A 69,656-nucleotide genomic window follows, 5' to 3' on the forward strand; every position below is an offset into this window, starting at 1 on the left:
ACGGGTCACCGCACGGTGGTGGTACCACATTAGTGTTTCTTTTGTATATTTCAGTATATATTAGACAAGCAATAAATGTAGTGCACCCTATATGTAAAGTGGGAGATTTTCAGTTTTGCAGCTCTGGAAAAAAATTAATATTTTTTTAAAAATCAGCATTTTTGAATCTCGATTTAATCCTGGTTCTGCTGGCTGAAGGCTACACTGAGCATCAGGATGCTTCAACGTTCAAAGTTTCTAAGACAGCAGGACACCAGAATAAAGTGAAGCAGGAGACGCTGGGAACGATCAGAAACCAGCCAGGCAGAGGGCAGAAGCAACTTTCTAATGCCAGAGGTGACCGTCAGCTTATCCGGCAGTGCCTCATGAATCAGAGGGTGACCTTCAAAAGGAAGTGCACTGCTAGGACAGGTCATATCAGGGTCCCAGAAGCAGGACTGAAGACCCATGAAGGAAGGAAGGAGCCCTTCATCAATGAGAAGCAGGGAAGAGCCAGACTGCAGTTTGCAAAAAACAGAAAAAGTATAATTTGCATAGGCGAATACCCATCCATCCATCCATCCATCCATCCATCCATCCATCCATCCATCCATCCATCCACAGCATGTTTTTGGACTGAGGGGGAACAAACTCCACACACATAGACCTGATGGAGATTCTGTCCCTGATCTCGGTTTCCTTATACAGACACTTATGTTGGTGATGCTGGTCTGTGTTAAGATATTTTGACTTTAAATGTTTTTCACTTGCAGTACATTATTCAATGAATTACATGAGACATCCAACACTTTATTATACAATCGCCCAGCTGTGTGTTAATCCAGTTAAGTGTTCTAAGCATGTTTAAGGGCTGTAGGCTAAGCTATTGTGTTTCTTAGGTTAGGTATAAGGGAGACCATGGATGGTTCTAATATTTTTTACATTTTGCCTGTAGCTCAATGAAAAAAAACTCAATTTTTTTCCTTAAAAATCTAAGTGTGTTTCTTAAAGACCGTTCCTGCTTCACATGTGAAATAAATACTAAGCTGAGCATGTGCAGAGTTAGTTATGTGATTTGTATCTCGTTCCTGGTTTGAGAAATAGACTTTGTTACAATTAACCCATGTTGCAATCACGCTAGGTCTCACCTGCCGTATTAAAATGCATTTTCCACAATATTTCCGGCTTAGGAGAGGTTTATCAGAACGTAACCCAATCGTAACTGGGGGCGTGTATGTAAAAGGTTTCTGTGGAGAAGATTAGCCCTGAAGTGAATTTCACCATGTTGAATTTGGATTAGCAGCTTTTCGCAATCGAGTGATGTTATGGTCAGAGAAGTGTGAGTGTAATTCTTTTATTTTTATTTTTAAGGGCATGTTATACCACATTCAATATAATATTGAATTAATCCTTAAGCATCCCCTGGGTATGGATGGATGCAGGGCTTACCCATGTTGAAATGTCACTTGAACCTCAAAGGGTAAATGGCAAATGGCTAGGGAAGCGAAACAATTTGGGTGACTGCATGTTGTAGTCATTTCACCGGGGGTAACCCCAGATGAGACAGGAAACCCAGTATTCGTGCTGCACGCTGTGAGCTTCCCGTGCATCATCAGCTGACAAATGCTGTCTTAGTCATGCTGCTAGGATTACCTCACTGCCCTTAAATCGGTCCTATGACAGTCAGGATTATGGGAACACACCTGGGAACACGCAACCTAGCAGTGGGCAATCAGCATCAGAGGATGGCCGGAATCAGCCCACAGCTTAAGATCCCGGTTACCCTCAGTTATGTCATATGAGGTTACTAGGAAACGCGAAACGCCAAGTAATCTTCACGTTGATGGTAACGTTAAATGGCCGCAGAGCAAACTCTTGACTTGTTGCATGTAAATACGGTGAGAAATCCGGTAAGAGGTGGGTTGTTGGGCGTTTCAGGAAAAGGAGAAATGGGACGAAATCGGATCCAGCGGTTCCGTTTACCCACTCTTGCTGATGTCACGGGCACGCTGATACCTCGCATCCTCTACTGTTACTGTGCGATCATTTATTCATTTGCATCTGTTAATTTTCCTTTCAAACGTGCTAGCCTTTTTCTGGTCACTGAATGCAACGCTTGCCTTGTGTGGAGATGAGGACGTTTGTGCCATACAGACGCTCGCTTTGCAGGGACAGTGTAACACGTTATATTATTGTTGCGTAATACGTTAGCAGTTGAATTGTCTTATATTACATAATTGTATTGACTTACATCTCACTAGCGGCTTCAGATTATTCTCAGGTGAGGCGAATGGGGGGGGGGGGGGGGGGTGGGTCACAAAATGAGGGTTGTCCCTGACTTCTTTTTGTTAACTGCCTCCCCAAAGCAACCCAAATAAAAAACACCATATAATAGATGGTGCAAAATACAATGTTTCGTATGGACTGTTTTTACTTAGCATAATATGCATTTGCGTTAGATTCCTTGCGTGAGCGTGACGGTGTAAAAGTGTGAGTGTCACGCCAGGTGCGTGAGAGTTGGCATCCCTGGCATTGCGTGCGTTTAGCCTGTATCCCTGAGTGCCGCTGCTAGTATTAAACCGATAGTGGCTGTTAACAAAGACAGTCCTTTTTCGGCCTCTTCATGTGGGTCGATTGCATCAAAAACATGCATTCTGCGCCCTCAAGGGTTATGGAGTTTATAATGTTCATTGTGTACCCCCCCCCCCCCACCAAATAATTTGTTTTTTGGAATGTTTGCTGTTTCTTTATAAGGATAAGATTTGCTATTCCGAAAACATTTTTCTAATGTTTTAAAAAGTGGGACGTCGTCTTATAATTGGGGTCGTCTTATATTCAGGCCAATACGGTAAATAGTCCTTTGTGTCTTTGATCGGAGATTAAGTAAATAATTTAGGACTGCAAAGAGGTCAAGGAGGTCAAGTAGTCAGTTTTTCTGATCATTTGGACGGTCTCTGCTTATTCTCACAGCTGCAATTTGACTGCTGCACAGCAAACACCATTTTCCTTAGATGACACAATCATCATGGCTGTGGTGTTCAGTATTCATTTTTACACAGTGGCTTCTGAACTCTCTCAGGGTAGGGGAGGGTCACCCTTGGTAAACTTTGTTGTCCTGGGGAGGAGGGGGGTATATCTCAGGAGATTTTTCATCAACTGGAAGGGGACAAAATACAGCTCCAGAAAAAATTAAGAGACCACTCTATATATTTCTTTAATCTGCATTTTTAAATCCTGGTTTAATCCTGGCTCTGCTGGCAGGAGGCTGCACTGTGCGGCAGGCTGTTCTAGGCTCAAGGTTTCTAAGATAACAGCACACAAGAATAAAGTGAAGCACAAGACACTGGAAACGACCATAAAGCAGCCAGGCAGAGGGCAGAAGGGACTTTCTAATGCCAGAGGTGACCGTCAACTTATCCGGCAGTGTCTCATGAATCAGAGGGTGACCTTCAAAAGGATGTGCACTGCTAGGACAGGTCATATCAGGGTCCTAGAAGCAGGACTGAAGACCCATGAAGGAAGGAAGGAGCCCTTCATTAATGAGAAGCAGGGAAGAGCCAGACTGCAGTTTGCAAAAAAAATATACAGATTTTACACAGGCGCAGACCCAGAAATCTTTGATCACATATTTTTTTTTTGTTCCAATGCACTAAAGAGTCTTCAAAACAGCTGTGTTCTCCGAGTTCCATGTCAGCTACTCAGTTTTCTCCACCGATATCGTGCAAACCTTTACATTAAGTCTTGACCAGTTTCGCAAGTGTACAATCCCAGGACAATGAAATGGTTATCGGTGCGTAACTCAAGACGTATCTAATCTCAACTAGTTCAGCCAACCTCTGTCTTTGTCTGCTGTTCCTTCGCGGGTCTCTTTTGTATTCTGGGCAGAGGTGTGGTGGGGGCTTGGCTCCTCTGGCTGATTCAGGGGGCCCAGCACTTTACAAATGCTCATATATTTTCACTGGTCTTTTATTTGAATATCTTTCTTATTACACACTTGCGGTGCTTGTATGACTCTTTGTCTGATTTCTTTTGTTAACCACACAGGTGGGTGTTCCAGGTCCAGAAGGTAAAAGTGCAGGCAGAACCAAGGAGTCGACATGAAGGGCAGGGCTGGACAGTACCAACCCTGACGCAGTTTATAATGTGGACATTTTTTAAAACAATTCAGGCATGGAGCAATTCAGTTTCTTTTTTCCTTATTAATCCATTTTGTGGTGGATTACTGCCTAAATACTCTGAAGACACGCTACCAGTCAAAGGCTTTGCAAACCACAGGTTTTTACCATTTTTCCATTTAATTCATAAACTGCAGATTTTTATTCTTGTTAAGCATTGGAAAGTTCAGTGAACAACTATAAATGAAAATATGTCAAATAAAACAAATTTCCTTTATAACATGGAAAGAGTGTGTTATAAACACTCTGCATGTCTGATGTCCTGTTAACTGTTTGCGTGATGATGGCAGAGTCAGATTCTAGGCTGTGATTTAACTTTAAATGCACCAGTAACCGTTTCATCCCATGAAACAGAGCAGTATTTAATGTTCCTTGTAGATAGAATGCCTCAAATTTTCTCTGCTGTTATAACTGCTAGAGGAGGTTACTTTGATGAATGAAAGACACGACATTTTCTTGCTAATAAAGATACTCAGATGGTGAACATACTGTATAGTCATCTGTTACCAATGAACATTGAGTGTATTTTTAGTAAATGTTAAGTGAGCAACATGCAAATTTAGAAAATCTCAATGAGTGCAGAAACGTCTGACTGTTTGTTTACTTTTAAATTAGTCACTTCAGAACAGATCTGTGCGTTTGATGAGCCGTTTCTTATTCTGGTATCTTTGTTTGACAAATGTTGCGAAGTTCGAACTCAATGAGTAGTTCACAGTGTCCATCTAGTGGCACAGTAATGCCACAGCAGACAATTAAAAGTAACTTTCATTAAAGCTGCAAAGATTGTATCTATTGTCCTTGCAAAAGTTCTACCCAAGGAATAATGGAAGGTACAAACTGATAGTCATCAAATAGCTACCGATAAATTTACTTATGTATTGCTTCGCATTCATCCAATAAAAATGTATGGGAACTTGACTACATTTTCACAGCTCCATTACATTCATAAATTCATCCATCCATCCATCCATCCATCCATCCATTTATTTGTTGTGTTTTTGTTTGTTTGTTTTTTTGTTTGATTGGCTATTATAAGCTGGAATCCCAGCAAGGGTGACGACATGTGATTCCTGAGTTGCCTTTTATGCCCACCATGACCCTGCTTTGGATAAACAGTCACGAACATGAATGGATAGTGTACCATTACCCGTAAGTCCCAAATACTCATAACTCATAATTAGATAAAAACAAAATTGATTTTCCTGTGCGTCACATAGAAAGATAATAAACTGTTTTCTTATTCAGAAATTACACCTGACTGCCACAGAATATATTCAAGATTCAAGATTCTTTATTTTTTTTTGACTGTTTAAAACAATCCAGAAGCGCTTTAATGCGGGGAATGGCATAATTTGCTTTAGAAAAAGGTTTAATCCTGTCTATGGTGAGGCTGTTACTTACCCAGTTAGCTCAAGACCTAAACAAACACTTGGAATGGCTTGGATGGAAAGACAGTGGGGTCAATGTGGACTGGGAAGCGTGAGCTGTAATGTTGGGAGTATCCTCATCTGGTAATATTGCGGCTCACCACTGGAGGGCAGCACGGAGGAGCGTAGGAATTCTCGCTTCTAAACAAGGAAATGGGCAGCTGCTGAGAAAGCTCAAGGAGAATGACTTCCCAAGTATTACTGTCAAGCCTGGGGAAGTTATGATTATGGCCTGCTGCCATTTCAGTAGACATGCATAACCGCATACAGTAGCCTGCACATCACGGGCCAATAATCCTGGCCCGCTTTCTTAAGACACACTGTCCTGCGCAGCATGTACTGTGTCATGTGATTGGACGATGCAGAGATGTGATTGGGTAGTTCTACACAGACCTAATATGAAATCGTTACAGCTATGAATGGCCAAGATTGAGGGAAATTAATGGATCTATTATGGCCCACTGCGTCATAACGTCTTTAAACCTAGATTTTAAAATACCTATCCATACAGCTTCTGTAACTGCATATCCACTAAAGGGTAAGGTTGAGTCCGGATCTTATCCCAGGAAACACCGGGCACAAGGCTGGGTCGCCCTGAACGGGTGATGTTAAAATATCTATCCACGATTCTTGAATAAAAAAATGGAACCTGTAAAGTTCAGCAGTAAGGAAAAAGAAGCAAGACTGTGTGTTTCTGCAAAAGAATATTTATTCTTTTCTTATTATCCGTTTCCCGAAAAGTGCGTCATAGATTTTATAGTAAGCAAAATTCATATGTTAAGACAAGAAACAGAAGTGGTGCTACATTTACATCTTCACTTTGGACGGTGTGCTGTATAGGAGGAGAGACTGGAGGCCGGACATACGCAAATGTAAAAAAATTATTTATATTCAGATGAAAATGGGAGGTCTTCGGCAAAGTTGTTCCTTCAAGGCGAGTGCTGTTGGTCAGACTCCGTTTACGCCTTAACCAATGCAGCAAACTCTGGAAAATAAGATACGTAAAGATTATTAACTTGTGGAAAAAGTTGCGCACTTCTGGTCTAATTACAAAAACGAATTTTATAGTTTCTACTATTATTGTATGTAGTCCTTTGTGTCGTTGATGGGAAATGAAGTCTAAGCCGTTTATGAAGTCTAAACCGGTGCAGTAGTTAGCACTGTTGCCTCACACCTCTGGGACCCGTGTTCGAGTCTCCGCCTGGGTTACATGTGTGTGGAGTTTGTAAAGTGCTGTAGATCTTTGCATCACAATCGCGATTCTGTGTCCTGCTCACCATCAGCGCCAATCTTGCCGTCGCCGTCGGAGTCTCCAGCTTTCAGAAAGGTCTTCGTCTCGGTGTCGGTGAGAGCTCTGGCACTGGCGCTAAAGTTCTGCAGGAACAGCCTGGAGAAGCGGACAAAATGCGTCAATTTCAGTGCCAACTGGTATACCATCCAGCTGCAGAACATATAGTCATTTTGTCAATGGCATCGCTTACAATGATTATTCTCATGTTCAATTAAGTGATAATTAGAACGAAGTAAAATATTTTATGTTTTTGTCGAACTAAGCTAAACGGGGTATTTTTGTATTCATATCGCTTTGGGCATTTTAAACCGTCTTACTTCAGTTCATCCTCCTCAATGAAGCCGCTCTTGTCCTGATCGATGATAGCGAAAGCCTTCTTGACATCGTCGGCGGACTTGCTGCTCAGTCCAACCTTCCCGAAGAAGGCCTTGTAGCTGAAAGAGTCGGCGGCTGTGAAACAAACGGAAGGCAGTTACTTATCTTCCCGTTGCCTTTTGAACTGTTACACTATAGATACAAAATGTTTCGTGTCAAAAACAATCTTGCAAGAACAGTTTCTTTGTACAGTCATTGTGTTTGTTTTTAATGTCTATTGTATTGTCACATTCAAACTGAATATAACCGTATAAGGTATATGAAGGTATTAAGATAGGATTTTTAAATAAATGCTTCACCTTTGCAGGCATCCAGGGCTGCAGTGATGTCGCCATCGTTCAGAATTCCGGCGAAAGCCATTTTTAGCTGTTGGGAAGGATGGAAAGGAAAAAAAATGAATGAACCTTATAAAGGTGATGTTTAATGTCAAATATTGTCTCTTTGTCGATTCTTGTAAATTTGCACATGCACATCTGATTTTGGAGACGTCACTATGCCTTAATCTGATTAGGCTACATGATATAATTTACTACCTTGTTGAAAATTTTAATTTCTGTTGAAATCTGACTGAAGTTGACATAAACTACTTGGCGCTCTAATGTAACTCATTTAAATCTTTAGTAATAATAATAAATCATACAACTGATGAGAGTCCTTTCATATGCAACACACGTCAATCAAAACGTCCATGCCATGTGATTATTAATTCATAGTCATTAAGATGCTAAATCCCATCCTCTTTCCTGTAAGATGGGATTGGTCTTCTTCATAATGGAGGCAAAGTTTGTGAAAGTGTCCATCCCCTTCCCGGCAAAGTCCAATGGCAAAAAAAATACCATTTAAAAAGTTTTACGTCTTCGATGATGCGCCATTGAAGTAGTCCCATTAAAACAGCGTATAAAAGTGGGAGAATGATTTTCACGGCAAACTCCTCAGCAGAAAACTCACCTCAGATGTCCTTTAGTCTATAGACTGGATTCAGACGAGTCGAGCCACTGCAGTGATCCACTCATCCCAGCCTGCCACCTTATATACTTCTCTCGGCAGAAATTTGAGGCATAATGTAATAGACACCAGAAGGAGGGGGTTGGACAAATGTGTCCAGTAGCCTGTCCGTTCTATTTTTGTATTCATAAATGAAGATGCTTAAAAAGGTTCGTGTTTGAAAAAAGTCCTTAATATCTTGCAATGCTAATAATACATGCTGCTGATATAGATGAAACGCCAGTTGCTGGAGAATTCCCGCCCTGCTTATCACTGTAACCCGCGGCTGGCGCACCGCTCATCCGTGAGGTTAACGCGGAGCTTCGCAACATCTTTCGAAAATCTCTAGTTTGTCTTTGTGTATATTTCTATCTATTACTTATGGAATTATTTCATTATCTCTGTATGTAATGTATAAAAACAGCGCACGGATTTATTTCTGTTGGTGCAGGCGCGTATGTGTTGTTGGGTCTTCATGCCAACTAGCCTGCACGACTGCTGAGAACGCGGCGAACTGACAGTATTCGGGTTTTGGTAATGCGACGTTTAATTTGTAAATCGTACTTTTATAACTCTTTCTTATCTTCCGTATATCCAAGAGACTAGTGCTTTCGCATGTTAAATTCTTGTGTCCCGCTTTTTAAATCGACTCCCCTTTCGCGTTTCTGCGTGCATATAGTCTATTGGTGGTTTATAACATCTCTTGATTAGAGGACCTTCGAAGGTATTTTGTTTCTGACTTATTAAATAAATCAAAGATTTCTACATATCGCATTCGTTTCGATATTCATCTAAATTCCATGTTTTTATTTTGTTTTGTATCACGCATGTCGTCATGCATTTGGTGTTTATTCTAGCAATACAAAAGCACAGCTCTTACCAAAATTTTGTTCAGTACAGAACAGCCAACTTTTTAAAATAAATTTTAAAAACCGCCTGTACGCTTACCAATATTTATCAACAGGTGGCAGCATTGCCACATTTATTGCTCTGGAGCAAAGATGTTGAAAGAGCGTCACTTTCGCAGCGTTTCCGGTGAAAAACCACTAAAGTTCTGTGAAGCGGTAAATATTTAATAGTAACACTAGTAACGCTTGTATTTTTTGCATGTCTTCGAATTTTCATGCTTCGTGGATTATAAATCTCAGCCTGCTTCGACTTTTATTATTAAGGTAAAGGAATAAAATTTCCTGTTTGAAGCTGGAGATTTTTGTGTGTTTTTAGATTGAGAAGATATATTGCTTGATTAACTGAGCATGAACAAAAGGTATACGACACCTTCCAGTGGAACTGAGCACGTGCAGAACTTTCATCCCTTCTCTCTTCAGTGTGCACTACCAGCACTGGGCACAAGCCTAGAGAATCTTCTGCCAAATCCACTCTCTGACTGCATGCTCTGCTTATCTCCACACATCTGTATTTTTATCAACCTCTGGAATTTACAAAATGCTTCAAACCATTTCTGGCTTTAATATAAAATTTAAATCGATATAAAAAATGCCTATCATTTTATATGTGTGTTATTTGAAAAATTAGTTTTAAATAATTTTGCAAATATCTTCAAAGGACATGTATTCAAGGTCGATATATATTACTTTTACAAAAGAACCTGTTGTTGATTGGTTTCTCCTTGTTACCGGCATCGCTACCATGCAAAAACAAGAATCTGAGTTCGGTCGGCTTTATGATGGCTTATTCCAAAAGAATATTTATTCCTTTGATTTTCCACCCTTTCTCAAAAGTGCACAAAAGATTTTGATCTTGCACACATCCTGTTAAGAACATCAAGCACATCCAAACAACATGAACAATACAACTAAAGGACACAGCGCTCAGGTGAAATACAGTATGCCACTGAAAAGCAATATAAAAATGTGTACTGGTCATCTGAGAGTGTTAAGTAGTTCTGTTAGGAGTTGTTTTTCCATGAAAAGATGTTGAATCTTGGTCAGATGGTAATTATGCCTTCACAAGAGCAGCGAACTCTGTGATAAAGAATAAATAAAGCTATCATTAGTATATTGATCCAGAAGGGTAAAATCTTACAGCAGTTGTTTACCTGACCGCGAATACTTTTCACCAAACACTCAGCTATTTCCCCAAACGGTTCTGATCAAGTATTAAATTCGGGAATCAAATTAAGATAGAAATGCTGCCTGCCATTTGGAGGACAGCGATAGCCATGGAGGATAGTCTTCCTGTCAGAAGGTGAAAATGGCAGCTTCCTGTTATCTCAGCAACGTCTCTATTTCTATGCCTTTAGCAGAAGAGGCTGAGCTCGGGGTCAAACTGAGCGTCCTTACCGTCCACACCAATTTTGCCATCACCGTCACTGTCTCCTGCGGCCAGGAAGGTCTTCGTCTCACCGTCTGTCAGGACACGAGCCCCAGCAGAGAAGTTCTGCAGGAACAGCCTGAATGGGAGGACAGACAGAGATATTAGGGAGAGTTTTATATGTGCCTTGTTAGGTGAGATGCTCCCTTTGCTTTCAAGATTTGATCTTTACTTCAGTTCGTCCTCCTCAATGAAGCCGCTGTTATCCTGGTCAATGATGGCGAAAGCCTTCTTGACATCGTCGGAGGACTTGCTGGCCAGTCCAACCTTGGCAAAGAAGGTCTTGTAGTTGAAGGAGTCAGCGGCTGGGGAGTGAGATTGGAAGCCCTTGTTTTTAAGTCAAAGAATTCTCATTTAAAGCTTCCTCCCTGCTTCAGCTTCAGCCAAGCCAATGTAACTTTCTTTCTCTTTTACATTTTGGTTAAGCAACTATTTTCCTTTGATTAATTCACAAATATGTGGAACTGATTCCACCAACTCCAAAGCACTCATCACTGAAGTCAATTTAATTGCACCACACTTTTAGTCAGTAACTCTTCGTTGTTTTACTAGTGAACCTTAAATGTGTCTTGGCTGACAGTAACCGAAGGATATTTTTCACTGCCATTGTGACAAAGATTTTCTTAAGTTTTGAGTTGTGACTGTTTAGTGATTTTTGTGATCGTGCAGTTTTGTGAAGGTGCGGCTGTTCTTCTGCTTATTACAGTGCGGTTTTGTTTGTGATTGTAGATCTGGAGCTGGGTTGTTGTGACTCGGGGCTTTTAGTTTGGTTGTATAGTTGTGAGATAGGGTCTTTGCATTTGGGGTAGCTCTGCTTGACCCATGAATTCCCTGTAAATGTGTGTGATCCTGTGTCTGTAGACTCCATGCTCGGCTACATGTGCCTGTGATTCTGTAATCGTACTTCAGTGCCCCAGCTTGAGCCGCAGGCTTACCTTGGCAGTCCTTGATGGCTGCAGTAATGTCAGCTTCGTTCAGAACACCAGCAAGGGCCATTGTTGTGTTTTTTCACTGGAATACATACAGTGGATAAGATAAATAGTTAATTTCCGTTGAAATCTTTTTCGGAAATACATTGTACATTTGACTCACTGTTTCAAGTGCCCTGCCCATTACCACACTGTGTCGTCAGCATTCTAATTAGTGTCATTTAAATTAGGCCTATCAGAGCTCAAAACGGCAATTTAAGAGAAACCACAACAATCAAATGCCTCAGCAATTCTGAAGGCTATACTTGCATCCTTTTGCACAGCATGCAAACTAAATTCAGACATCAATAATTCAGTAACGCCACAAAATATATCCTCCCGCGGACTAGTCGGTTTTTTTAAATCAATTCACACGTCATTATGTATTAATTTAAACTGTTATTGGCACTTATCAGCAAGCTCATGCAATCATAGGGTAACAACCAGCAAGAACTTCAACTAATGAAACAATGAAGCGTATACACTTGAATTGCCTTAAACGTCCGGGAATATTAAAAAGGCTGTTAAATGCTTCCTCTTCTATATAAATTGTCTTCAAGTTTCACTTAATTATTTTGAAGATGCTCCGTCGTCTGTTCTGTGAAAGTCTAATTAAACCAATTCACAGTCACATCCCATCGGAATTAGCGCACCATCTGAACATACTCCAGTAAAATGTCTTCGCATGTGTCGCCTTTTCCATCTGTATAGCAATGCCTGTATGACTTAGATTGCCTCGGAGATTCGGAATTGGTCTATGGCGATCGGACCCTGCCTCTTCAGGTCTGCCGGAAGTATGTGCGTCGCCCCCTTTCCCTCGGACTCTGCCCCAACTCACTCACCTTGGAGCTTCCGTGAAACCCGAAATGAGAACCGAGTCGCCGCTGTGGGGTTCGCGTATTTACCCTTCTTATATACCTGCGACTCGCACCAAATACAGCGAGGTTTTGTAATGGATACCAATGCGCATCGCTGGGAATACTTTGGTGAAAATGTGTCCAGTTGTCAAACTGAGCTATATTTAACTTAACAGATGAGGATGCTGAGATGCATCCTCATCTGTTAAATCCGCTGCTAAGGCACGATGTCTAAAATGCGCTTACGCTGCTGCCTGCACGCTACGTTATTAAGTCAAAAAGTGCAAAGTATTCTTAGATTTTACATTCTGCTTATTTATTATTATTATTTTTGTCCAATCTAGCCTTAAGAAAAAACGGTAGTCAGAATATGATCTGAATTCTTAGATGTTATTTATGGCAGGGTGTGAACTCTTAAAAGATTAAATTTCAGTTTCCAAGGCAGAATGCAAAGCTTCGGGATATGTGTATTTATGAATCAGCACAGAGTCATATGGCGGTCTATGGTGTTTCGTAATCTGAAAGCTTTTTCGCCACCGTGCCACTCGGCCTGTTATATACCAATGATGAATACTCATTTTTATGTTTTACAATCAATAACAACCTGGAATGCAGAACAGATTCCAGTGCTGACTTAATTTGGTTAGTGGCTTGACTTTTAACCTCTGCCGTGAGTATTTGTCAGACCTTTAGCTTAGCCTAAAAAAACGATATGGACACCAGTGTGGTTGTTACAAAGTAGGGGCGAAGACATTGAACATAAAATTAATGTTCTACATATCAGTTCTAGCCTGGTTTTGAAATGTACTAGGCCAATTAAAACATGACTTGCTAAAAGGAATATGAGAGATTGTCTGTACGGTAGGACTTAAATTCACTGTGCAAAACAGTTTAATGTGGTTACTTTAATTTACAGACTACTACTGCTCCTGTTACACGTACTTCCAGTCAAGACTCTATATTGGTCCTTTATGTAATTAAGGACCTTAATACTCTAAGTTATTTTCATAGTACTGGGTCTCCCACATTCCTGTGCAGCGTTGACAGGTTTATAGCAATAGGTATTAGATTAAACTACACTTCTGAATACACACATTCCAAATTACTACAGTTTATTACATCATGCCGATTGTGGATGACGTCACTAACAGTACCCCCTTTGTGACTGCGTAGGCTGCGTGCTGATTTGTTCGTGCTTGCTGTTGTATTGCTTTCGAATCTGCATCTGACGATGCTGACGCATGACGTTCAGAGTGATGTATTCAGACAGTGAGCTATTTAACAGTAACTTCTTTTCAACCATTGAGCTGTCGGTGTTGGTTCAGTACTGCTGAGGTATGAATCAACGTTGATGTTATGTGAGTTCCCCCCTCCCACCGGGTAGAGCTATTGATGTTCTACTCTGGGAGACACAGCCTTCTGCCCGATGACCTCTTAGATATGGGTGGCAATAGCCAATGTGTCATAGAAAGCTAAAATATAAAATATAGTAATGGCAGTCTCAACTCATCATTTTAATTGATCAGAAGTAAAGTTCAAAATACTTATGCAATTATTTATGATACTTCGTTATTCTTATATAGGTCTATGGTTATTTCAGGATAAGCATCTATTGGAAATAGTTCCACTTAGCTCCATGTTGAAGCATTGTATGCGTAAATCCAGTAACAATTACTACGCGATGTAGTACTATTTACAAAAGTATCTCACTTTTGACGCGTGCAACACACTCAGCGCAACCTGCACTTGCAGCGTCTCCATTATCCTTAGACGGTTTTAACAGACTGACCGCAGGACCTTGAGTTTATGGTCTAAAGGAGTAGAGTGGCACGTCGTTCTAAAAGTGCCACTTCCCTAATGGAAGTGACACGTAAACTGCCTTTGTACGGGTTAGATATGGTGACACCTAATGAGAAGGCATGGTGCTGGGAGCCAGTGTCCTTAACGCATCACTGCACAGTGACTGCACTGAGAAACACTATATCTAAATCAATAATGTGTACATATCCTGTCATGAAGATGAAGCAAATATTGCACGTTAGATATTCACTTATTTTTTCAATTCAGCGTTTTTATTAGGTCTATGATAATACCAAATGTAGTGGAAATCAACAAGATAAATGTTATAGCAGCCAAAGAAACTGATATGTAACAAGTAGTTTATATGCCTAAGTGATAATGAGTATTTTGAATAATAGTTGAGGCGCTGTTGATAGTAAGAATTACGCCCCCGAGTTCTTCTGTATTGCTTAAAAATAAATAAGGCATCCTTGCATTTTGTAAAATTAAGTATCGAAACCCATGTCTGATCATTCGACATACAATATGCAGTGTTTTATCGCATGTACATATCTATTTATCTGTGAAATATATATCCCGGCGACAAGCGGTACAGAAAATATATGGATGGATGGATGAAAATATATATTAGCTGCTTCTTTAAAAAAAAAACGTGCTCTCGTGCATTACAGGAAACGCAAAGGCGTATTAGCGTATAACCAGCAGGAGGCGCTGTTAGACTCAACTTTGAAATGAAAATGACGTGCCGTTTACGTGACATTTTTTTAAAGAAATGCGAGGGAGCATTTTTTCAGCCTGGATACAATCAGGCGTTTTACATCTCACGCGTCCCTAATACCAGGATTTGCGAATTAAGAATATTATTGTTTTAAATCGATGGTTTTTTTAATTCATTTTTTTACTGGGATGCAGGGTTTCCAAACTTTTCTCCAATGTATTTTTTTTTCCTATTTGCCCAGTCTACCTCAACATACATTGTTCCGTTTTTCATGTTTCCTTCTAAAACAAATAATAATGAATGATAATCTGTTAAGAAAAGTACAACAGACACAACTATAGACAATGCAAAACTTTATTTAAAGATTCATAATTTTATTTTGTATTAGTTTTTGCTGCATAAGTTTCACCAAATTGTCGAGGCCCAAGGACCAGTACTCAGACTTCCTCACTTCCTTTCATTAATGAGGAAAACTCTGAAAAAAATATGCAAAGGAGAGAGAAATTAAGAAATTTTGAGAATTATGATGCACATTTTGAACATTGTTGTCAGAATTGTCCATTATCATCATCCGTTAGGTAATTCTGGAGCAGTTTTCCGATGTGGACCCAGCGAATGTACCTTCCGTTCCTATCTTGCTGTCTCCGTCTTGGTCCCCAGTGCTGAGAAGATCTTTGGTATCAGCCTCAGTGAGGTATCTGGCGGGAAAAGCCTACAGAGACAGACGAAGGGAGCGAACTCAACAAGCTGCCTGGCGGCTCCTCCGGGACTCAGGACTCAACGTGAGTGTTGCTCTGCAGAAGCTGCCTGACACACGCTTCATTAGGCTGCCTTGCTGACCGTAAAATAGGCAGACGGCGAAGAGCAGCACACATTGAGCGTGGACTATAATGAGCTGAATGACAAACACGGATGGCAGCTGCAGTCCTAACTGCCACACACCTGCACGCTTCTCACTTCACTTCCTCCGCCTGAGTGAAGCCACTGCAGTCCGGCTCCAGCGCTGAGAAGACACTCCGTCCATCTGCGCATGAGCTGTTAGACAGGCCTGCTTGAGTGAAGAATGATTGGTGGTCGAATTTTGGCTGCGATCACGCATTTAGTGTTTACTGTTTGTTAATGTTGCATGAAGTGCGGAGGATATCTATATCAGATATTGTGAGCTTTCATAAGATTTTCAAATGATCACATGGAGCTGTCTATGAATACACACCCAGTGAGCACTTTATTACACCAGCGGGCAAAATCGTGGAAACATTTAGCATTTTTGGCATTATGCTTTTAAAATTACTACACAAATCTTGGCGGTAGTGTTTGTAAACAATCAAAGAATGTTTCAAATATCATATATTGGATGATTATATAAGTAATTGGAGCAGCAGTTGAATAAGGTTCTGCAATATCTAAAACTTGCAAGTGTTTGCACAGTTTTGGCCACTTTATTAGGTCCGTTGGGCTCCGGGTAGGATTCAGTTTTGTCTCCAGATCCGCTTCACATGAGCTGTGTCTTTGGAGGGAGTCATTCTGCCCCACACTGTTGTACTCTGCTGTTTGCTTGCACTCACGGCGTCCCGTAAACAAAGTGCTTTCGGCCCCGGAAATGCCACTGAATGTACGTTTCGTTTGATCTGCACACGGATCTCTGTAAACTCTAGGCACTGAATGAAAATCCCGGGAGGGTGGCTGCTTCTCCGACGCGGGACCCCCCACATGCAGCTCCCCCCATCACCCCATGTTGGGCAGTGCTTAGCTCAGGAGTCCTAGCCGCGCTGATGCTGAGTCGACCAGTAAGTCAACCTCTCGATCCCGTCTGCATGCTGCATGTATTCGGTTGCAGCCACATGATTCGCTGTTTGGAAGAGCAGAGTGTTTGCTGTTTTCATTAGTAAGCAGGTGCACATAGTAAGCCGGCCACTATGTCTATATACGACATGTATACACACTTAAATATGATGTATTGTGACTGTACATTTTCTTTACACAAGGAATTCTTTGTTTAAACTGCAGGAAATGTTTTATGCTATAAAGATCAGTATTGGTCATTTCCATATGTGTTGATGTTATATTTAAGCAGTAATTCCCACTGGTATTTATGCTACACGTGAACTCAGCGACACTTATTCTCAGTACTTTTTAAGGCAACCAAATCCTGTAAATGATGAGGCGCTCATGGGGGCACCGTGCCTCATTGTGTTCGTGATTTAGAAGCCTCTTTAGCACCCAGCATAAACAAACTAGTATACTGGTGGTGATTATCACCCCCAAGGTAACCAGTCCCTTACCAGGTAACCTTGGCCCCTGCCCCCAGGGCTCAAGCATCCCGGTTGCCAGGTAACCGCATCCTACTTTCCCACACCACTGGTACCCTGCTTGCCAGGTGAATCTACCCCATCCACTCCTCAGCCAAATGTTCTGGCTGCTAACCCTAACCCCAATCCAGCTGTCGCCCCCCCCCCCCCATCCTGCTCACCTTGACACTTCTGTCCGGACAGCTGTAAGGTTTGCTATTCACGCCGAGACCACACAGACACAGTGCTGTTCTGTCACAGCACTCTGCACTTAGTGAGATATTACATAAGCAGGCAGACAATATGCACATATGCACAGCTGTCGTGTTCATTAAATCACAGTTGCGTGCTGTGTGCTCCCTATACATTGCTTATAATTTTTACCTCTGACTATTTTTTCCATAGACGCCACATGTGTAACAATGTAATCAATTTGTGTAGTAGTTTCCTTAACATTTTTCCATTTTTTTTGCAGTTTAAATAATGAGCACACACACACACACACACATGTAAATACAAGCCGTACACTAGTATAGAAACAGCCCCATTCCAGCAGATTTTCCACGCACCCACCATTAGGACGATCGTTTTTCTCCTGGAATGACAGGAAGTTCCTTTTCCTGAATTTTGTTTTTCAAAGGCTCTGCTCCGCTTGGGTCAAAACCACAAAACCCAGTATGACGTTGGGTCTCTGGAGACTCATTTGTCACCGAATACCTGCCCCTTCATTAGCTAATCAGGGCAGATAATCCTGAAATGTACGCCTTTAGCGTACACTGCTTGGTAACCTCACAGGCTGAAACACTGTGCAAAAGTCTTTGACAGTCAAAAAAAATATGTTTAAATGACATTTGTGTTTGTGTAAAACTGAGGTATTATGTCTGTCAAAGTGTGTCAGCTTAGCCCTTTCAAAACCTCTCCTAAGATCGCCCCAGTGTTTGCAGCAACCGTACACAAAAATACACAAATGTATTTTTGACTCCACGACTAGCACATCATTTTTAGCTAATCAATACCCTTTTGAGTTACTTAACAAATTAAGTTAATGAATTAGGCTGGTGATGAAATTCAAGAAATACATCATTGAGGTGCCCCTGAGGATAGATTTGGGAGCAAAATTGGTGTTTAACTCGCCGTCCAACAAGATTTCAGTAACGTTTTGGAGAACAGAAGAAATTTTGGTTTGTTTTTATTTTATTACTTTTTATTTGCATATATTCTAATGCTAAATTGTATGTTTTTTCTGAGCAAATGTACACTATTCTACAGCCTAATGAATAGCTTTAAACAACTTTGACTGTCAATGGCTTTTGCACAGTTCATATTCTCATATACAGCCATAGAAAAAATTAAGCGACCACTGTATATTTTTAAATAAATCTGTATTTTTAAATCCTGGTTTAATCCTGGTTCTGCTGGCAGAAGGCTACACCGAGCAGCAGGTCACAAGGTTAAGGTGAAGCAGGATGACCGGAAACCAGCCAGGTAGAGGGCAGAAGCTACTTTCTAATGCCAGAGAAGATCGTCAACTTATCGGACAGTTTCTCATGCATCATAGGATGACCTATGACCACACTAACCCTCCAAGCAGGATGCTAAGGGCCAGGGGAAGTACATACAAAAAAAGATAGTGATTTCAGTCGGTCGCAAGTTACAAGAAGATTTGGTTTCTGTGAGTCTGTGAGTCAATAGTTGAGGTCGATGGGCAGTTTGATCTGTGATGAAAGTCAGTCAATTATTTATAATAATTGTTATATCATAATTATCAGTGATTATTGGTATAAATTGTCTTTTTTTTTAATTGCTCATATAATTTTTAACTGTGTTTCCTGAAGACAGAAATCCCTGCTTTATGATATACACTGGGAATTATTTGAAGTATTTTATTGACACCTATTCCACTATTTTTCGTATATCTACAGTCCCAAATATATTATTTATACTGCTTGTATTTTGATGGGTGGATTTCAAATGTTACATTTTTTTCTAAAATTGCTATTAAATCATTTCAATATGCGTGTAAGGTACATAGCATACGCATGTGATATATTTCAGGGTGCCTTGTTTTATGATCTGGGAAATAAAATAACCCATTTGATGCCGGTGCTTCGCTCTTCCCAGTCTGTGCGTCCGGCATTGCAGAAATATTTCACATGGTTGTCAACTGACGGTTTCGCCGACATACTCATACCCTGCTTGCCAACACCCAGGACTCCATGCATGCCGAATGATTGGATGATGAAGCATGCGTAGACATCGCACTGCGTCGTGATTGGTCACGTCGCCCGGCGTACGTCTGTATCCATCGCGCAGGCGCCGCCTCCCGTGACATCACTTGGTGGGAAAATGGCGCTGGGGTCGGTGGTGTTTGACTGTCTGAAATTTTCGTTAAATTAATGTTAGCTAGAGTGGTGTTTCTCTCATCAAAATGACGCTAAGATGTACACGCAAACACACTTTAAGTGTAAAGACGTTTGATTAAAGACAAAATGAAGCGTAGTCGCGAAAGAGGAACTGCTAGGCATCTAGCTAGTTAGCCAATCCAGCTACCTGGTTTACGACGCAGTAGAAATGAACGACAATGGCAATGATGCGGGTCGTTTTATCTGAAACATATTAACGTCTCATTTAGCAAGTTTAATAAAGCCATACGTATTTATATATTGTAGTAATTACAGTGATTGAGATGGGGATCCGCGGCGCATGTTTGATGTGGGTATCGATTTTGGTCCTGTCGGCACCGAGGTGGGCTGAGGGAGCACCTCTTCCGCATTCAACTACAGGTAAGCAGCTTTCTGCTCATAATCATAGTGACACTCTTTCCAGTGACTAAGTGAACAGTGAATGTTTTCAAAGTGGCAAGATGAAAATGATTGATATTCAGCGATTAAATTATTTGGGCTTCTACTCACGGCGATACCGGTTCAGAATACTGTTTGTTTACTGTGTACGTCTCTACTTCCATAACGGACATAGGGCTGTTTGTTCCTGTCAGTCTGTCCGTGATCTCATTTCCATCTTTCATACGTATGGCAGTTCATCTCTGAGTTGTATCGACTGATGTCCTTTTAACCTTTTTGGAATCGTGGGTAAGAGGAACACTGCATTCTGAAATTATTAATAAAATTGGCAAACATCATTCAAAGTAACCAAAACGTAATGTTTGATAGTTTAGCTATGTGTATATTAATTTAGGTAAGCATTAGTTTATAATTAATTTTCTAAAGAGATCTCTGGCAAGTAAATCACCAGCACTGTGGGTTTATGAGCAGTTGGATCTGCAGTAATTTTGTAAACCTGTACTCATGTACAGTGGATGCGGCCTAAACTCACAAAGCTAACCTGCTGCTCTGTTTATTGGTTCCATGCAAAATGCATTTGGAAGTGGGGTTTATTGGGAGCTCGAACCCTCTTCCTTCTGTGGAACTGATGGGTGATTAAAGAAATGCAGGGAAACTGGCGTTTACCCGATTTGCTACGCATGGGTAGTCACTGTTGTGAAAAGCAGCTTTAGTAACAGCAGAGACGAGTAATGATTCTACTAAAGTTAAATATTTGGGGTCCAGTGAAACCGAGGGCTGCAGTCAGATACTGGGGTTTGCTAATTGGGGGCTGTTTACAAAATGACCAGCGTTGGTGCCAGTGTTGCCTATATTTCAGCGTCGACCTGTTGTAGAGCTGAAATCTAGCAGTCATGATATATCCATCTTCCCGTAACCTTGCGTCCTCCTTTCATATCAGTCGTGGTAAACAATTAACTTGTGTAAATGTTTAGCTTTCCGTATTGCTGCTTTCACATTATTGTGAATTTCCTGGGTCACGTTTCCATGTTCTTCGCCGAGTTCATGCTGCACGGCCATTTAACAGATTTAGCTTCTGTTTGCAGGTGAAGTGTAGCAATTGACTGTGAAGTAAAATGAAATGGAATGCAGCATAACATGCACAGCAGCCCTTCCCCGGGCTCATTAACATGACAGCTGAGCCGCCTTGTCACACCTGGTTTCTCATCAAAAGATATTTCACACTTCTGACCTTTCACCCCTTTGAGCTGCACTTTGATAGACTTTTGTAAAGGAAGAGGCGGCTTTGATGTTTCCCAATGATAGTTTCACTTCGATTAGTGCAGTTGGGTCAGTGCTGTTCTCCGCATGCGGATCCGCCACAGCGGTTGTGTTTTGATGGACTAGGTGTGGTGCAGCACCCTAACCAAATGCAGGAAAATTAAGTGTCAGTTTTCATGTTACCATGAGCACAGTAGTGTTTGGGAAATATCATGCAAAAGAATAGTGCGGAAGACCTAGTTTGTGTATTTACACAGCAAACGAAAAGGGGAAAAAAATGTAGATATTTTTAAATGTCTCTCAAAACATGATTATTTTGCTGCATAACCTTGCTGTTGAGCAGGTCAAGGAGAAACAGACTAATGATATTAGTCAAGTATCATTTCAGCTCATCTTCAGTCATATAGTTCTGCTGTAATTTGGGCTCAGCTCCAGCTGCTCGTGAACCTGTTATTAGAGTCAGTCTGTGTTTCAGAGGTGTTATATAAAGAAACACAATGTTTGAGTGAGGAGAACCTGTATGTTCAGTTTACACTGAGCAACACCCGTCATTGTGGCAGTAGGCTTCAGTGCTATAAGTTTTCCGTATCACAGTGTGGATGCAACAGGACCAGGTTCCAGCCCCCCCCACCCATGTGGTGAAGTGTCACTTTGCAGAGTGGAGTTACCCATATAGATGATACAGTGAATGATGTTGTCGTTTTTCAGGTCATTGGAAGTATAGACTGTATGTATAAATGTTTCTGAATGACACTGAAGTTGTTGGTTAAATACCACACTGGTCTGTCTTTCCCTACTTCTTGGAAAACTCCCTGTTTCATCTTTACCCTTCAGGCATCTCGTTCTCCTTTTATATGTAGAAGCAAATTATAGCGAAGATAGAGCCACAAGCTGCAAAAATCATGACCCATTAACCAGTGTTAACCATCAGGCTGTATCTGCCAAAAAGTCTGATCTACTGGAAAACAGTAGACCTCATTATTTATGTATGTTTACAGCATAGATTTATGTAGCTCTTTGGTTGGCTTCTCTCACTTGCGCAGAAGGAAATCGTATTTACGTGTTATGAAATAGCTGAGTTTTGCAAACGGCTGTTTATCACCCACCCCCATTTTTGTAAGTTAGGTTTGACCTGACAAGCCCAAACACCTTCACGTTGCCACACAGGGATATGAGTTAATTTTTTACAAGGATTCCAACAGTAAGTCTTCTAGGTGTGTCACTGCCGTGCACCTTGACCACCGACTCCTGTCAGCTGTGTTACTGTCATACGTGACGGGTGCCAGTGCTGATTCAGTAACACTGGTGCAGAATCGCAAGCTGTCTGTCCTGCTTTTAGCATTACCAATTTGATCTGATATTGACCCTTGTACTGTAGCTGTGCGGCTTAATTGCTTAATTGGTTCTCTCTCACAGTAACATTTAATTATGTTAGCATAGCTACTGTTTTTTCCCCAAGCTATTGTCAGCAGCATAACATGACCTGGAACCTTCATGTACCTGTGTACAGCTTCTTAGCTAATGTATGTCTGTGTCCTTTGGAACAGTATATTATAAACTTCATGCAATATGGACAATTCCATGTGTGGTATAATTCATTTCATTCGAAGTTGTATAAGCTATACAGGATTCAGGTCTGGTGGTCCTGGTGTCGCTCAATCTTTTAAACATGGCTTTCTGTGCTGTAGACGGGTTTCCTGGTCCCTCCCTGGAGCTGGTGGTGGTGCTCTCTGCTGCCGCCCTGGTGGTGTTGGTTGTCGCGGTGATCAACTGTGCAACTTGTTGCAAGGAGCAGGTGATCAACTTCAAGGTGAGCGGAATGAATAGGGCATCTGCCAGCCGCTGGGGTTCAGGCCTCCGTGTGACAGGTGTCAGTCAGTCTGTATTTGAGAACCACCACAAAGTCATGGCCGCTGATTGACTGTAGTTATCAATCACTGATGAGGCACCTCGCACATGTGAAGATTGAAGGCCTTCAGTTGCTGTGCTCGTGGATCACCACAAGGGGCAGCCTTGAATATGACAGCAGTCAGCAACCAAAAACTGAATCCCTTCCAGATTCAGGATATATATGGGAGTGAACGTTACACTGTGTTCCCTCACTCAGTGCCTGATAACTAGCATCAGCGCTAAGGGTGCTTCTAGTTTTAGTTTATTTGCTGCAGTCAGGTGCAGCCGTTTGCAGTTACATAAATAACCCGTCAGCTAAGGAGCCGTTGTCGCCAATACAGTGTGACAGGAAGCCGGTCGTCCTGCTCTCTTTCAGGAATTTGAAGACAACTTTGAGGATGAGCTGGATTTCACCCCCCCTGCTGAAGACACGCCTTCTGCCCGCGCCCCAGCCGAGGTCTACACCCTGGCTGTCTCCCCGGTCGCTTTGCCATGCCCCCCCCACTTGCAGCCGCCTCGAAATACAGGTGAATGGGAATCTCTGAAACGGGATCGGTTGTTTTGAGGCGAAACCTCCGCATTTATTTTCCGGGGGTATTGAGTTAAATGCCGAGTAGCTAATGATTGATGCAGGCAGCGGTATTAATGGCTCTGCCTTTTATTTAATAAGACTTCAAAACTCATGGGGGGGGGGCAAAGGCATCAATTATAAGGAAATTCTTTCATTATTCCACTGTTGTTCCTGTACCCAGCTATAAATATTAGTGACTTCCAGCAGATAGGAGGTTTTCGGGCTGTGGTTTCAGCTACTGTGTCAGTTGATGTCATAATATTGTCACTGCGAGACTGATTATGCAAACTTAACCATGCTGTTAGGAAACATGCAGCCTGATGTTTGAAGATAATATTCCACTTAATGTGCTGATAGTAGCATACAGTCGCAGTGCTGAGCTGGACTTTGGACCTCTTCCTTGTTCTAATCTCTCTCTCTCTCTCTCTCTCTCTCTCTCTCTCTCTCTCTCTCTCTCTCTCACCTTTGACTTTGGCAGAAGACCCTGTGCCCTCTCAGGTCATTCGGCACAACTTGAGTTATCTGCAGGAAGTGGGCAGTGGCTGGTTTGGCAAGGTGTGCGCAGTCTGGCTGCTTCTCTCTTGTAGTGTGTGTGTTATGAATTTCAGACCGTAGCTGATTTACTGATGTACAAGATTTTATTTAGATGATACGTCTGCTAATTTACGCTTGTGTGATTTTATTTCAAAGGGACGCTTCTGGAATTTCTGAAGAAATATTTTTGCATGCCCTGTCTCGGGTTTAAAATTTGAAGGGAGATTTTTGTGTGGATAATCATGGCACAATACAAAAAATATTCAGATTATTGTATTCTTTATGCTCCTCTCCCAGAATCCTTTAGCAGAATGTTTAAAGGAAAAAGTTGAAGCAATCTGATTGTAAAGAATAACACAATGGCATTTAATGGTTTATGGTTTTAAAGTCCATTTGGAGCAAGTCCAAAGAGAATCATATGTTACTTTGGGTTTCACCTGTGGCGTTTAACCCTGAAAGGTCCTACTGAGTGAGATGTACACAGAGCCCAGTGTGGCTCGGGTTTTGGTCCAGGAGCTCAAGGCCAGCGCCAGCGGCCAGGATCAGAGCAGATTCCTCCAGCAGGGCGACCCCTATCGGTGGGTATGGGTATGCACACCAGGGCCTTCTGTACAGCACTGATGTCAAACTCCAGTCCTGGGGAGCCAGAGCCCTGCACATTTTTGGGTTTCCCCTCATTTAACACTCCTGATTCACCTCCTTGTGCTAATTACCACACAGCTCTTGAGCTGAATCATTTGTGATGGAACAGGGAAAGAGCTAAGATACACAGAGCCCCGGCCCCCCAGGACTGGAGTTGGACACCCCTGCTGTGCAGCATTTATATTATTTTAGGTTTTAGCGACCAGGTAATGTCTTAGCTAATTTTTCCATAGTAAATTGTCACAGGTATCAGGCAGCTTTTTTTGTTTGTTTTTCTGAAACATTAACCCATTACCTGCCCTTAGTGCCCCTGTATTTGCTGTAACGTGGCGTCTCTGTTCCCAGTGTCCTGCAGCACCCCAACCTCCTGCAGTGTTTGGGTCAGTGTGTGGAAGCCATCCCATTCCTGCTGGTCTTTGAGTTTTGCGAACTGGTAAGCGAGTAGGTTTTATTCTGACGCCGTGAAAATGTTTTGCTTGTGTGAGTGTAGGGGTTGGGGAGTTTGCCTCAGCACTGTTTTTCTGCCCTTGCTCTTTGCTTCTTGAGGCGTGTGTCTCTCGGGGGTGGTCTCTCGGGGGTGGTCTCTCGGGGGTAGTATCTCGGGGGTGGTCTCTCGGGGGTAGTCTCTCGAGGTAGGCCAGGCTTTCTGATGGTATTGGGCCGATCGGCGGGCTGCCGTTATGGGTTCTTTTAGCACGACACACACCGGTGTCCCTGGTCTATTTCGGGCCTGCTGAGAGCCCTTGCCAGAGGCCTGTGACATGTAGCTGTAGTTTAACTGGGACGGCTCGGATTCCTGAAAGTGCCGGTAAAGCAACAAGCTCCTTTTACTTATCGTGTCAGTAACGTCACACTGCACTGGGCCTTTTTATGGCAGTAGCCTGCCGTCCCTCAAAGAGTAAAGCTCCTAGTTAGCTTACAGGTTTGGGAAATGGCTTTACTGTTTGAAGCTTGAGATGTTTTTACAATGCAGCCAGCTATGTGCAGAAATACAGCCTTTTTTTATTGCTAACGCTATAATAAACAGCTCTTAGGTTACTGTATAAATATAAAATGAGTCGTGGCTTTATTGAAGACAGTTTCCATGTGTTAATTGATTTGAATTTATTGTCGAGTCATCTGTGTGTGTGTGTGTGTGTGTGTGTGTGTGTGTGTGTGTGTGTGTGTGTGTGTTTTTATGCACCTGCTTTTGCTGTATGGTGCAGCCGTGCTGATAAGTCTGGCCAGCAGGGTGTGCTGTTCCGCACAACATTATGCATACTCGCCGAACAGCCAGTGATTTCTCAAGTGTAGAGTCTCCACCACACAGTAGACGGAATGAGCATTTCAGTGTAAACTGTACTGGCCTTCCCCTAACCCTTGTTTAGAAGGGTGCATTTCTTGCAGCGTCCCGCAGTTGCCCAGTTCTAGCCCCCGGGGGCGTGGTTCCCGCTGTGGGGTTATCCCCAGAGGGCTGCCTGTTGTGGGCGATGATCTCAGAGCGGCGACCGTTGCGTAACTGTCAGCACGGAGGGTGTTCTGGACCCGTCCTCGGCTCGGGTTTCATCTCCCTGCCCCGTCAGCAGGTGTTTGGATGCTGTCTTTGGCAGAGAATAGTTTGTGTCTGTGAGTTTCTGTATGTATGTCTGTTAGACCGTTCGCATATCTCTCCGCTGTTATACTGGCATCGTGAAAAACTCCGCTTTAGTTTGTCGGGAGAGTTAGTATTGTAAAAGTATTACTTTTATTATTTATATTTATGTTCATCTGAAACTGTATAAAACGATCAGTGATATATAAGATACATAAAATGCCCTACTGATTCTATTAAGAATTGGGGAACATGCTGATAGTGGTGTTCTTGGTATGCCGGCTGCTGCAGCAGGCGCGGTATTGTAGCCGTCCCGCCATTCCTTGTGCATTGGGGGGGGGGGGATGATAGGGCTTGATAGTGCTGAGATGGATTTTTGTTTCCGTCCCGTATCAATGGTTACCAGTGGTAACCCTGATGCAGTACATTCTGGACTGAAATATAGTGCTGTGTGCAACTGGAGCTGGCTGTTCCAGTGGCAGGTGCTGTAGTGATTGACGTCCCCATGGGGGGTTCCCACAGCCGTCGCCTGTGGTGGGCGGAGCATTGTGGGTGGGGCTTATTTGAGTCATACTAGCTCAAAGGGTCTGTGTACTGTAAACGTAATTGGCTAAGCACGTTTGGCTGAGTATTGTACAGTGATTAGAAGGCGGCATGCAGTGGGCGAGAGATAATGAACAGTGTCCCTTGGGTGTAAATTGCTGTGGTATCATCTGTGACTCTGTGTAAGCAGCTTTGCCGGTATTGGGTCCGGTCCTGGACTTCGATTGAACCGGCCCAGCCGGCTCCAGCTGAGCGCATGGAGACGGACAAGCAGTTGTACTGCTCCCTTGTGGTGACACTTTTAAAAGCACATCTGTCTGTTTTCTTCTGCGGCCCTTAATGAGAATGAGCCCCGTGGAGGCAGGACGGCCTGTGACGGTGGTCACTGTCTTCCAGGGAGACCTCCGGAGCTACGTGGCCCGGCAGAAGGGGGACCTTGCGGGTGAGGAGAAGCTGCAGCTGCAGAAGATGGCGTGTGAGATAGCTGCGGGGGTCGCCTACCTGCACAAGCACAACTTCCTGCACAGGTACCCTGGCGTCCTGTGTCGCTGTCGTCATACTGTGCACATGTACGCATAAGCACACTGCCCCAGCTCAGATTCCCTTAAACAGGGGCCTTTCCGTCCATAAATGTCATCTTATCGGCCATTATTATCAAAGTCAGTTTCGTGGCTGTATACAGCTCTATCAGACCAGTCTAGTGTTTGAAGGATCTGCCTCTTCCGTGATGCTGATGTCAGTGCCTGGGAACTTCTTCAGTTAATGGACCCGGATGTCGGGGTTTCCGGCGTCCTCACCTGCCAGGTTGCGGTGCCCCCCCCCCCCCCCAAAGCCGCGACGGGTTCCAGCGCTTTCCAAAAATGGAGGCCTTCCTTTTCGTTTTCGCCCCCATTGCGAGTCGCCGAGCAGGTCGGCGTCGGATGACATGCAGCGCTCAGCTCGTCTGCAGCTCCTGCGGGCTCAGAATAAGCCTGCGGGTGTCGAATTACACAGCTCCCACGCATTGTTGGAGGTCGGGTGTCGTCTGTCCGGGGGTTCTGATGATTCTGCTCTTCTCGTGTAAAAGGATATATTCACATTGGGAGTTTTTAACTGTCTTACGGTTCAAAGGCGGGTAGGACAGACCAATGTACTGCTTCAGTGTCACTCGCCCCGGACATGAGTTATTGACCAGCCATGTGGCTGGTCGCATGGACTTGTGGGATACATATGACCATATGCCCTGTGGCGTGTGCTTGGCCTCGTCGTCGAAGGGCTGGCCACTACATTGAGACATGTGCAAAAATAAAACGATACAACTCCTCGGCTGGTGATGCCGCAGAATGTCTTGTTAATAAGGCCCCACTCATGAGTGGTTAGACATCCCATAAAGGTTTTTACGAGGCCCGGCTCGTAAGTGGAAGGATAACTTCATGAGTTCATAAACGGGCTGGTGTACAGCTCACTGGGTTTGGGGTTTGTATTTGTGTCTGGAAGGTTGTGGGATCCTGTCTCAAAGCCGACAGAGTAGTCGCTTGTCACACGAGCGAGGCCCCTAACCCCATCTGCTCCCAGGCTGAGGACCGACCGGCCAGCCGGCCCTGCTGTCTGATCCCTGGCTTTCCTTATTTCCTTATTTGTACCTTGGACAAAAATGTAAAGAAGTAAATGGGAGAACGTCCCCTAAAAAGGTCTTGTTATGGCGCCCAGCTCTTGAATGGATGACAGTTCCTGGCAAGAGGCCCGTTTCTGGGGCCTGCTTTAGGCCTCCGCTAACACTCCTCTCTTCTCCCTTCAGCGACTTGGCTCTGCGCAACTGCTTTCTCACTGCTGACCTCACTGTTAAAGTAGGAGACTATGGCACTGGCCCCTTGGTGTCCAAGGTACGTACTGCGGGGATCCCAAAATGGGAAAGCTTGTTGCTATCATTTCCAGTATTGTATAATTTGAGAATTATAAGTACAGGGGGCCAAACAGGATCATAAAAACACATCTTGATGTCTGAAAAGGCCATAAGAATGATCAGAGTCAGGCCCGTCTGAGGTTCAGAGGAGCCGGAGCTGAATGCTTGTGTGTAATTCCGGCTGGTGCCTCGGTCTCAGGAGGAGTACATCACTACGGAGGCGGACACCGAGGTCCCCCTGCGCTGGATGGCCCCCGAGCTCATCGGTGAACTTCATGGCGGTGTGATTGCTTCAGAACAGACCAAACCGGGCAACGTGTGGTAGGTTTGGACTTGCTGCTTGCTTATGGCTGTCTAGCGTTGTCCAGCTGTGTGCCGGACTTGTGTGTTGGCTAAAGTCTGAATTTGAATGGACATTTACAGACGTCTTTCTACAGAATGCCCCTTAACTATTGCACAAATGGCATTTCTACGCCTCTGTCCATGCAGCTTCCTCGCACGGGCAGATACAAAGTGTCCCCTTGGCAATTGCAGTAGTTAGTCTGAACCCAAGAAAGCAGACTTCATCTTAGTCTACCAGTGGTGCATTATGGGTACGTTCCTCCAGGGCTTTGGGCGTCACGCTGTGGGAGCTGTTCGAGAGTGGAGTGCGACCCTATTCCAATCTGTCGGACATGGAGGTGTTGGTCCACGTCATCAAGGAGCAGGGCGTGAAGCTGCCCAGGCCGCGACTGGACCTGCCGCACTCGGACAGATGGTACATTTCCCCGCGTGCGTGGATCTCGCTCTTCCCGTGGGTCCCGCGTCCTTTGCTTTGGATATTCAGTATCAATCTTTTTGTTTATGAATTCAAGTATCAATCTAGTTATATTCCTAAATATACACACGTCTGTTTACGACCAAAATCCCTCTGAACGGGAAAAGAAGATTTTATACCAGTTTATACAAGTCTTGCTCATAGTGGTGGGTAACAGGACCCCAGCGGTACCATATCTTGATAATATTAGATATTATTACTGTATGTTGGGCTGTAATTGATTGTTCGGGTTCGAATTTCAGACTTGTCTGTGCTTGACTTTCTAGATTTTTCTAACAATATTATATTCCTTTTTCTCTAATCACCAGAATAGATATTTCTTTCCCTTCATGGTAGCGGTCTTTCTATAGAGTTTGCAGAAATGACTCACGGTATTTTGACACTGGGCCAAGCATCCATACAGATAGAAGAATGAAGAGTTGCTTTCCAGACCCATAGCGATGCTTCCTGAGAGCATCCACTCAGTTGATTTGTGCACTTATTGTTGTTTTTCAAACCCTGAGGTTTAGTTTAGCGTTTTTTGTTCTATTTCACTAAGGCTTCATAGCTGCTGGCAGGTGAAGACTGAAAGTTGGCCCAGGCTAGATTTAATGAGTCAGAATGTGTCATTTTACTACTAAAGACATGCAGCATTTCAAATCATCTTTAGCGGCTTTTGTGATATGGCTGTTGGGATCCCCCCCCCCGACATGATGAGTGGGGACCTCGCTTTTCTCGGTGAAATTTTGCTCGGAATCTCCTGAAAATCTGCCTGCCATGATTTCATTTCGTCCCTAGTTTCGGGGAGGTTTTTGTGGGTTCTGCGAGGAAAATTGAGGATGAAATTGACTAATATTTTTAGCTAAACTGATAAATTCATTTTAATGGATTATTAGAATGTGGTTTTTGAAAGAAATAATGACAGCGGCAAAAAAATATCCTTTTGGTTTTTTGAAAAAATACTTATTTTACATTTTGGACAGTGAAGTAGAAGCATTAGTATCTGCTGGTAGATTTCTTAGTTGTGTGCTGAATAGCTAAAAAAGGCGTAGTGCTGCACTCCTCTCAGCTATCCCCATCCTCGGCAGGTACGAGGTTCTGCAGTTCTGCTGGCTGGCCCCAGACAAGCGGACCACGGCTGAGGAGGTGCACCGGCTGCTCACCTACCTTCGCTTGCAGGCCCAGAAGCAGTCCGAGGAGGACTTCGAGCAGCGATGGGACACCCTGAAGCCAAACCCACCAACCAAGCAGGCTACTCTCAGCCACTCCTCCTTCCCGATCCTGGACCGTTTCAGCGATGAGGTGTTGGCCCGGGAGGTAGATGAGGTGCTGACAGTGACGGAGACGAGCCGGGGACTCAGTTTCGAGTATGTGTGGGAGGCGGCCAAGCATGATCACTACAACAGTGCCAGCGGCGGTGGCCTCGCCATGGACAGCGGATTTAATTACCACAACATGTTCTTCCCCACACAAGGGTACAGTCCCGAAACTCGCATTTTACCGTCTCAGCCTGAGAAGGGCGCCGAGATATTGCCTCCACCCGGCGTCCCTGGAATCTTGCCTGTCTTCGACGCACATGAGGCAGCTACTGGGAATGAGTACTACATTCAGCTGGAGGAGCAGGAAAAGTGCCGGGATGAGGAGAACCTTGTGGAGATAAGTGGGGGATCTGAGGATGGAACGACCCCTGGAAAGCAGCAGTTTGTGGTTCTGCGGGACATTCCCCTGGATGAGTCCAGCACGGATGTGGACTTCTTTCATCGCAGCGTAGACTCCAAGGACTCCTATCTTCACGAGAGCCAGGCATGGTCATCCAGTGATCAAGAGAGTCCCTACCACTCCAACATCTTCAGGGAGAGTGGTTCCAAAATGAATGACTCCAGTACCTGGAGCAAGGGCTTCGTGGAGATGCCGGAACTCAATGGGAGAGGGGTTTCTGTTGGGGACGCAGGCCAGATGTCAGAGAGCAGCAGCTGTTTATTAGCGGACAAACCCGAGGAAACTACTCTGGAGAACCAAGATATAAGGCGGCTTCTGAACTCAGACAAGCTGACAGAAAATTTCTTGTTCCTCAAGGACAAGCACCTAATGAAGGAGGACTCTCTTCTGTCAGAGGAACAGGAGTCTCATCACACAGGTAGTAGAGGAACAGATTCAGCCTGTAATACAGGGAATAATGTCACATCTGAGGACGCAACAGAGAGATTAGTGTCTGGCCTGTTTGAAGGCCCCGTACAATGTGGGGCGGCTTCAGTTTCTGCGAACGAAGAGCATTTGAACCTAAGTGCTGACATAACTGGCTTTTTGGGGCCTTTTAAGAGTACTGAAACACTGGTGCCTTTAAGTTCACTGGTTAAAGCAGAGAACTGCAATAACCAGTTACACAGAGGACATGTCACTTCCACTGAAGATGTTCCACTGCATTCCTCTAGATCTGGGATGGTTGTCCATTCAGACTCTACCTCTGTGAGCACTGAAGTCACTTTCAGTTCTGTCAATGGCCATCATTCCACGGTGAGCTGTGAACCAACCACTGAAGACCTTTTGTGCACTGGTGCCAAAGGCTGCGGCCTTGAGACGCGTTCAGGAGCTTCCCGGGAAGACGAGGAGCCCACAGAAGTGAAGGATCTTTCAGAGCAGTCTAGTCTTGCTTCTTCTGCTGCACATATAAGTAAGACTGCGGGGGGCAGTGGCCTCCCCAGCAGCTCAGCTAAAAGCACTATGGAGGACATTAAGAACAGCTTGAACATTGCACTGTCTGGACTGACCCAAGCTGCAGATTCAAACCCAGGGTCATTAGTCAGTCCTGAAAACAATGATTCATCTTCCTTCCTGACCTCTGATCCTTGTTTGGACCAGATCAGCCAGGACAGTCTGCTGGACAGCACTGTGTCCACGCCATTGTCAACCACTGAGCTTTCTGCTGAGACGCCCGACTCGTCGGACTCCATGGATCCTCAGAAACTCCAGCCCCCACAAAAAGCAGTGGACAGCGGCTATGAAACGGAGAATCTGGAATCTCCGGAGTGGAACTGCCAGCCTGTCACCCCAAACTCGATGCTGCAGCCTGGCCTGCCGCAGATCATTGTGTCTGAGGTGGAAGCCGAGGGTGTACTGCAGGGGCGAGGGACCGGGGACTTGGTTGTGCTGCCTCCCCAGTCAGGTGCTGCTCCTCCTGCCAGTGAGCTTTTGCCAGGGGGCAGTCAAGCTTGCCGAGACTCTGCGTATTTCTCTGATAATGAAGCAGAGCTAGATAAGAAGTATGAAGACAGTGCAGGGAACTCAACCGATGCCACTCTTTGGTCAACAGGGACCTTTGGAAACGTAGCATCAGTTCATCATAATGTTTCTGGGGAGCTTGTAGTAGATACAGAACTGCAGGGTATTATTACCGAAGGGCCAGTGTCCCAACTGAGGAAGGAGATACCGGAACTAATCCTCAGCACCGAGGAGGACTGGGACAGGATGATGAAGGTCGTCATCGATGGTACAAAGGGGGAGCTTGAGGTTTTCCCAGAGCCCAAAGTCGGTCTGGAGGAGCCTTTTTCGATATTTGAGGACCCAGAAGAAGTCGAGAGATCCAGTGCTCCAGGGAGCCCCCCAGCAGATCGAACAGTTCAAGCAAAGCTGGTCCACACAGGAGAGGGTCCCAAACTGAAGGAACCCGACATTGAGGGAAGATACCTGGGCAAGCTGGACAGCATGGACCCTCCAGTGGTGGTAGAGGATGACATAGAAGCAGATGAGGAAGATGAGGAGGAAAACAGCGAGGACTCAGACGACGACGTGCTGGCTTACCGGCTGCATAGCTCCGACTCGGACAGCGAGGACGATGTCCAGTACCCAGTGCCTGTTGTTGTTATGGACACTAGCGACACTCACAAACTTAAGAGCCTGCTGAAGAACACCATCCCCTCCCCTACCAAGTCGTCACTGCCAGACAGCTACAATGCTTCCCCCATAAAGAAGGCCATCTCCTTCTTTGATGATGTCACCGTTTACCTTTTTGATCAGGTACTCTCTTAGTGTGGGAAAACCTATTGGCTAGATTTCCTCATGTTCAATGCATGCCACTGAGCACGAGATTAGCAAACGAGAATAGATAATAAACAGGGAAGCCTGAGATAAATATGAGAAGCTCCTCTTTGCTTCTACTAAAGTAAAATCACCTGCAATTAGTCAACAGAAATCGGAAACCTCATTCCTAGCTGCAAGCTGCAAATCTAGAACGGCACATACCGAAACTGGCTTCTTGACAGTGACGTACATGTATCAGGCAGGGTTTAAAGATGACCGCGGGATCCCGCTGGCTTATGGCGGTTGGTATCTGGCTCTCTCTGCTTACGATGAACCTGTGCTCCACCCGACAGGAGATCCCCACTAGGGAGCTGGGCAGCCCAGCCTTGTGCTCCAGCAACTTGGCCCAGTTCAAGAGTCCAGCATCTTCAGGCAGTTTCCTGGCCCGCACCCTCTCAGAGGGATCCACGGATGAAGAAGGTATTGTACAGTCTGCGTGTGCGTGCTCTTGTACGCGTGCGTGCTCTTGTACGCGTGCGTGCTCTTATCTATGAACATGTATCCCTGTATGAATGCCCTCTTTCCTCCCAGGCGGCGGATTTGAGTGGGACGATGACTTCTCCTCTGACTCGTCCTTCATCTCCAAGGCGGCCGGCAGTCTAGGGGCGTCCAGGACATCCGCTGGCTTCTTCTCACCCCCTACAAGCCAGGCCTCTCCTTACGCCATGTCCGCCGCTGACAGCGACCACGGCTGGGCCTCGCGCTTCTCCATCTCCACTGCCAGCATGGCCCTCTCTCTCACGCACCTCACTGACTCTGACACGGAGCAAGGAGGCGAGTAGCCCCCCCCCCCCCCCCCCCCCCCCCCGCGCGTGTGTGTGCTGCTTTGCGTGGTGCAGCCGCAGTTTACACACAGTCATTCACTGTAGTAATTCAGATAACCAGTCAAGGCCATGTTGACTCAGGAAAAAAGTGAGCTGTCTTCATAACTGAAGATCATTATAATATGTACATACCTGCAGATGGAATAATGATGAACAGCTGATAACAGAATAATAATCAATAACATGCATACAATATACTGTATATACAATATATATATATATATATACACACACAATATTCATACAATATACAGTAACATACAAGCAGGGCTGAGGTTTAAGTGCCAATGGTAAATGACAAGAGTGACTGGGATCATATTGCGACTTACCAGTGGGTATTTGACATGCACCAGTACTGGTATCGGGTCTAATACCATGGTCCTTGTACTCGTCCTTGATGTGTCTATAAACGATACCACTTAATGATGTATCAGTGATGTCGTATATTTTTAAGTTATTTTTTTGACATCTCATAGCCGTAATTGGTATTGGCGAGTACCGGAAAGTGAGCATTGGGACTCAGCATCGATACACTCAGTCTGGAGAAAAATAAAAATGGTTTGTATTTGTGTGAAATTGCAGGGAGCAGTGAAGATGGAGAAAAGGACTAGCCAGCGCGGGGTGGCTCCCGTTCCTCCGTCCGGTCCCATGATGCACCTTGTTATGCGAAGCCCGTCCACTGAAAGCATGAACTGGGCAACCGAGATGCTGGACGCAGGAAGCAGCTGGAATCAGCACTGCATCAATTCAGTTTCCATGTTCACTGCACGGCTCGAGTCGCACTTTACAGTGGCTGGTGTTCTCCCAGCATACACCAGTTATCTTGGTCTTGCTGGGTTACTGGTGGTAAGCTCTGCACTCGGTTTAGAAAATTTCACTGGCCTTGTGATGGCCGGAAGTGGCATGTAGCAGTGAAGGTCTGCGTGCAAGGTGCTCGACTTATTCTTCTGCAAATCATATCAGTGTCGCCCACGCTGTGGGAGTCTCTCAGCCATGTCAGCCACCACCAGCAGCTTCTCATTCACAACGGCCTGGCAATCGGTGCATCGGCCCAGCTGTCCACTTTAATTCTATCCTGTATCTCTTTCCGGCCTATGGCAGGTCTGGGGAATGATTTGTAAGCCTCTACGAGTCTATGGTGCCTCATTCAGCAGCCTGGAAGGGGGCTGGAGGTTACCTTAGGTGTGACTTTCATGGTTGTGTACTGGTGGGGAGGAAAGAAAAAAAAATCAGCTGGTTTATTGAAGAGCTCCCCCTGCTGTGTTCTGCAGGTAACGCATGCTGTTTTCTCATATTGTTCTTTGGCTGAATCACGGTGCCTATGAGGTTAATGGTTGTATTCCTTCCTTTTTATTTATGTGAAAACTGATTAACTACAGGTGTTAAGGCACCTGTGGCCATATGCCCATTGAAGGCCTTGTAGTTAATATGGTTTTAAGAGTAATTTGGCGCAGGTGAAGTAAGTTGAGAAACGGTTTGTGTCAGCCTCCATGGCGATCCCGATGTGAATTAGCCTCTGTGTCAGAGTGAGTATAATTTCCCCTCCTTTTAATTAATTCTAACACTCGTTCATGCTGGATGCTCGTGTTTCTTCCTCTTCCATTGAGAACATGTGTCTGTCTTTGTGATCGATTATCCTCCAGCTGCGGTTTGACCCTGTCAGGGTCACTGTCAAGGATGGATGGATCGTAGGCATCACTCCTTACATTTCAGCTTTTATTTGAACGGTTTCTGGGCAGTCCTGTGTGCCCCCCGGGCGGAGACATCCGCCGCAGAAGTCGCAGGATCGATCGTGTACGTAGCTGAGTGGTGGCTAAAATGCAGGAGCGGGAAGGAGAGCTTTAATAACACATCCGTTTTTTTAAAGGGGAGTTCATTAGAGAACAGAAGATTTCTGCGTTCATTATCGCCTATGGTTTGCAAATGTGAGTCGCTGCCCATTTTGTTGAAGTACAGAAGGCGCTATATTTTAGTAATGTCATCTTTGTAATACCTGGAGTCTGTGTGACAGTCAAACTTGAAGTTTTAAGGATTTTGTTTTACTCAACACTACATACATTTGCTTAATCTTGCACATTTAAGAGATCTAATTGTTGAACTGTATGGATGTATATAAATGTTTAATTTTGTCTGTAAATTGGGAAAGTTGTAATGAAGTTTTAGGTATGAGGTTTCATTTTCTAATTTAAAAGCTTTGTTTAAAAAAAAAGAACATTCTGGAAAAGGTACTCTGCTGATTATCCAGTGAAAGACAGGAGCAGATGGGGAAATGCAGGTCTTTGATGTGTAAATTTGAACAAATTGTAATATTTTTACTTCATATTGATGATCATGCATAGTGTAATTAAATGACTTGTTTATAATTAAATGCACTATGTTTATTTAATATTGGGATATGTCCATTTGTTTTTGTAATGTTGCTTTTTTCTAATAGCAGTCTAACATTCACCTAACTGGCATGTTCCTCCTACTACAGTTTCTAAATTCATTTCTTAAAAAGGGGCGATGTAATTTGATTTGGGATTTCTTAAACCACTACACGTGTATATAGCCTAAATAAAACATCTATTTGCAATCAAAATTTTAAGAAATATAGGACATATTGGTCCATCTTCCGTAATCAGTACCACTAAGTCCAGGGAAGGAAATGACGTGGACACCCTGGATAGGATGCTGGTCCATCACGGTGCACGTGACGCATACAGGCAATGGACAGTTAAACACCCTGGAGGCCAGACCACAGGAATGCTGACCTTCAAGTTAAATCAACCAAATTCTGCAATTCCCAAACAAAAATCTCATGATTCAAGTAATCATGAAACCCCGAGGAAATTTCTACTTGTTCTCCAGGTAATTTATATAGGGTTAATGGTTAATTACGAATTCCAGTTCGTAGCAGAGCTGATAGTCTCAAATTTCAATTTGCAATTAGCCGGGCATTTTAGCTGTCCGCCAGAACAGAGTTACGTGCGTAGTTTAATACGGCCTTTTTGCTTGTGCGTTGTCACTTTGTGCAATGACGCCAGCTCTGTTATAACATTTTTACCAAATAAACGCCCATGCGCCGCAGCGCAGGCCGGGAAAACGCGACGCTGACTCCCGTCTATCTACGCGGTGTATAAGCGCCGGTGCGCCCAGTTTGAGGCGGTTCCCACCAGGGTCGTGCACAGACTTGTCGATGGGCAAGTGCTCGAAATTGGGGCCGGGCGTAGCTTAGGGTAACCTGAGGGGGGGGGGGTCTTTCTCGGTAAATTTTACGTGATTTTCGGTTACAGAAAAAGGGCGACTGCAGTAATTAATACATAACAAAGATGTTCTATATATCAGTCTCTACAAGATTCTTTCCTCCCGTCGATTATTCTCTTTTGTCATGGATAAAATTATTCTGTTGCGGCTATTCGTGAGGAGTTTTTGGGTCTGAAGGTCTCATTTTCATCTTTAAAACTTTTTACCACAAAGATGTCGTGAACAGTGCCTCCTGCTGGCTGCGTATGATTTCTACACTGAGCTTTTAGACTATGTTTAAACCTTCTTAAATCGGGACAAAGAAATGTAAAAAGAACCAAAAGAGACTGTTTACCACTAACACGTAATTTTTGAGGAAAAAAACATGCCACTTCCGTAATTTTTGAGGAAGAACTCGGGGAGGTCCCACTCAAATACATGTCGTATTCACTCACGCTAATATCGAAATATCGCAGACCGTAGTCTTGCCTCAGGACCATCTCGGTACTAATAAACGTATCTGCTCAGAAGGACAGCTACTGTAATTAAATCAATGGTGGCTCATCTTGTCATTAAAATGAGTTACTGCCTTCAACAACAGAGTAAATCATTCTGTCAAATGGGAAAGAAAACGATCACATAGCAGCAATATAATCTGACAGAAAACAGTGAACAATTTCTCAGCATTGATATTAAAATTAGACTTAATCCCGACAGACATGAAGTAATATTAGTTGAATGTGTAGCTCTAGGATGTCTTTGAGGCATATTGCACGCCTGATTCTAACAGGAGTTCATAGCTTACTGTGACTTATTGTCAATGTCAATTTATGTTTGATGTGGGCATCTGTCCATCTGTTTTGAGTTGTTTATCTACTCTGGGATATGGCTGATTCAGACAATGGGTGAGCTTGGACCAGGGAGAATAGGCCCCTTGCAATTCCTTTAGATCAGTGTTTGCTAATCCTGTCCTTGGGTTCCCTCAGACATTCCATTTACCAAGGAAGACCCCCCTCCCGGTCGGCAAAGTTACCCTAAGCCACAGACATTCCATGTGTCAGGGTGCAAAAACGTGGACTGTCTGGCAGGGAGCAAAAACATGGACTGTCTGGCAGGGAGCAAAAACATGGACTGTCTGGCTGGGAGCAGAAACATGGACTGACTGGCTGGGAGCAGAAACATGGACTGACTGGCTGGGAGCAGAAACATGGACTGACTGGCTGGGAGCAGAAACATGGACTGACTGGCTGGGAGCAGAAACATGGACTGTCTGGCTGGGAGCAGAAACATGGACTGTCTGGCTGGGAGCAAAAACATGGACTGTCTGGCTGGGAGCAAAAACATGGGCTGTCTGGCTGGGAGCAAAAACATGGGCTGTCTGGCTGGGAGCAAAAACGTGGACTGACAGGTGGTCCCTGAGGACTGGATTGGGAAACACTGCTTTAGATGCTATACTAAATTTATTGTTGATTACTTCAATACTAATGGTAATATAAAACAAAAATGAGTAAAGTGAGATACAAAGACTGCAGCTTATTAAGTTATATAACAGCCAGTACATGAACTGCTTACATAGATTTTTACAGTGTCTCAGCTTCTTATAAACTGTAAATGTTATTTATAAATTAGTACTTCTACAAGTTTAATCTGCATGAAGCCAAATTATGCTATAATATCTTAAAATAAAATTGCTGCAAAGAAATTGTGCATAAGCTCAGATAAATACATGACGAAAGCTACTGCTTAAAGCTTGGACTGTCTGCCTCAGATAAATTGCACCACCAGATTTAGTTGAGTCCCATATGGTAATCCGGAGCTCAGAGTATAGGCTGAGTACATATATGGAAGGGCGTCCACCGCTGGCATCAGGCGACAGAGACTCGGGTTTCAGCCGGGGCCCGCGGACGGAGGGCGGGACTGCATGGCTTGCAACTCCACGCTGAAACTCAGCATCAACCCGTCAGAAATACACACATGGAGAGACATGTGATTCGGCCCTGACGCGGTCTACCAGGAGCAAGGAGAGGGAAAGAGACGTGTACAGAAAGCCAGTCACCGGGATAGATGCACCAGTCCACGGACACACACATGCGATGATGCTTTTTAACCTCATAAATGGGAACTCCGGCTCTACCTTGTGCATTATTACCATACAATTATATATTTAACACATAAAAATTAAAGCCCATTCAGATTTGGTCTGTTTTAGTCACATGTGCTCTAACAGCATTTTTCCAATGAGTATCGAAAGCAGAGGCTCTTGGTATTTGGCACAAAGACATGGATATTTATACGACGCACAAACATGAATGAATAAAGCATAAGGAAGATTAAATATATTTAAATACACAGAAAATGGAAACTAGAGAATTACAGAACGAAATTAAGTTTTACATATTCTTCTACGCCAAACACATGAATTCATTATCAATCGTATGCCCTACATCTGGTAAGCAAATGAATAATACACTGTTATTGACACCAACATAAAAATGCCCAGAAATGCTTTGTATTTATATCGTACTTTCCTACGATTTCATTCATGCGCATTTTCTTTGCGAAGCCACCAGTTACTGCTACTTCAAAAACTGCTTTATCCTGAAAATGTGTATCAAACGTGGAGTTATTCTGACATCTAGTGGCAAAATTGTGAAATTGCATTGAGATTTCAATTCGGTACAATCATGGTTTGGACCTGGATACATTTAAGGTTGTTCATGTTCAGTGGATGCCCGATTTTAGTTTAATTGTTAAAGTCGATTAAATAAAATTTTAACGCGAGAATTCGACAAACAAAAACTGCACTGAACTGGTCCTCATGTTAAGAAGCAAAGAAAACGCAGCATTGATCCCGTAATAACATTCGCAAAGAGCCGTTTAAATCGCTGGTTCAGGGGACTAGGAACCAATTAAATTACTTCTAAAAGACATACGCCACTTTTATGGCTCGCTGTCACTTGAACTGCATGGATGGATACTTACACTAGGCTTAGTAACCTAACACCAGATTTAGCATATTAGTAACACACACAGAGTGCATACATGAGACAGTTTGATCGATATGACTTGCTGCTTTGTCATCTGAATCGGGATTGTACATACAATCTCGTGAAAGGTTGGTTTAAATGAATATTTTAATAGTCTAAAATTAAGTAATTCTGTCACAATCAACGTGCTTGAAATGGCCCTGAAAATAACGCACCTGAAATACGTAAAACGCTGGGGTTTGTAATAAGGGCAAGCCCCATCCCCGAGAATCTGTAGCGCGCGAACTGTTAAAGATGGCTGATTGGATGGATATTTCTGAAACCCAATACAAAGCCTAAATGCAAAATAAAGCAAATTAGTTTTTAAAACATCACAAAATTAAAAGGGAGTATATGCATATTTGTCAAGCAATCCCACAGCACACACATTAACAATGCAAACCACTGCTGTCATACCAGTGTATGACAGAATATATAGTCAGATAAGATTAAATGGAAGCCCAACCATTGTCTGATTGTGGCTGTGGGTTCATATATTTTACATCAATATAGATTTCAAAATGAAGTCTATCAGAAATACGTCCTGAATGACTGAACGTGGACGTTGCTCACGCTACAGACCCCTATGGCTTTAAGAACGGCTTCCTAGTCGCTTCGCCTATCACATGATTTTTGTCCTGTGACTGAAAACGCGTCAGGTAAAGCGATCTTTCAAGTTTTACATCGGTAATTGCAAACCTTCCCATTGATTATGATTTTATAGGGTAATAAACAGATGATGACTAATGGGTTATTAAACGTGGCGAAAATGTTAAGTGATTTTGCCAATTGAGCTGTGCGTTCCCCCTGCCATCTTAACGAAGCGGGGTGACCTGATTTGAAAGTTTAGTGTTTGAGAGGGTGGAAGTTTTTTTGAGTGTCTCTTTATATTTTAGCAGAAACAAACACAGGCTATTTCCGCATAGGACACATCGAAGCAGAAGGGGAATACCTCCAGTAATATGGACAGCAAACCTCTGGTGCAAGACAGACCGCCTGCTTACAGCGTCGCCCCTGGGGGGTATGAATACGGGCAGCAGCCTCAGCATAACTATGGAGCGATCCGCACGCCTGGCCCGCCGCCGCCGGGCTATCAGCCGCCTCTTCTGCCGTATCAGTGTCCCAGCGGGTCAGGCAAGTAGCGGGTATTTATAGTTTATCGCTGTCACTTCTCGAAAAGTTTTCTTTTCATAATTGGAAGAATCTACTCATAGATCTCATACTGTTTTACGATGTCTTCTACATAGCCATTATTGATTGTGGTGTCTTTTGAATTTAAACGAATCATTGGTTGTGTTTTTATTTCTTCCTTTCTCATAAAGTTGTCCGCTATTTATTTTTCTCAGCCTGATTTGTTTTGGTTGCATTTTCAGATATTATTGTTTGATGTCACTTAGAGATGACTTGGACTGCAGCGTTGGCCAAGCAGTGAAATTATGTGTTTTGTTGGTTGCAAGTAATTTTGAACACAGTTAATATACCTCTGCCCTTCCTGGGTCACTGCAAGATGACGCCTTGATACGTGCTTATGTTTTGCAGCGTGCCCACAGCTGCCATCTATTGGCCAGCAACCGAGTTACACCAACACGTACACGATCATCCAACCCTCTGTAGTGGTGGTGGGTGGATGTCCGGCTTGCAGGTATGGTCAGTGTGGCAGAATGGGAATTGGGGGGGGGAAGGGATGCAGATACTGGCAGTTCTGAGGGAAAATACCCAACAGTGATTCTTCTGCTCTTGGGAGTTGTTAATATGGGGTGGGGCGATTCGATTGGCATTTCAGGACTTCCGTACATCCCCCGCAGCACAGAACCAGCCCTAACATGATGATAATTAACTAGGATGTCCTGACACTTCCTGTGAGAACCACTTCCTTGTTGTGGTGTTGCATTAAAGCCCCCGTTTCGCTTTCTCAGAGTTGGCGTGCTGGAGGACGACTTCACTTGCTTAGGACTCCTGTGTGCTATATTCTTCTTTCCCATTGGGATCATCTTCTGCTTTGCGCTGCGCCAGAGGCGATGTCCAAACTGTGGCGCCACCTTTGGGTAGAGGGACCAAACTGCGGCTTGGGCATTTCACAGATTTTTTTTTTCCTTTTCTCCTTTTCATCTTCTACTACACAGACACTGCCGTATGTTTCCCAGAGATTCAAAGCAGTATGATCAAGCAGTTTAAGATGAGCAATGTGTCACCAGAAGTCTGTATTTAGATTAAAATTACCTGTCAAATTCCTAGCTGCTTGTCACTCTGTTTTGGTGCTTTAGTTACACTGAATCATTCTCTTCCCCATCACAGCTTAGCAGAAATAATGTGGGATAAAAAGTACATTTCAGAAATGATTTAATCCACCTTAAGAATAAATGTATAAACTTTCAGCTGGCTGTGGATGGAAGGAATTCTGGAAGGATTGTTTTTTTTTTCCCCCCTGTGATTCTTCTGTTGCTATGGCAACCTTCACTCTGTGTTTTCCACGTTTGAAGGGATCAGTACCGCTTGCTGTACTCGGTTGGGGTTGGTCGTGGCATGTCTGCCTGTGTCTGTCATCCTTCAGCCCAGCTGGGTTGCTTTGTGCCCAAATGCCATGAGATTGTTGAGCCAAAATGAGAAAGAGACCAAATCTCGCAGAGCGGCTTTCAGCCTCCGTCCCGTCAGTTTCCTTCTGTACGTCGCTGCTAGGGCCTCGCTGCTGTGCACTATCCCTCCTCAGGATCACATGGTTGTGATGTTTTTGTTTTCCAGACAATCACACAGCAGTTAACCTCCTCTCTGGAGTCATTCTGAGTTCATGAGTACTCCTCTGTTCCATAATACCTCTAGATGCAATATGTAATTACATTTATCACCCTGTAAGCAAAGTACACACTCTTATGAATGTAATCCTGTTTATATGAATGTAAATATAATAAAGTGAAATTTGTATCCACAGCCTTCACTTCAGAGTAAGTCAGTTTTATTTGGGATCGTAGATTGTTGCATACTTGTTTCATCTGACTGAACTCTCATTGAACTCGGACGTATAACTGTAACTTGGTGCTAGATCTTTGAAATTGCTGGATGTGAATTTATTTTATCTTTACAACAAAAATGTTTACAGAATTTACCAGCCTTCAAAAGTGTCCCCAGCTGTACCAATGGTAAAGATGCACACAGATTAGTTTAAATGTTACAATGGAAAACAGAACAGTTAGGAAGACAAATGATTTCTTCAGTAGACAAAACTGAACAGTCTGCATCATCCTTAAACGGGCTGCTTACAACCACTCCTCGATTTCAACAATCTGGTTATTAAGTAAAAATCACGGTAGTTTGGGCCTGACCGCGGCTGCGTATGACTTCAGCCTTCCATACTCAATTTCTCCTATCCTTCATAAAGTGGACATCTTGTAAATTCTACTTTAAATATCTCCATCCCATCCGGCAAATTTAGTCATAAATGCTTGCGTTGGTGGGATTTATTATAATTGTTTTTTTAAATGAACTAACGTATTTGCCGGTGGTCGCTAACCAAGGTCGTCGTTAAAGAAGTGGCTGTGTTTGTTTTATTAGACGGCGTAAGATCATTTGTAGCAGAAACACCTCAGCGGATACATTTCACAAATACATCCTGATACAATGTTACCAATAAGTGATCACTGCAAACCGAGTTCCTGCATGGGGCCCCCGTAGGCCCAAGAGGCACTGCACTACTGCAGCAGCAGTAATGGACGTGCACAGACTGAATCATGTCCCATCTTGCACACATTCTTCAAGGGTCTTATCACTGCTACAAGTGAAAAGCAGAGATGGATCTAAAGCGATACATATCACTATATGACAAATCGCTGCGTAGTGCCTGCGCTTACTGGGTGAGGTGATGAGTGTGTGCGATCAACAAGCGTGATATGTAGAAAATATAAATCTATATTTAAAAGTATATAAATAATCTTTCTCCCTAAGTCAGATTGAGCATGCACAGTCGGAGGTGTATATGTATGGAATATAAATAAAACAGGTATACAAATTCAAAAATTCTATTGAACACTCTGAAATCCCGCCCAGTTCAGCATCGCTAAAGTAGCCTGAACTCTCACCAGCTACCCAGGGTTTTGGTGCCACCCTGAAGCCTCAGGGATTTCATGACGTTTGCTGCAATAATGCAGATTTGGGGCGTTGGTCCTGCAGCCTCTGATCTTTAAATGACTGGAGCTGACCTGTCGTTAGTGACTGTCGGCCGAAGCTTGACAGTAATAAAGGGATTCCCTCCCCTACGAAGTCAAAGAAAAATGTTTAGAACCAACCATTCCGGCAACGAGGCCAATTAGAGTCAAAACATTTTCACACGAATGCTACTTACGCCAAGAAAGGGACTTTTGCAAAACCATTGTGCTGCGACTCCTGAAAAACACATAAATATGGCAGAAATATCAGCTGGATGTTACCTATTACGATAGACATATAAAATACTAGCCTTTGGGGCGAAAAGATTAGCTTACATGCTAGTTTTGAGGACAGAAACCTAAGCATAGACGCTGTTGTTTGGACAAACAAGCTAGGAGTGGCATCATCTGATTGGGTGAAAAGTTTAACTACAGGTCAAAGGCCAATAGAGAACTATGCATATGCAAGAAATGTAGACATTCTGGTCACAAGATGCAGAGCAGAAGGAATCCAGACCATCTTGAAATGCCACCCCATTCCATCTTTTGTTTTGTCTACATAGTATGTTGGAACAGTGTCTTATATATACACACAAAGAGTTTAACTGGGAAAAAAAGCCCTGAGCTTCTGTTTTATTTGATTGAAATCTCATACATTTTAGCAGGACTCGTATAAAAAAGGGGTGATTTTTCATTTATGGGTCTGATGTGAGCTTTATGGCATTAAGTAAACTTTGAAATCTTTATGTACTCACATGTACACATGCACAGACTCGTTAAGAAACGGGCTTTACAGAGCTGTTAGTCAACATAGCCACTAGGGGGCAGCAGCGTATTACTGGAAGTGAGGCTACACCGCAACCTGTGGAAAACGATCCTGTTTTATCTTCAACGGAGCCAACACCCTAGGATCTGTGAGGGCGGCCGTGGTCCTTCCGACATCACACAGAAACGGGGATGTGGGTAGGTGAGGAATGTGGGCAGGAGAGCCAGGTCTGCTAGGTGGCGCTGTACCCACCTCACCGCCAACAGAAATGTAGCAGAGCAAATGCTCACCACCCGCTCTTTCAAAAGAGTTCTTAGGAAGCGGGAATAAGGAAGTACTCTTTATTGTTTCCCTGTTTGTTTAGCTGCAGTATGTATTATGCCGGATTTCGCCTGAAAAGCAGCAAAGTAAATAAAGCAAATAAAAGCAAATAAATCTGCAGGCGATGATGACGAACAGTCATGCCGTCAGCGGACGGCACCTCGACGCGCCACACTGACTCACACAGCCTGTGGCCCCCACAGCCACCCATCTTATACTCGGCCGCAGCTCTGGCTGATGGTTTTGTGGAAACGTGAGTCCACCACGCGCATCGCTACTCTGACGCCTGTCTCTCATTCGCCACACTGACCCGGGATGTGAATTAGCACACTCCTAGTAGCCTGCTTCAGGGAGGCCTTATCTGCATGCCCAGGGAACCAGCTGTGAGGGACTATTATATAGGGAGAGGAAGGGGCCGGCATGCCACTCTGACCGTGTTTTCGGGGTAGGGCGGGGCCGCATTGTCTGGGGCAGCCCTGCTGGTTGCATCGCTGTAGTCTGGTGGGGGGAGTAACATGTCTGAGGAGTCCAGCTCAGTCAAGTTGACCACACTTTTACTGCGTGCCGGCTTGTCTGGCCTGTAGGTGGGTGGGAGGGGCCAAAGGGGATGGGGGAGGGGCCAGATGGGTGGGTGGGGGAGGGGCTGGGTCAGTCACCCTGGAGCACTAACCAATAACAGCATTAACAGTTCATGAAGCGCACGGCGCCAGACATCACACGTTACCTGGTGCTGGTCGACGGCTCTGTGTATGGCTGGCAGTAAGAGGAAGGAAACCAGCCCCTCCTGTGGGACAGAAGCGTGAAGAAACGTCACACTGTGAAAGTGCACGGTGTGCAGCTCAACAGGATTGGACCGTGTTCCCGTGATCAGAAGGTTTTCAGCCCAAAGGACTAACTGACCCTGTTTTCTCAAAAAAAAAAGTGTTTCGCTTTGGCTAAAAGCTTGTCTGACCTACTCACACCTCCCTTATCCCATACTGAATCCCTTCTGTGAGCAGTAGGGGGCAGTACAACTAGATCGTGCAGGGAAGCGACGCTGCGACTATGTGGTGGAATTGTCTTCTGGGTGGGGACCCTGCTGTCTGGAAACTCCCCCCCCCCCAGCTGGGCTTTCCCAGCCAGATTCCTGCCGTCCTCAGCTGTGGTTCGAGGTGCAGGGTCACACCCCCACCAGCCTGAACCGAGCGGGACCATCGTCTGGCAAACACTCACTGCTTGCTCATGTCCAGCTCCCCATACAGCCAGCCGTCCTTCTCGTCCGGGATGAGCAGAGTGATGATGGCGCCTTCCTGGAAGCTCAGCAGAGTCTCGCTGCCCTCCCCCGAGTGTGGGAAGATGGTACGGACCTTGGGCCGCTTCAGCAGGTTGAGCCCGGAGGTGAGGGAGGTCGACCGGGGGAGGTTGCCCTCCTCACGGCCCGCAGGTTCTGCAGGAACAAGGACTCAGCACACTGGGCTGGACACCAAACCCCTGTACTGACCTGGTGTCATAGAGTAAACCCTAGATAAACACATCTAGATAAAATCAACAGTGTACTAAAGCTTTTATTGTACAGTTACATTACAATGTAATGACAACAAAGTTATCATTTGCAAAACAAATGAGCTTCAGTAGGAGGATAATGATTTTCTTCCTAGTTCCCTGGGTAGCATCATGATGAAAACGGGCAGCGATGGGAAGAAAGACCTGCCTGCAGGACTGTCAGGATGGGCCACGCCCTTTGGTGGCTTGAACATGTTAGCCAATGGGCTGACGTTGGCATTGAGGGGAGGAGCTGGAGTCACTGTGTCCGAGGGGTTCTAAAGCAGAAGGGAGTGATGTAATTATTATTTTCCTTCAGCTTCCTCACCAGAATGTATTCGCTGCTACAGATTTACTCATACTGTGTTCTAGTAATATTAGCAATACTATTAACACTGTTCCGTCAATAATACTATACAGCATCATTTCTGTGATGCTGGAACTGATGAAGATGATGCGGATGAGGATGAGGAGGAGGAAGCTGGACCCACCTTGTTGCTGCGCTCCATCATGGGTGATGGCAGGGGGGTGTAGGACACCGGTATGCGCAGTCCCTCGATTACTGACAGGATGTTGTCCGGCACGACGGTGGCGTCGCTGCACTTGTCCTGCCAACTCTGGACCTTCTGCAGGAGTATTTCCTCTGCCTGTCAGTCAGACATCCCAGCAACAGCGTCATAGCGACAGCATCATAGCAACAGAATCACAGGCTAGCCAGCCTCTATCAGACAGCACAAAAATAGCATCATAGCAACAGCATCGTAGCAAAAAGATCACTGACTAGGCTGTGTCCATCAGACAGCATTGCAACAGGGTCACAGACTAGCCTGTGTCCATTTGACAACACAGTAACGGCGTCATAGCAACTGTGTCATAGCAACAGGGTCACAGACTAACTTATGTCCATCAGACGGCATAGGAACCGTGTCATAGCAACAGGGTGACAGACTAACTTATGTCCATCAGACGGCATAGGAACCGTGTCATAGCAACAGGGTGACAGACTAACTTATGTCCATCAGACGGCATAGGAACCGTGTCATAGCAACAGGGTGACAGACTAACTTATGTCCATCAGACGGCATAGGAACAGTGTCATAGCCCGTGTCCGTCAGACTACTGCAATAGCATCAGACTAACATCCATCAAACAACATAGAAACAGTGTCACAATCACTGACACGCCCTCACTTTGTGATGGAAGGTGCTGATCTGGTAGGTGAAGGTGCAGTGCTTGTCGACCAGGAAGCAGAACCTCCTCTTCTCCTCCAGGAGGGCCTCTTTGTAGCCGTCCGCTACAAAATTCTGTATCTCCATTTGTCGAGAGGTCAGAGTCTCCACACACTGTGGGTAAGGGTCAAACAGACAGAGTGAGCACCATTCTTGTGCTAACCTGAGCGCCACTCGCAGCGCCCCTCGCACCGCCACTCGCACCACCCCTCGCACCACCACTCGCACCACCCCTCACACCACCACTCGCACCACCCCTCACACCGCCACTCGCACCACCCCTCGCACCGCCACTCGCACCACCCCTCGCACCGCCACTCGCACCGCCACTCGCACCACCCCTCGCACCGCCACTCGCACCGCCACTCGCACCGCCACTCGCACCACCACTCGCACCGCCCCTCACACCGCCACTCACACCGTCACTCGCACCGCCACTCGCACCACCACTCGCACCACCACTTGCACCGCCCGGGGACACCAGAAGTCCATCTATCATTAAAGGTCCCTTGTAACCTGTATATGTATGTAAGATAATGAGGACCACATAGGACGTGATGTGTCAGACGTCACCGATTCTTCATTAGGTGATTACAGCAGATAGCCGTCCAAACACTAATACATAAGACTTCAACATAAGTTCATTTATAGCGACTGGTAATGCTCTCCACATGAAAAAATACCTTAATATGCTTACACATACATAACCAATATATATACTAAAATTATTTATACTGTGAATCTGATTGGCCAGGACAGTCTTGATTAATTTTCTATAAGCGTGCATGCAGTGCTAGGCAAGCAAATCATGGCAGTAAATCAATGCGTTATTTTAATGTTTAATTCTAACCAAGGTTACCTCAAATTCCAGAACACCCTTTCATGTGGCCTTGCAGGTTCACTTCTGCTTTTCCTTGTGTAAGACATTACGCATGATCACATGCTAGCGCCTGAGCTAAGCTGCCCCATCAAACACACGAACCAGCCACTAGAGATGTTGAACAGGCAGGGAGTGGCTGAGCATCTCCTAGCCGACAACATGGAAACTCAGAGCCGATTCTCTCTAGATTATAACCCCCCCCCCCCCCCCCCCCCGTCTCTTCCTTTTTTCCGCTGCAGGGTTTCCATGGTGAAGAAGAGAAGAGCTGATTGAGTGAAACAGGGAGTCAGGGAGGTGCGGCGTCGACCAATCATTTCAAAGAGACAAGCTGGTCCCCATTATCCCCAGCAAAGCCAGACTGGTAATAAGAAATCAAGACGCTATGTTGCAACAAAAACAATAGTTCTCTATGGGTTTTGATAGATATCATTACTTAACACGACCCACATGCTGGAACATTAGCACACAATTATAACTGGACGTTTTGGAAAGCAAAGCTCGAACAGACTCTGTAAAAAGCTCCCAGACACCGTCAGATTCATGTTTACGCTTCTTTGTCATTTCCAAGGCTGCTAGCTGCCCAAACAGAGTTAATTCTGCCCAAATTTGACTGACCTGTAGGGATTTGGTACATTCATATGTGCCACATTCATAAGGGAAGTGACTGTGAAATGGTCTGTAAAGCAGTTTTCCAGATGTCTGGTGGTTCTGCAGAGGGCAATGGTGCTCAGCCATACTACAGATCAATAGGTCAATAGAACCTTGCGTGTAGTTATGCAAAGAAATATGACAGAACTACATTTCCCATCATGCCCAGCACCTGACAGAATCGTCGTGAAAGTGACCGTCAAGGTGTTTCACGATTCATGCTCGCCTCATTCTCTTTGCTCTCGTATTTGGTGGCATTCTTCCCTTGACTCTTCCTGCGAAGCTTCTTCAGATCCATCTGTGACCTCTCCAGTGAGTCCTGCTTTATTTTGTGCTCCGCTTGGTACCTCTTGAATGTGGCCTGTAAGGGACACAAAGTCTTCTCTTAGGTCCCCTTGAGACAGGCACACAAAACCCACTGATAAGAGAGATTGGCAGAAGACAGGTAGCTCAAGGTGGAAAAGCAGTGAACCGAAGAGACCAAATGTCCTCACAATGTAAGGTATACCTGGACCACACATACACACACGTGAACACACACAGACACACACACACACACACGCTCTCTCTCTCTCTCTCCAAGAAAAAGAAGAGTCTTTCACACTATCCTGTAAAATGCACCGGTGACACACGTGACTCACGTTCATATATTTAACATCCATGTCTGTCTTCCGTTCCAGCTCAGAGAGGATCTCTTTGTGAAACCTTCGGAACTGCAAGAGATGGGAACCATGAGGAAATAGCTAACAGACATAATGAGGAGTGTGGAGGTAACACACTGAGTAGGGCAAATACTGAGGGCTGCCTTTCACAGTAGCCTCTCCCTTCGTTAGCCTTCGTTTTGATGTTATTTCTGATAAAAGCCATTTCGTTTCGGATGAACCAGTGATAGACCGCAGTACACTGGCTAACACTGGGTGCACTGACAGTCACAAGGCTCAGAATCTGCTTCTTGACCTTAAGGATAACCAATGAATTATTATTACATTCTTGATTTGCATCGATGATCTTGATACAAGCTGAGGATGCAAATAAGACCGAGGGGAGCAGTGCTGTTTTTAGCTGGACCCCCCAGAAGTTACTGGGACGGGACTCGTGAAGCGGAATCAGGACCCGGCTACCCTGGCAAATAAGAGGAACCACGGCGCTTCAGCTCAGCCTGAATAACTTGGTGTTGCTGAAGTTTCCAGATCCTGCTGCCAACGTGTGCCTGTGTGTGTGTGTGTACTGGTGTGTGTATGCGTGTATAATGGTGGGTGTGCCTGTGTACTGGTGTGTGCCTGTGTATGTGTATGTGCCTGTGTATGTGTATGTGCCTGTGTGTGTACTGGTGTGTATGTGCCTGTGTGAGTGTGTGTGTGTGTGCTGGTGTGTGTACTGGTGAGTGTGTGTACTGGTGAGTGTGTGTGCCTGTGTGTGTACTGGTGTGTGTGTGTGCCTGTGTGTGCCTGTGTGTGTACTGGTGTGTGTATGCGTGTATAATGGTGTGTGTGCCTGTGTACTGGTGTGTGCCTGTGTGTGTACTGGTGTGTATGTGCCTGTGTGTGTGCCTGTGTGTGTACTGATGTGTGTGTGTGCCTGTGTGTGTACTGATGTGTGTGTGTGCCTGTGTGTGTGTGTGTGTGTACTGGTGTGTGTGCCTGTGTGTGTACTGGTGAGTGTGTGTGTGCCTGTGTGTGCCTGTGTGTGTACTGGTGTGTGTGTGTGCCAGTGTGTGCCTGTGTGTGTACTGATGTGTGTGTGTGTGCCTGTGTGTGTACTGATGTGTGTGTGTGCCTGTGTGTGTGTGTGTGTGTACTGGTGTGTGTGCCTGTGTGTGTACTGATGTGTGTGTGTGCCTGTGTGTGTACTGGTGTGTGTGTGTGCCTGTGTGTGTACTGGTGAGTGTGTGTGTGCCTGTGTGTGTACTGGTGTGTGTGTGTGCCTGTGTGTGTACTGATGTGTGTGTGTGCCTGTGTGTGTACTGATGTGTGTATGTGCCTGTGTGTGTGTGTGCCTGTGTGTGTGTGTGCCTGTGTGTGCCTGTGTGCGCCTGTGTGTGTGCCTGTGTGTGTACTGGTGTGTGTGTGCCTGTGTGTGTACTGATGTGTGTGTGTGCTTGTGTGTGTACTGATGTGTGTATGTGCCTGTGTGTGTGTGTGTGCCTGTGTGTGCGCCTGTGTGTGTGTGTGTGCCTGTGTGTGTGTGTGTGCCTGTGTGTGTGTGCCTGTGTGTGTGTGTGTGCCTGTGTGTGTGTGTGTGCCTGTGTGTGTGTGCCTGTGTGTGTGTGCCTGTGTGTGTGTGCCTGTGTGTGTGTGTGTGCGCCTGCTGATACCCTGGGGCCGTCAGCCCGACATGCTCAGACCTGTTCCCTATCACGCCAGATACAAAATAACCAAACAGCTGCACCTCGTATGTTGTTTGCTCAAGTCCTTTGTGTTTTTTCTTATTGACTTTGGGCCTGCATCATCATAAAGACACTACTGTTACCGTGGTCTATAAACTGCTCCGGGGGTCTTTGCCATTGTGTTTGTTTTATTGGGTGGAGTGGATAGCCAGACACGGAGCCACTGAGCACACACTCAACACAAGGACGGCGCTTACGGTCTCCTCCAGTTCAAGGTGAACGTTCCGGTGAACCTCGGAGATTTCCATCAACACGACCCCTGTGGGGAAAGAGGTTGTCGGTAGGGCTCTGAAAGGGAAGCTCCATTGGGTAGAGCAGACATTCATGTTCTGAGACACGAATGAGAGAACAGGTACCGAGGAAATCAATAAACTTAATACCAGTTCACATCCGCAGTGCTAGATCATTCCCAGGTGCCCCCCAGAGCCCGCTAATGCTCCCCAAGCTGCATAATCTGACACGTCGACCTTGAACCTCTCGGCTAGTAAACCACAACATAATCCCAGCCCCTTCCTCTATGTCACTTCCTAGACTGAGCAGTGTCCCCATTGAAGTCTGATGAAAAGGCAGGTGGAGGCGTGGCCACTGAAAGGGGGCAGGTGGGGGCCAGCAAAGCTGCTCAGTGCCACAGCTGAACTATCCCAGCCAACCAATGTGTCGATGCTCCATGAACTACTTAGGCAATTAATCATGATTATAAGTAAATATACCTATAACAAAGTAACAAAGGTACCCACACCACGGTGAGAGAGGTCAACAATCTGCCCACGCATGCAGAATCCCGTTGGACAGAGATCTGAACTCTCCCGTGACAAACGGGCTGAACTTTGAGTAAGTAAACAGTGTGGCCTTGATCCACATTTGCATTCTGCTCGAGGTTCAGTCTGCTTTGCGTACGCAGCACGCCGCCGGCACAGATGCAAGGTATCTAGGCAACGGCCAGAGCCCTGCGCTGCTACCGGCGATCGACCGACAGGTATGCGAGTGTGCATGGGTCCAAATGCACTGCAGAAGGGCTCAGGTACCAGGCCCTGACCGCCAACATATTCAATTAAAACAGAACCAACAAATAAAAAAAAATCCACCTTACAAATATTTGCCTAATATCTTTTCGGTTCCACCTTACAATAAGGGAACAAAAATGCTGAACCAAAACAATAGCAGAGTCACGCATTACATTTGGAATAAGACAAGAGAAATAGTGTTAATTAAATCAAAACTAGCATTCTTAACTCAAACAATCGAGCCTTTTTTGTCCCACATGTGCCAATGACGACTGGCAGCTGCTAAACGTCTGTGACAGGATGGCCAGCGACTGCTGGGGAGGTTTGGTCACATCAGGGTAGCTGGCAGAAAGCCAGCGAACACGACAGGGTTGCTGACATTACATTATGTCGACTGAGGGGAATTACAGCGTTACTGCGTTACTGCCCTGCTTCTAGGCAGGGTCACGCTTCGATACTCCGACACGGACAGCAGCGGCACGGCTGCATGGCGGCAGTATCTGACTGTGACATACAGGGGTCTGCTTTTTGTTTACACTGAACCTGACCTTTATTTTCCCGGCAGGATAGAAGCCATGTGACATATTTGGCTGCGCAGATTCAAAACATCTGCCATGTGGCACCAGCAGAGGTGGGTAATTCAGGTCCAGAGAGTAAAAGTCCAGACCTGGATTTTGTTTCAACCAGCCAGTTGCGTACTCTGTGACTGTGACTCTTTATGTGCAACTGGTTGGTTGGACATGAATTATCCAACTCTGGGCACCATTGGCAATACAGACCCAATTATGAACAGGATCAGTTCTTTAATTTAAGTTAAATTAGTAGGTTAGCCGGAGCATGTACATAGAATTCTTACTTAGCATAAGTTAGTCAAATGTTTGTCTTAGTACTGAGTACATGTTTACTATACGACACTGTACTGCTCCTCGAGCCGATAAACCACTGGAGCCGCACAATGATTTTACAAGCGTCACAAAAGTAGTGCGTGTGTTCGTTATTACAAACCATTGTATTTAAGACGGATGTTTAATGTGACAGGCTTTATGGCAGTTTGTTCGCGAGTACAAGTTGTCCGTATGTCATTCTTATTCTGGTGACTGCTTGTAACTAACTTATTATTTATTTAGTTATTTATTTTTACAAATATATAACACGGACTATAAAACAATAGCACATTTAATCTGAAATCCCAACTATAATCCTATCGTATGCAGACGAGAGATGTACAGATGACTTTATCAGGCAGACCCAGCGAGAGACGCACAGTCTATGTGTGTTTTGCACAACATGGTCCATGTGTGCTACACGCCCACTGAGCCTCGTCTGTGCTTTTTACACCCACAGGAAGCCTCTCCATCTAGTCTGAAGCCAGATCATTCAGCGTAGGCCCCCGTGGCTGTCCATTTTGATGCCTGACTTTGGCTCCCTGTCCAGCAAATCCTTTTCTCTCTGTAATGCCGGTGTCAGGCGGAGCGATTCTCAAGGGAGCTGGCTTGTCAATTACTGGAGGTCTACCAACCGAGCGAGAAAAAGCTGAGGTCTGTCTTAGGCGTGTAAGAAAGCAGTTCTGCTCACAGAAGCAGAAGTCAGCTTTGTTAGCAAAGTTGGTGCTGTGGCAGTGATCTAAGCCTCGCTTTCCACGGTCGTCTTATCGCTGACTGATACAGGGGGGGCCGCAATGAAAACACGACCCAGCTAGGGCTCCCATATCGAAAAGCACATAAAAGGCAAGAGTCATGTGTTGCTGATATTAGCCTCGGTGTAAATAGTGATAGTTCTAGACTGGTGCCATAACAAACCGCGGGACCCTGAGAGTTCTTACATCTGCCCATTAGCTTTGCGCTAACTCTGCCTGCCAATTTGGTCTTATCATGTGCTGCGGACAAAGAGCCGAAAGCGATACAGCAGGAGGACGAGGCGTGGATGTCAGGCAGCCGCAGCGCTGACACGATAGATGTTCGCATGTGAAGGTCACCGACACAGAGCCCTTTGGTCGGCGAGGGTCGTTAGCACTGACCCGAGGCAGCGAGGGTCATTAACGCACAGCCAAAGTACAGTAAAGACTGTTGATATCCAGGGAAATGTACTCACCTAGCTCCCTGGAGACAGGAGAAATCGCAGCATTTTCCCCTATCTTTGAAACGGCATCGAAGTACGCTTTTCCGGCCAAGGTCATGGCTGCGAGAAGGGCGAATAGGTTCAGGTTCAGGGGTGTTTCTGTGAGACCTCGTTCCGCACATCACGACTAACAAAAGGCACAAATCTGTCTGGCCCCACTGAGAAAGAGGCCTGGAGTGAGAGCTTTCTCTGTGCTTGGGTTTCATAATGGGCTGTTGGTCGGGGGGGGGGGGGGGGAGTGTTAAATTTTACAGAGTAATAAAAACAAGCAATTTTTACAATGCGACAAACGGAATAATGCACTTTTACAACAGGTGGTAAAGAAACTGACATATATGGCAGAGCAGTTCTGCATCAGTTAATAAATATCCGGTAACGCTTTACATTAACTGCACCTTCATGATGCCTTTATAATGCATTCATAGAACATTCAGTGCCCCTACATAATGCATTTATAGAGCATTCATAAGAAGCATGTAAGTATACCTTAATATCCTAACATACCTTAACAGTCTTAATATACACTAAAAACAAACATTATATGGTTATAAAAAACATTATAATCTAATAATGTTTGTTATTAATGTATATTAAAGCTGTTAAGGCATTTTAGGACGTTATGGTATAGATACATGCTGACTATGAGTGTTCTATAAATGCATTATGAATGTATTATGACAGTGCCCTGAATGTTCTATTAATGCGTAATGAATGCTTTATGAAGGTGCAGTTAATGTAAGGCGTAACCAAGCGCTTACAGACTGTATACATGACCTATAGATACAGCACAACAGCCCATAACTCTGCAGGCACTTTGAAGGACCCTGGAGTACAGGTGCAACAGAAGAAGGGCTGTCCTACCAGACGCAGCCTTCTCGTAGTTCTTCCCCAGGTTGATCAGGTTCCGCAGCCCTGGGTTGAACTGTTCCATGACATTCTGCAAGGACATGGGAGAGGATAGCATGCAAGAACAATGGTCAGCATTTCCTCCTACATGTTCCCAGTTGGGTCACAGCCGGTTATACGGACTTGCTAGCAGTAACACTGTCAGAATAAAGGGTACAGCCTAGGAACAGTTTTGTACCCTAAGGTACAAACAACATTAATGTGCCCACAATGGTACAAAAATGGTCCCCAGTGTTCATTTCTGTACCTTGAATTATGCTAAAAGATACATTTACCTACAGGAGGGGTACAGATGGCAGATCCCTGAAGGTACAGCCCCAGTGGCAAGTAATTGTACCCTCAAAGGTACAAACTGGTACTAATTATCCTGACAGTGTACAGGAATTTAGCTTACAGGAATCGCACGTCTTCCCCATCCATACACTGTAAAACTGCAGAAATTAACAAAATTTCGCACATGTACATGTCCTCTTTAAATATCAATAAGTCGTTAACAAAATAGATATTTTAAATTGGGGGTCATTAAGGTCACAGCAAATAACAGATAAATACTCCCACTCAGACTGAAACAAACAAACAATCTCATTCTTTCCACTGACTGCCACGGCAAAGGTCTGCTGACAAATGGGGACGATATTCTGTGTGACCAGGCGCAATTGTTTTTAAATAAAGCTAACAGGAGTCACTTTGTGCAAAGAAGTAGCAGCATAAAAAGGGAGAATGACCTGTCTCATATTTCAGGAAGGAGTCACCTATACAGGAAGACTGTGGGATCAGAAAGTACAGCAGCAGGCAGAATGAATATAACACCAGGCATTTAGGGTTTGAATATGGGTGGCAGCTTTTTCGGGATAAAGGTTTGTAACCTGAATGTGCAGTTAGTAGGAGGGAAGCCTTTTGTTCACTTATAAAGTCCATAATCTATACCGTCCTGAGATCTGGGAGGGAAAATGCTGGTGGAATGGTAAAAAGCACCCCCCCCCCCCCATGTGATGTCATACCTGGCCTCTTTAAGGAAGAACAGGACTTAACAGGGTGGTGCGGACACAGGCGCAAGAATGAGAGGACAAAACTGAATTGTTGGATCTCTGAAGGACGTATTTCTAGTGCAATAAAACTATTAATCATTGCAAAAAACAATAGTACAAATAAATATATGTTGGTCGTTAAAAAGCCAAACTTCAGAGCACAGATGATGTGTGTTGAAAAGGAAATGTTAATAATTAGCCTGAAGTTTCTTAATTCCAGAAATTCAGTAGTCTTGTTGGGGAAAAAGGGGGGGTTCAGCTGACCTAAGTCTGTCTGTCAGGGAGAATCAGAAGCTTCTAGATTGCAGTTAAAAATGTGCTTTTCTGTCATACAACGGCTGCATGTACAAGCAAGATTCAGCTTAGTGACAGCTTCAACTAGGACGTTAAACTTCTTTCATATTGCTTTTATATAAATTAGCTTTCTCTGCTGGTAACATACAAACTTAGGAAGTTAACCCAGTGAAACACAGCTCCCTGTTACTTTAAGAATGGTTGAAGTTGGTCAGCCAAGTACATAAGTGTGTGAAGCAGGTCGCGATTACATTTCACAAGGAAAAGATCAAGATATACAGTTATTTCGTGGCTCTCGATAAAATTATTTAGAAGCTGAGAAAGATATTAAATAGAGCTTGCAGGTCTTTTAAAACTTCTCCAAATAAAAACATTCTTTACTCTTGCAAAAAATTATTATTCGGTCAGCTGTGGTTTTTTCCAAGACCTGTTCTACTGTTATATTCAAGGATAACCCTGTACTATGCACAAAATTGGATGGACATATCACATGCATGAAAGTGCCACTCTGTTTCCATGGAAACTGCTCATATGTCATCTCATGAGTTCTGCGAGACTAAACCCTCTTACGCTCTGAATGTATGAGACTCCAGGTCTGACTACACCTTAAGAAGCTCTAAAATGAGAAAAAAAGAAGTTCAAGATAATTAAAAGTAATGTTTTAAAGAAGGTTTCATAATTTGAACTTCTCGAAATGCACCTGATCTCATTCACAACTTCCCCATACTTGTACTGGCAGGGTAAGGCAAGCGCGACGTGTAGCCTGTATATTTATAGTTAGATCAGTAGTAGTTAAATGTATTCGCAAAGCTAATTCACGTCAGTCAGATCATTTTTTTCATACTCAGAATGTTGACAGCATGGAAATAGTCATCGCCGCAGTTTACGTATAGTGACACGCCCTTATCCAGGTACATGGTTTCAGTTCAGATTAATTAAGATCGCTTAGCGAAGAGCCGAAGGGGATTTGAAAAAGAACAACCCGTGACAGGTGCTGCGTTCATGTGCGCCTGAGCTTAAAATCACGGTGGGGTGGCGTTGCCAGTTCATGCGCAATTCTTCCTGTCCCATCGTGTTGAAACTGGGTGTGTCACGGGAACCAGTTAGGGCTTTACCGGGGAAAAAGGCACACCTGTGACCGCCGCGTAAGCCTGCTGTCGGTCCCCATAGGCCTACTCTGCTTCAGACTAATCATTTGTTAAATGGCGAAAAGAAACAATATTAAGTATATCTACCCCTTCCCTCCCAAATAAACAGCTTGCGTCTGATAGCTTCAGTTTTCAATTAATAACACTTCTCTTACGAAGACTGGGTAAAGTTTAAGTTCAAATTTGAACACAATGTTCACTACTGTCGATCTCTTGGTAGGCCTAATTCTTAATACATAAAACGAACCAGTGGCCTAATTAAATTAAAAATTACACAGGACTATAAAATGATGCCAATTTATGACAATGTTCGATGACATTCCACTGGACAAAATGACCAATTTTCGTTTTATTCCCTTACCTTATATGTACTTTCTGCAAGCTTGTTAACTTCTTCTGGATTTCGGGACATGTTTGTGTCCTTTGACGTTCTGGTTTAAAATCAATTTAAAACCCCGATGGACATAAACACCCACCGAAACAAATCAAAAACAACAAAGCCGTCGTACTAGTGCATCGATATCTCAAACAGCGATATAGACTGTATACAGTATAAATCATGAGGCGGGCACACTTGTTACTGCTGAATGACCGTAGCCCAAACGCAGCCCGCAAAACTCCAGACGCAGGTGGATCTGGGGAGTCGCCGCCAACAGAGTCGAGCCGATTAAACGCTGAACTGTCAAAGCGGTGCGTGCGAATAAGAGGCAGGAAAGGTAGGATGAGACACGTCACGCCTCCCCCGTCGCAGTCCCACAAGGTGAGCTCTGGCGAGATCCCAGTAGGTAGCAAAATTAGTTCCTTCGTCCTGAGCTCCCCCAAAATATTGACATTGTGTTTTTCTATTTCCCCCCCACATTTTCTGTTTATTTTAAATAAATCCACAAAGATAGACTAGATTCAAACAATGATAGAACAGCAGCAGAATTTTATTGCTATAGCATGTAATACTCTATATTTCTTAGATGGACATATAATATATTTGCATGCATAGTGACAAAGTTACAGTAGTTTTTAGGGTTAGGTAATCGTACTCCATTCATCGATTTCTGTTCCGCATTTTTATTTGCGGGTTGCGGTCGCCACTGACTTGCTGCCTGAAAAATGAGGTTTTCCCCTCTGGCACTCTCTCAAAGGCTCTGAAGATTAATTTCGGGAATTATCCAGCTGGGATTCCCGCATGTGTTTTTGCTTGCGTTAAAGCTGTGACCACGTGTGCTTTACAAAAAATAACACGTATTATGCGCACCCAGACAGCGTTTGGGTGCGATTAAAGACAAACACCGGGGATCAGAGCGCCAATAATCGATCGTTCTTTCGCATGGTGAACGTGCTATTGTGCAGTACCGCCATCCCGCGGCCATTCTGGTCGCTCCGTAGCTGAAACCAGGGGCTGTCGTTCACTTTCACTCCTCGCGCGCCAGCAAAGGAAGGCTGCACGGACAGTGAACGTGCGCTCTGCACACGCGTGCCGTGTTCATCTTTCCATTTTGAATGTAGGCACAGCACTCCCGAATTAGCTATTCATTTTCCTTATGCAAAACGCCCAGTCTCCCGATGATGTGTCAGACAGGTACACACGTAACCTTCCAGAAATGCAGAGGTTAAGACCCTTGTAACAAAAAATAAGTCGAAACCTGTTTGAACTGCTTTTTTTTCCATTGAAGGCCCTGATGAACAGAGGCTTGGTGATAGAAGCATCATCCCATGATCAGAATGCGTTTCAAAAATGAATCTTTCACATTTCACTTTCTCATTTGGGGAGGCGCTAAATTTTATATATAAAAACAGTTAAACACATTATTTATTCAATATTGTACGTGATGCATCCTTTTAGCTGCTTTATGTCCTCGTTTGACTGGTTAGTGTCTTTCCGCAGTGCCTTTTTCCATAAAAGCTCTTGCTGATCTGGAGTTCAGGGCTTGTAGTCGCCTCGAACCTGCCATTCTTGTTTATCTTGTGTAGGCAACAAAAGGACCACAGCCACCAGCAGACCTGACAGAATCTAGACTATCAAAAACAAACACTTTTACACGCCTAGGTAAATGTAAATGTAAAATGCGTGTGCTTCTGCGTACCATTTTATGCAACTCATATGTAGTTGAATTAAGCATAGTCGCTTTAGGTTTACTTGCACAAATAAATTCTATGTATAATTATGTTTACGAGATCCAATTACTTAAATTATTGTTTACTTGTTCACTTAATTAGTATCTTTAAATCTCCATGAAACATTCCCTTCTTATTTTCGGCAGATCGCGATTGACCGGTTCGTCACTAATAACGTAATAATAACGTATTATCTTTTTATCGTGTCGCGACCTACCTAGAAACACTGGTCGATCGCGATCGACGAGTTAGGCACCCACGAGCAACATAATTTACTTGTAAAAATGTGTCCCATTTTACCCGAAAAGTATTGTCCCACTTTTACCAGCACCTTCGGCAAAAGTGGGCCCGTACTAAAGACAAAAATGTGCTTTATTTTTAAAACAACACCTAGCCCTGTTTTACTAAAATACAACATCTTAAGCAGTATACTTCAAATGCTATCCAGTATGCTTCCAGCAGCCTTATCTCTCGAAAGAGTTATTTCGTTTGTCGCTCCACTTGCACTGCGGTTTCGCTGTCTTGAAATTCTGAACTCAACCATCATGAACATTTCACACCAATGAAAACCAGAGATCAAGCCCTATTGCAACGTGATTTCAGCACTGTTTGCTTTCATTGGTTGTTGATTTTTTTTTAAGTAGCATAGGGCAGTGCTTAAATGTCCCACTTTACCCGACGTCTCTTTTTTGCTGAACCCTATAGGTCAATTGCTGTCCCTTTGCAGGATCAGTAATGAGAACCATCATACAAACTCCTAAAATTCCTAAAATGTGAACAGTTAGATTAAAGCTTAGAAGTCCAGTATCTCCTGTGAAAATCTATATCTCTACATCTCCATTGGTCTGATGTAGAGGCAAACAAGGCTGGCTGGGGGTGATTTTCCGAAGACATTCAAAAAGCACCTTAACATATTTTCCCCCACAATTTTTACGAAATAAGACCCTGTACCTGCTGAAACACTTGATCTCTAGATTAGTGGTTCTCGACCTTTTTTTTTTTTTTTTTACACCGCGACCCAATTTTCACCATGCCAGCTCAGTCAGACCCTATACCAAGTATAGGTTTAATTAACGCTACGGTCAAGCGCTTATTTAGCTCCTCAGTTTACGCCAATCAATGCCTATGGCACAAATCTGATTGGATGCGCCAGTGAATTTTAAATTAAGCTTCTGTGGTTTGGCTTCTTGGATTGGTTGACTGGTCACTAGTTGTGTGCTATCCTGGGTTGGTGTCTGGGGCCCCCACCCAGTGACACTTGCCTGGACCAGCTCATTTGGGTTTGTCTGGCCTCTGTTCCACGGATCCTTTCACCAAAGAAAGACACATAAGGAGCCTTAAACTTCAGCTGACACCGCTTCGTGGGTCGTTACAGCGTGCAAACCCCTCCGCATCGCTAAGGTCACAATTGATTTTTAGAAATTATTGATGCTACGAATTCATCTTTAAAAATAATCTTGAGATGTTACATTTAGCTACTTCTTAAACTACAATTCATTTGATGCCAGCAGCTACTGAATTACTCCTACGTCTCTTGTGTATTGCTAGGCGATATTTGCACTGCCATCTAGTGGGTAATTTAAATGTTTATCTTAATAGTGGCACCCAGGAGTACTATTTCACTTCAGCAATAATAATGCGTTTCACTGTCATTTTAGATTAACTGGCACTGGATAATCCAAACCCTCTGGATAATGTAATATTACCCAAACCAAAAATGGTGAAAGCATATTTGTTTCACGGGGCGCTGTTGCTGATGAAGCAGATCCTAGTGTAAATCCAGTAAACCGGTACGGGTGTTAGCATTTTATTAGCAAGGCCTATGTGGGTGCAGGAATTTAGTTGGAATATGTTGCACATTAGCTTTTCTGTGTGACTTTTTTTAGTTGTTTTCTGTTGATGCCCCCCACAGTCAAACCATCCTAATGCCAAGCCTGACGCAGTAAACGGACATTTTAATGCATACCAGCATTAAACAAAATACAGTATACACGTATGCAGAATGCATATTAAAATCACGTTGTTTTCGGAGATATTTAGTGTTTTTTTAATACTATATTGTAGTACTTTAACGAGGTTATTACTTTTACGGCCGCTTGGCGGTGCTGTAGGGCAACATTTTTCCTGCGGCGTAGCCGAAATCCCACCTGAGCCATTTCATGGGCGGTCAGCGGATGCCTGGGTGCGGAGTCTGCGCTGATAGTATGTTTTTAAAACAGGGAAAATTGCCTTTTAGTGTATAAACACGACTCATCCGTGACTCATCAGCGCAATCCTGCTCTGTACGGGAAATATTGTGGACTAGAAGGTAAAAGGAGGAATGCGGGACATATGCATGTGAGAGCCAGCAGCCTCGGGGAAAGGCCAGCACTTCATGTTTGTGCCGGCCGTCTAAATTGTTGTGAAACGCCCGTATACTGGTGCTGTTTACGAGGATAGCGGTTCCTTTACCGGAACACCTCACCTCTGATAGACAATCAAAATACCTGCACTTTTACCTGATAATCTAACTCCACACATGGCAAATAATTATAGTTTATTGATGTCACAAATTGAAATGTCCAATAGAAATGGTGGGATTTACTGTACAAGAACATTTCTGATATGGAGCAGGTAAATGGAATTAAGAAAAAATGGATACGCGAAATGTCAAGTAATACTTATGAACCAGAAATCAAACTTTAATCTTAAGCCTTTTCAAACTTTTGCAGCCTTGTGTTTTACTATTTTATACTTTTTTTCCTCTTCCATTTATAATTGAAACTTACTCCGATAGTCTGACAAACTGCACAGGCAGGACTGTCTGGTACGTGTCTGTAGGAATTGAAAAGAAAAAGATATATAAAGACGCTCCCCGGGTTGCGATGGGGTTGGGTTCCGATTAACCTATCGAAAGGGGAAAATATCCTAAGGCGAAAATGTATTTTAATACAGTACACAACAAACATAATAGCCTAGCCTAGCCTACCGTAAACATATTTAGAACACTTACATCAGCTTCGACTTGGGCAAAATCTTTAACACAAACCTTATTTTATAATTAAGTGATGAACATCTCAAGTAATTTATTGAATAATGTACTGAAAGTGAAAAACATTTACCTGTCGTGAAGTCGGACCATCGTAACCCGGGGAGCGTCTGTTTATGGGGGGCTACTGGTTATCATGGATGCAGCTTCAGGTTTGTCATTTGAAAGGAAGACGTTCAGGGGGAGAAATGCAAACTCACAAAGCTGCAGATTACAGAGGCAAGGTCTGAGAAAGTCTCGCCTCCCCTGGTTGTGCACTCGTGGTTTCGCGACTCAAGGACATTCATCAATTAGCGCTGAATGAATAGACCTAGGAGGCTGAACCGCCATTCAGAAACCATGTTCTCTGCTTTTCTTTGGTCCTGAACAAGGTTGTTTGCTGAATTTAAATTATTTATATAAGGCAGCTGACAATGAGGAACTGAGGAAGTTGGGACTGGATGGATTTTAACACTTTGACACCTGTACTGCATACACAGGTTGCAGGTTTAACCAGAGCCGATTCTTGCTCTAGGCAGCGTGGTGAGTTGACTAAGTAGGGGTTGCCAACTCTCCTGCATGTGGCGTGATGCTCACGCAAGAAATCTTGTGGCAAATCTGTATTATCCCTTTATAAACCTAAAATTAGCAGCATCAAAAGTGTAGAGGTAGTTTGCAAACCTTTCAGGCTATTTACAAGGTAACAAGGCGGTTACATACATGTAAATGAGTGTACAGATTTGTCTGAATTGAAAATCTCACACCAGCCAGCTGACCAAAGTTGGTGACACTGTATCTAGGGCCCCTGATTTACACGTTGCAGACATAGACATGGGGCCACCTAAGTAGAGTTTTCGGGGCCCTGAAAAGATGGAGTTGGCCCTCATGATGTATAGCCCTTAATTTCAGACCCTGTAGTATCCTTGTATTCCATGTAATTTGAAGCTTAAATTTTTGGTTCTCAGAATGCTTAGAATATTTACTCTCATAGTAAATCACTCACTGTCTGAAAATGCTGAAATGACTTTAACAATAAATTTTAGCATGTATGAGAAGCATCTGCTGAATAAGCATTTTGCAAAATGGCTATTTTGGGTCATTTACATCCAGCTTCCTCAAAAGCAACGACTGTTTGGTTTAAGTATGTAAATTTCAGAGTCAGACGTGTTTTACCTGAAAAGGGAATGAATGGTAGGTGGTACAGTGGTTTCTCACACTTCTGGGAGCAGGATTTGAGGCTTTGGCCTGGCTCCATGCGTGTGGAATTTGCATGTTTTCCCCGTGAGGCTGCTAAGGCAGGAGTAGATAACCCTGATCCTGGAGTCTCGGTACCCAGCAGGTTTTCCATCCTACCTGATGAGTTGCTATCTGTCTGAGGTCAATTGTGGCTCATCAGAGTTCAGGTAGGATGGAAAACCTGCCGGGTACCAGCACTTCAGGATCAGGGCTGCCTATCCCTGTGCTAAAGTGAATTAGAGTTACCAAATTATCCACAGGTGTGAATGGTGCATGTGCCCTGCAATGGGTTGATACCCCATCCTGGATTACTCTCTATTTTGCACCCAAAACGTCCAGGACAGGCTCGTGGCCCCCAGTAGGACGTGAATACAGAAAACGAATTGGGGCTATTTTTAAGTTTTTCTGGCACCTAGTGATGCTTCTGCTTTTGGATTTTCTGTGCCACGTCTGATTTTTGAGTAATACTTCAAGATACTTAATGAGGTTAAATGATAGTTTATGATATATAAGTGAAATCCTGAATATAGGAAATGCTTATATCACGCCTACCGGCCTTCTCAACAATGACTCAGTGGTTTATCAAAAAAAACCTACATTTTACTGCAGTGACAGTGATCCCCCCGTCAGTAGCTTCTAAATATATGAAAAGTCTAAAGAAAATGTGTTGGCGTATTCGAGATCTACAGATGGCTGTACCTCTCCACACCCCAAGGAGAAAAGTCTGATAACCTGGATCAGGCTCCTTTTGATGTTGCTGGGAGACAAGAAGGTATTTAACCTTGGAAAGTGAAGCAGGGAGTGCAGGAAATATGACATAGGCGGCCGCGTGTGCATTCTTGTGTATGTACATGTGTGCATATGTGTTTGAGAGGGCCAGACACGTTCAGACACAAGATGCTAAGATCTCAGAATGTGCTCATACAGGCTCGCTGTGCAGATTTCGTCAGTGTGCGTGTGAGAGAGACACTCGTCTGGATCTGAGAATTCGAGTGTTTACAGAGTCGTTATGTCTGAAGGAGAGAGACACGCACACGACTTGGGAATGCGCTCACAGTGACTCTCCAGGGGAACTTGTACCTGAAGAGGTCGAAACATCACCTGCAATGATATCATCAGCCATTAAGCCGATTGGCTGTTGGAAAGGGGCGAGGCTCAAATCCCAAAGCCTTGTGTCTATTATTGCATCATAAATAACGTAGTGTTCTCTGCTTTTTAAAACATTTCTTCCATCGTTGTTTTTTTTTAGTATCTTGCCATATTGTCTTGGGTGTAGCATGGAGGAGAATTACAATTTTCACAAGCTGTGCGTGTTGAGTGGGTGGTAATAATGGATACGGACGTACGAAGCTCCAAAGCCCATTGCTGGAAATGGCTCCCAGAAGCACGAGCATCTTAAGCCACAGCCTGCGGTTCCCCCAGGTTGGGTTGGGGGTGTGGAGGTGGCGGAATCACCCACAATTAGAGCCCATATTTCTGTTTGCTGTGTTTTCTTCTCATGACTGCATGCGTTTAAATTATTAATCAAACATCGTTAAGAGCCATTAGGCGGACGTGGTGTGTCTTGTTTTAAAGGCAACGCTCTGGGGGGGGGGGGGGGTGGTGAGGCAGCTGAGAATGAGCTGCAGCTGTAAATGTCAGGTCAGCAGGAGCGAGTTGGCATTTTACGGTTTTATCTTAAACGTTCACCACGTGGCTGATAAATGCAGGAGAACGTGTGAGAACTTACACGAGTGTCCCAGGTGCAAGAGCATCCTCACTAAGGGGACAGTTTTGTTGCTTATCGAGTGATTGTTCTAGGTGTTTTGTTTACTAATATTGTAGGAGAGTAATATTTCAGCCCAGTTCAATTCAGGAATTTCCTACAAGCTCTGGTAAATGACCCAAGAGAGCTGGACTTGCAGGCAATTAAACTTGGATGTGAGCCTGTTGCATGACAAATTTCCCTAATAACTTTATTGATGGTTTTTTTTCTTGGCTTAACGTTATGATCATTCCTTCCTGTAACACTTTTTATTGTTGGAAATGGGCAGGCGTAAAGCAAACCAGTAGTTAAGTCGCTAAAACAAAGATGCAGGATATTGAAAACTGTAATGAAACTGGGATTGATAAGGACATTAGTGGAATAACAATGGGATAATGATGATGGAATGACTCATGAATGATTATGATGATGACATAACTGACTATAATGGGGTGGTGCATGTTATTGTGGGTCAGTTGTGATGATGATGGAATGATGACTGTGGGATATCAGGCAGTAATTATGCAGTCAGTGTTTGTGTCAGCGTTCCATCAAGCTGGTCATTCCATGTGTGAGGTCACAGAGAGCGCCATGACCTACATCACCGGCCAATCCTCTTGCCGTTGCTGGTCCTGCCCCCGCACTAGCACCTTCACACGCTCCACTCTGACCTTTGACACCTGTTTGCCTCCTGAGCCTCTACAGACAGCAGAATTTCACCTGATCTCCTTAAGAATAAGGGTGCAGACTGGGGAGATGTACATTACCCTGCTAAATATGATAGGAGACGATAGCACCGTTGGCGTGTCGTCGTTCGGAAGACATCGTCAGCTCTCTAAATGTGGCGAGGAGAAATCTGATCTCCAGGAAGCCTCCTTAGAAGAAACTGCAGACAACGGAGGAAATATCACAGAGCTGACCGTGTTCCTGACCCGAGTCTGACCCCCACCTTTTATGTCTTTCCTTTCATTTTCTTAACCAGAGCACATTGCAGGTTATAAATACCGTAAATGATTGTTGTGTTGACATGTTTCTCTGCAAAATGAATATGACTCAGACAGCTGGTCCTAAACACCCATGTCTTTAAAAGCGATGTTTCATTCTATTTCTCATCCGGAGGAGGCTGGTGCTCTTACTCCTGCTTGGTTAATTATGACCTTTCACTCTATTTAGTGGGATTTCAGCAGCAAAGGTCTCTTTCAGCGAATAAAATCCACAACAAAGGCAGAGCGTGATCCTGCAGCCATTAAGCAGCCTTCACACCTGCTTATTAGCCCTTCATTTGTGAATATTAGCGACTGGCGGGGAGTTTTCATTTCAGCGTAATTAATTATTGATGTGTAAACACACATTTCAGGAGGTGTTCATATGTGCTAAATTGCTAATTACTAATTAGCACTCTGCAGGCTAAACATGATGAATCACATTCGGCTAAGGTGAGTGGTGGTGTTTCGGTCCATGTGCGGCTTTCACACGCTGCTTTGCACCGCAGGTTCGCACATTTGCACAAAGGATTAGTGATCGGCACGCGTGGATTCTTGAAGTGCTGCAGCAGACATCACTGTTCTTGTCAAGGCCAGGTCTTGGACATTGACGTTATTAAGTGTGGAATGGTTGCCCTACATGTCAGGTGTTCGACTCCTTATAAGAGTCGGCTTTGAATAGATGAACGGCTGTAGGTACAAAGGGAGAGTCTGAAGTTCCCAGAATTTTTATTCTGGGGCGGATGAGCCTATTTTCATTTAAGGGGGATTGTTTTGTTCCATATGTCTGTACTTGTCCAAATCTCAGCATAAAATTTGCAAGCAGTAAAAATCATTTTCGCTTCCTTGGGACTTGGTTTTATTTCACAAACAGAGCTGGGGGTGTGACGGGTGTGGGTGGGAGACGCAGCCAAACTGGGAGTGCATTAGCCGGCATCCCACCTCTCTCGGAAGTTCCGGGAGTCTTCCGCAAAACTGACAGCAGCTGACACATTAAATGATGACCGGTGTGCCGGAAATCTGTCGTTCCATTATTCAGCGGCTGTAAAATTATCCAGCAAGAGGTTTTACCGCTGCAGTTTCACCACCAAAGTGTTCCACCCTCCCCAGCCCCAGGCATAATACCAGCCAAGCCCATCCGGATGCCCCTCATCCGCCTCCCTGAAATCAGTATCTCTCAGGTGGGGTGTCTTTAGTAGTGGCTGCAGCCGTAATACTTGGTTGCTTTAAAACTCAACAAGTTGAACATTGTGTTAGTGTTAAGGTCATGGGTTGAAATATAAGGGGGCCTGGATGACTGGTAACAGTTCTTGCTATTGTTAGTCGCTTTGGATAAAAGCTGTCAGACAGATGAA

General features: G+C 44.3%; 5 protein-coding genes and 1 long non-coding RNA gene across 13 annotated transcripts; 2 read left to right on the top strand and 4 right to left on the bottom strand.

The window, feature by feature from the left end:
- Positions 1-6,272: 6,272 nt before the first annotated feature.
- pvalb4 (parvalbumin 4) lies at positions 6,273-8,348 on the bottom strand. Its single transcript, XM_048991860.1, has 5 exons — positions 8,196-8,348; positions 7,547-7,613; positions 7,190-7,322; positions 6,859-6,968; positions 6,273-6,566 (listed from the first exon to the last, which is right to left on the bottom strand). The coding sequence occupies exons 2-5, from the start codon at positions 7,605-7,607 to the stop codon at positions 6,541-6,543; spliced, it is 330 nt and encodes a 109-aa protein (XP_048847817.1). The 5' UTR covers positions 7,608-7,613; positions 8,196-8,348; the 3' UTR covers positions 6,273-6,540.
- Positions 8,349-9,912: 1,564 nt separating this feature from the next.
- On the bottom strand, positions 9,913-12,524 carry LOC125718200 (parvalbumin beta-like). Its single transcript, XM_048991861.1, has 5 exons — positions 12,376-12,524; positions 11,501-11,576; positions 10,738-10,870; positions 10,535-10,644; positions 9,913-10,216 (listed from the first exon to the last, which is right to left on the bottom strand). The coding sequence occupies exons 2-5, from the start codon at positions 11,559-11,561 to the stop codon at positions 10,191-10,193; spliced, it is 330 nt and encodes a 109-aa protein (XP_048847818.1). The 5' UTR covers positions 11,562-11,576; positions 12,376-12,524; the 3' UTR covers positions 9,913-10,190.
- A 2,737-nt stretch (positions 12,525-15,261) lies between these two features.
- On the bottom strand, positions 15,262-16,776 carry LOC125718027 (uncharacterized). Of its 3 annotated transcripts, none has more exons than XR_007384727.1 (3): positions 16,122-16,776; positions 15,530-15,956; positions 15,262-15,383 (listed from the first exon to the last, which is right to left on the bottom strand). It is a non-coding gene; the product is annotated as an uncharacterized LOC125718027 (long non-coding RNA). The 3 variants fall into 3 exon arrangements; XR_007384726.1 differs by having other exon boundaries at positions 15,530-15,959; XR_007384728.1 differs by having other exon boundaries at positions 15,530-15,943; positions 16,122-16,775.
- A 2,750-nt stretch (positions 16,777-19,526) lies between these two features.
- lmtk2 (lemur tyrosine kinase 2) lies at positions 19,527-36,972 on the top strand. The gene is made up of 14 exons (XM_048990899.1): positions 19,527-19,979; positions 22,946-23,067; positions 23,524-23,674; positions 24,197-24,273; positions 24,712-24,830; positions 25,240-25,327; positions 27,404-27,534; positions 28,785-28,869; positions 29,089-29,210; positions 29,497-29,646; positions 30,774-33,699; positions 34,056-34,182; positions 34,294-34,540; positions 35,173-36,972. Exons 1-14 carry the CDS (start codon positions 19,883-19,885, stop codon positions 35,195-35,197), a joined length of 4,467 nt encoding a protein of 1,488 aa, XP_048846856.1. The 5' UTR covers positions 19,527-19,882; the 3' UTR covers positions 35,198-36,972.
- A 4,411-nt stretch (positions 36,973-41,383) lies between these two features.
- Positions 41,384-43,769, top strand: LOC125717664 (brain protein I3-like). Of its 6 annotated transcripts, none has more exons than XM_048990832.1 (4): positions 41,384-41,496; positions 41,734-41,971; positions 42,377-42,479; positions 42,754-43,769. In XM_048990832.1, the coding sequence occupies exons 2-4, from the start codon at positions 41,800-41,802 to the stop codon at positions 42,884-42,886; spliced, it is 408 nt and encodes a 135-aa protein (XP_048846789.1). In that variant the 5' UTR covers positions 41,384-41,496; positions 41,734-41,799; the 3' UTR covers positions 42,887-43,769. The 6 variants fall into 6 exon arrangements, with proteins under 6 accessions (XP_048846789.1, XP_048846794.1, XP_048846791.1 ...); XM_048990837.1 differs by having other exon boundaries at positions 41,391-41,496; positions 41,764-41,971; XM_048990834.1 differs by having other exon boundaries at positions 41,459-41,524.
- Position 43,770: 1 nt separating this feature from the next.
- On the bottom strand, positions 43,771-59,928 carry LOC125717663 (brain-specific angiogenesis inhibitor 1-associated protein 2-like protein 1). The gene is made up of 14 exons (XM_048990831.1): positions 59,584-59,928; positions 56,708-56,783; positions 55,820-55,906; positions 52,922-52,983; positions 50,980-51,051; positions 50,565-50,699; positions 48,772-48,924; positions 48,073-48,228; positions 47,751-47,859; positions 47,273-47,486; positions 46,785-46,844; positions 46,494-46,638; positions 45,171-45,211; positions 43,771-45,081 (listed from the first exon to the last, which is right to left on the bottom strand). The coding sequence occupies exons 1-14, from the start codon at positions 59,632-59,634 to the stop codon at positions 45,009-45,011; spliced, it is 1,434 nt and encodes a 477-aa protein (XP_048846788.1). The 5' UTR covers positions 59,635-59,928; the 3' UTR covers positions 43,771-45,008.
- Between the last annotated feature and the right edge of the window lie 9,728 nt (positions 59,929-69,656).

This window comes from Brienomyrus brachyistius, chromosome 22 (genome assembly GCF_023856365.1).
Source record: "Brienomyrus brachyistius isolate T26 chromosome 22, BBRACH_0.4, whole genome shotgun sequence".
In the NCBI taxonomy this organism is placed as follows: domain Eukaryota; kingdom Metazoa; phylum Chordata; class Actinopteri; order Osteoglossiformes; family Mormyridae; genus Brienomyrus; species Brienomyrus brachyistius.

Bases quoted from the DNA above. Each gene is read 5' to 3' on its own strand.
- lmtk2 (XM_048990899.1), top strand. From the start codon at position 19,883: ATGGGGATCCGCGGCGCATGTTTGATGTGGGTATCGATTTTGGTCCTG. The intron at 27,535-28,784 runs GTACCCTGGCGT...TTCTCCCTTCAG, and splicing joins AAGCACAACTTCCTGCACAG to CGACTTGGCTCTGCGCAACT. The intron at 29,211-29,496 runs GTAGGTTTGGAC...ACGTTCCTCCAG, and splicing joins ACCAAACCGGGCAACGTGTG to GGCTTTGGGCGTCACGCTGT.
- LOC125717663 (XM_048990831.1), bottom strand. From the start codon at position 59,634: ATGTCCCGAAATCCAGAAGAAGTTAACAAGCTTGCAGAAAGTACATAT. The intron at 52,984-55,819 runs GTGAGTACATTT...CTTTCCCCACAG, and splicing joins TCCTGTCTCCAGGGAGCTAG to GGGTCGTGTTGATGGAAATC. The intron at 47,487-47,750 runs GCAGGTCTTTCT...TTGTTCCTGCAG, and splicing joins CCATCCTGACAGTCCTGCAG to AACCTGCGGGCCGTGAGGAG.
- pvalb4 (XM_048991860.1), bottom strand. From the start codon at position 7,607: ATGGCTTTCGCCGGAATTCTGAACGATGGCGACATCACTGCAGCCCTG. The intron at 7,323-7,546 runs GTGAAGCATTTA...TTTGTTTCACAG, and splicing joins AGCCCTGGATGCCTGCAAAG to CCGCCGACTCTTTCAGCTAC. The intron at 6,567-6,858 runs GTGAGCAGGACA...CTTATTTTCCAG, and splicing joins CGGCAAGATTGGCGCTGATG to AGTTTGCTGCATTGGTTAAG.
- LOC125718200 (XM_048991861.1), bottom strand. From the start codon at position 11,561: ATGGCCCTTGCTGGTGTTCTGAACGAAGCTGACATTACTGCAGCCATC. The intron at 10,871-11,500 runs GTAAGCCTGCGG...CTCACTCCCCAG, and splicing joins AGCCATCAAGGACTGCCAAG to CCGCTGACTCCTTCAACTAC. The intron at 10,217-10,534 runs GTAAGGACGCTC...TCTTTATCACAG, and splicing joins TGGCAAAATTGGTGTGGACG to AGTTCGCTGCTCTTGTGAAG.
- LOC125717664 (XM_048990832.1), top strand. From the start codon at position 41,800: ATGGACAGCAAACCTCTGGTGCAAGACAGACCGCCTGCTTACAGCGTC. The intron at 41,972-42,376 runs GCAAGTAGCGGG...TATGTTTTGCAG, and splicing joins TCAGTGTCCCAGCGGGTCAG to CGTGCCCACAGCTGCCATCT. The intron at 42,480-42,753 runs GTATGGTCAGTG...TCGCTTTCTCAG, and splicing joins GGTGGATGTCCGGCTTGCAG to AGTTGGCGTGCTGGAGGACG.